Source organism: Parasteatoda tepidariorum, chromosome 1, assembly GCF_982258835.1.
Source record: "Parasteatoda tepidariorum strain Cologne lab strain chromosome 1, Ptep-v5.0, whole genome shotgun sequence".
Lineage (NCBI taxonomy): Eukaryota > Metazoa > Arthropoda > Arachnida > Araneae > Theridiidae > Parasteatoda > Parasteatoda tepidariorum.
Window position 1 is genome coordinate 125,136,162 of NC_141755.1, and position 72,089 is coordinate 125,208,250.

The following is a 72,089-nucleotide window of genomic DNA, read 5'->3' on the forward strand; positions in this document are numbered from 1 at the left end:
AGAAATTTTCTAAGTACCAAAATCAACAGAATTTTTCTAAGTACCGAAAACGACAGAAATTTTCTTAGTATCAAAAACTTCTGATTGTTTTCTAAGTACCGAAATCGTCAGAATTTTTTTAAGTACCGTAAAGGTCAGAAATTTTCTAAGTGCCGAAATCGTCAGAATTTTTCTAAGTACCGATAACGTCAGAAATTTTCTAAGTGCCGAAAACTTCTGAATGTTTTCTAAGTACCGAAAAAGGCAGAAATTTTCTAAGTACCGAAATCGTCGGAATTTTTCTAAGTACCGAAATCGTCTGAATTTTTCTAAGTACCGAAATCGGCAGAATTTTTCTAAGTAACGAAAACGTCAGAAATTTTCTAAGTATCGAAAACTTCTGAGTCTTTTCAAAGTACCGAAAAAGGCTGAAATTTTCCTAGTACCGAAATCAACAGAATTTTTCTAAGTTCCGATAACTTCTGAATGTTTTCTAAGTACCGAAAAAGGACGAAATTTTCTAAGCACCGAAATCGTCTGAATTTTTCTAAGTACCGAAATCGTCTGAAATTGTCTAAATACCGATAAGGTCAGAAATTTTCTAAGTACCGAAATCATCAGAATTCTTCTAAGTACCGAAAACATCAGAAATTTTCTAAGTACCGAAAACTTCTGAGTCTTTTCAAAGAACCGAAAAAGGCAGAACGTCAGAAATTTACTAAGTACCGAAAACTTCCGAGTCTTTTAAAAGTATCGAAAAAGGCAGAAATTTTCTAAGTACCGAAATCAACAGAATTTTTCTAAGTACCGAAAACGTCAGAAATTTTCTAAGTACCGAAAACTTCCGAGTCTTTTCTAAGTACCGAAAACTTCTTAATGTTTTCTATGTACCGAAATCGTCTGAATTTTTCTAAGTACCGAAATCGTTTGAAATTTTCTAAACACCGAAAAGGTCAGAAATTTTCTAAGAACCGAAATCTTCAGAATTTTTCTAAGTACTGAAAACTTCTGAATGTTTAATAAGTATCGAAATCGTAATAATTTTTCTAAGTACCAAAAACGTCAGAAATTTTCTAAGTACCAAAATATACAGAATTTTTCTAAGTACCGAAAACGACAGAAATTTTCTTAGTATCAAAAACTTCTGATTGTTTTCTAAGTACCGAAATCGACAGAATTTTTCTAAGTACCGAAAACGTCAGATATTTTCTAAGTACCGAAAAGGTCAGAAATTTTCTAAGTACCGAAATCAACAGAATTTTTCTAAGTACCGAAATCATCAGAATTTTTCTAAGTACCGAAAACGACAGAAATTTTCTTTGTACCAAAAACTTCTGATTGTTTTCTGTGTACCGAAATCGTCAGAATTTTTCTAAGTACCGTAAAGGTCAGAAATTTTCAAAGTACCGAAAAGGTCAGAAATTTTCCAAGTACCGAAAAGGTCAGAATTTTTCTAAGTACCGAAATCATTAGAATTTTTCTAAGTACCGAAATCGGCAGAATTTTCCTAAGTACCGAAAAGGTCAGAAATTTTCTAAGTACCGATAAGGTCAGAAATTTTCCAAGTACCGAAATCGTCAGAATTTTCTAAGTACCGAAATCGGCAGAATTTTCTTCTAAGTATAGAAAACTACAGAAATTTTCTAAGTACCGAAATCACCAGAATTTTTCTAAGTACCGAATTCGTCAGAATTTTTCTAAGTACCGAAAACGTCAGAAATTTTCTAAATACCGAAAAGGTCAGAAATTTTCTAAGTACTGAAAACTTCCGAGTCTTTTCTAAGTACCGAAATCGACAGAATTTTTCTAAGTACCGAAATCAACAGAATTTTTCTAAGAACCGAAATCGGCAGAATTTTTCTAAGTACTGAAAACTTCAGAATGTTTAATAAGTATCGAAATCGTAATAATTTTTCTAAGTACCAAAAACGTCAGAAATTTTCTAAGCACCGAAGACTTCTGAATGTTTTCTAAGTACCGAAATCGACAGAATTTTTCTAAGTACCGAAAACGTCAGATATTTTCTAAGTACCGAAAAGGTCAGAAATTTTCTAAGTACCAAAATCAACAGAATTTTTCTAAGTACCGAAATCATCAGAATTTTTCTAAGTACCGAAAACGACAGAAATTTTCTTAGTACCAAAATCTTCTGATTGTTTTCTAAGTACCGAAATCGTCAGAATTTTTCTAAGTACCGTAAAGGTCAGAAATTTTCTAAGTGCCGAAATCGTCAGAATTTTTCTAAGTACCGAAATCATTAGAATTTTTCTAAGTACCGAAATCGGCAGAATTTTCCTAAGTACCGAAAAAGTAAGAAATTTTCTAAGTATCTTTAACTTCTGAATGTTTTCTAAGTACCGAAAAGGTCAGAAATTTTCTAAGTTCCGAAAAGGTCAGAAATTTTCAAAATACCGAAATCGTCGGAATGTTTTCTAAGTACCGAAAAGGTCAGAAATTTTCTAAGTTCCGAAAAGGACAGAAATTTTCCAAGTACCGAAATCGTCAGAATTTTCTAAGTACCGAAATCGGCAGAATTTTTCTAAGTACCGAAATCGTTTGAAATTTTCTAAATACCGAAAAGGTCAGAAATTTTCTAAGTACCGAAATCATCAGAATTTTTCTAAGTACCGATAACTTCCGAGTCTTTTCTAAGTACCGAAATAGACAGAATTTTTCTAAGTACCGAAATCAACAGAATTTTTCTATGTACCGAAATCGGCAGAATTTTTCTAAGTACCGAAAACTTCTGATTGTTTTCTAAGTACCGAAATCGTCAGAATTTTTCTAAGTACCGTAAAGGTCAGAAATTTTCCAAGTATCGAAAAGGTCAGAAATTCTCTAAGTAAAGAAATCGTCAGAATTTTTCGAAGTACCGAAATCGTCACAATTTTCTAACTACCGAAATCGTCGGAATGTTTTCTAAGTTCCGAAAAGGTCAGAAATTTTCTAAGTACCGTAAAGGTCAGAAATTTTCCAAGTACCGAAATCGTCAGAATTTTCTAAGCACCGAAATCGTCGGAATTTTTCTAAGTAAAGAAATCGTCAGATTTTTCTAAGTACCAAAATCAACAGAATTTTTCTAAGTACCGAAATCGACAGAATTTTTCTAAGTACCGAAATCGTCCGAGTTTTTCTAAGTACCGAAAAGATCAGAAATTTTCTAAGTACCGAAATGGTCAGAAATTTTCCAAGTACCGAAATCGTCAGAATTTTCTAACTACCGAAATCGTCGGAATGTTTTCTAAGTACCGAAAAGGTCAGAAATTTTCTAAGTACCGAAAAGGTCAGAAATTTTCCAAGTACCGAAATCGTCAGAATTTTCTAAGTACCGAAATCGGCAGAATTTTTCTAAGTACCGAAATCAACAGAATATTTCTAAATTCCGAAATCACCAGAATTTTTCTAAGTACCGAAAGCGTCAGAATTTTTCTAAGTACCGATAACGTCAGAAATTTTCTAAGTACCGAAAACTTCTGAATGTTTTCTAACTACCGAAAAAGGCAGAAATTTTCTAAGTACCGAAATCATCAGAATTTTTCTAAGTACCGAAAACGTCAGAAATTTTCTAAGTACCGAAAACTTCCGAGTCTTTTCTAAGTACCGAAATAGACAGAATTTTTCTAAGTACCGAAATCAACAGAATTTTTCTAAGTACCGAAATCAGCAGAATTTTTCTAAGTACCGAAAACTTCTGAATGTTTAATAAGTATCGAAATCGTAAGAATTTTTCTAAGTACCGAAAACGTCCGAAATTTTCTAAGTACCGAAGACTTCTTAATGTTTTTTAAGTACCTAAATCGACAGAATTTTTCTAAGTACCGAAAACGTCAGATATTTTCTAAGTACCGAAAAGGTCAGAAATTTTCTAAGTACCGAAATCAACAGAATTTTTCCAAGTACCGAAATCATCAGAATTTTTCTAAGTACCGAAAACGACAGAAATTTTCTTAGTACCAAAAACTTCTGATTGTTTTCTGTGTACCGAAATCGTCAGAATTTTTCTAAGTACCGTAAAGGTCAGAAATTTTCTAAGTACCGAAAAGGTCAGAAATTTTCCAAGTATCGAAATCGTCAGAATTTTCTAACTACCGAAATCGTCGGAATGTTTTCTAAGTACCGAAAAGGTCAGAAATTTTCTAAGTACCGAAAAGGTCAGAAATTTTCCAAGTACCGAAATCGGCAGAATTCATGTGTTTCGTTGATCGTGTGTGCGAATTTGTCAATTTTTTCTTTCTTCATGTCTTTCCTTGATTGTGTGTGCGAATTTCTAATTTTTCTTTATTTCTTCAAAATTCTTCCGTTGATCCTGCGTGCGAATTTCACAAATTTTTTTTTTTCTTTATGTCTTTTCTTGATCGTGTGTGCGAATTTCTAAATTTTTTTTTTCTTTCATGTGTTTCGTTGATCGTGTGTGCGAATTTGTCAATTTTTTTTTCTTCATGTCTTTCCTTGATCGTGTGTGCGAATTTCTAAATTTTTTTTTCTTTCATGTGTTTCGTTGATCGTGTGTGCGAATTTGTCAATTTTTTTTTCTTCATGTCTTTCCTTGATCGTGTGTGCGAATTTCTAAATTTTTTTTTCTTTCATGTGTTTCGTTGATCGTGTGTGCGAATTTGTCAATTTTTTTTTTCTTCATGTCTTTCCTTGATCGTGTGTACGAATTTCTAAATTTTTTTTTCTTTCATGTGTTTCGTTGATCGTGTGTGCGAATTTGTCAATTTTTTTTTTCTTCATGTCTTTCCTTGATCGTGTGTGCGAATTTCTAATTTTTTTTTCTTTCTTCGTCTTTCGTTGATCCTGTGTGCGAATTTCACACTTTTTTTTTCCTTTCTTCATAAGTCTTCCGTTGATCGTGTGTGCGAATTTCACAAATTTTTTTTTCTTCATGTCTTTCCTTGATCGTGTGTGCGAATTTCTAAATTTTTTTTTTCTTTCTTCATAAGTCTTCCGTTGATCGTGTGTGCGAATTTCACAATTTTTTTTTTCTGCATTTCTTTCCTTGATCGTGTGTGCGAATTTCTAAATTTTTTTTTCTTTCTTCATAAGTCTTCCGTTGATCGTGTGTGCGAATTTCGCAAATTTTTCTTTCTTCATGTCTTTCCTTGATCGTGTGTGCGAATTTCTAAATTTGCTTTTCTTTCATGTGTTTCGTTGATCGTGTGTGCGAATTTGTCAATTTTTTTTTTCTTCATGTCTTTCCTTGATCGTGTGTACGAATTTCTAAAATTTTTTTTCTTTCATGTGTTTCGTTGATCGTGTGTCCGAATTTGTCAATTTTTTTTTTCATGTCTTTCCTTGATCGTGTGTGCGAATTTCTAATTTTTTTGTTCTTTCTTCGTCTTTCGTTGATCGTGTGTGCGAATTTCACACTTTTTTTTTTTTTTCCTTTCTTCATAAGTCTTCCGTTGATCGTGTGTGCGAATTTCACAAATTTTTTTTTCTTCATGTCTTTCCTTGATCGTGTGTGCGAATTTCTAAATTTTTTTTTTCTTTCTTCATAAGTCTTCCGTTGATCGTGTGTGCGAATTTTACAAATTTTTTTTTTCTTCTTTTTTTTCCTTGATCGTGTGTGCGAATTTCTAATTTTTTTTTCCTTTCTTCATAAGTCTTCCGTTGATCGTGTGTGCGAATTTCACAAATTTTTTTTTCTTCATGTCTTTCCTTGATCGTGTGTGCGAATTTCTAAATTTTTTTTTTCTTTTATGTGTTTCGTTGATCGTGTGTGCGAATTTGTCAATTTTTTTTTTCTTCATGTCTTTCCTTGATCGTGTGTACGAATTTCTAATTTTTTTTTTCTTTCATGTGTTTCGTTGATCGTGTGTGCGAATTTGTCAATTTTTTTTTTCATGTGTTTCCTTGATCGTGTGTGCGAATTTCTAATTTTTTTTCTTTCTTCGTCTTTCGTTGATCGTGTGTGCGAATTTCACACTTTTTTTTTTTTTCCCTTTCTTCATAAGTCTTCCGTTGATCGTGTGTGCGAATTTAACAAATTTTTTTTTTCTTCACGTCTTTCCTTGATCGTGTGTGCGAATTTCTAAATTTTTTTTTCTTTCTTCATAAGTGTTCCGTTGATCGTGTGTGCGAATTTTACAAATTTTTTTTTCTTCATGTCTTTCCTTGATCGTGTGTGCGAATTTCTAAATTTTTTTTTCTTTCTTCATAAGTCTTCCGTTGATCGTGTGTGCGAATTTCACAAATTTTTTTTTCTTCATGTCTTTCCTTGATCGTGTGTGCGAATTTCTAAATTTTTTTTTCTTTCTTCATAAGTCTTCCGTTGATCGTGTGTGCGAATTTCACAAATTTTTTTTCTGCATTTCTTTCCTTGATCGTGTGTGCGAATTTCTAAATTTTTTTTTCTTTCTTCATAAGTCTTCCGTTGATCGTGTGTGCGAATTTCACAAATTTTTTTTTCTTCATGTCTTTCCTTGATCGTGTGTGCGAATTTCTAAATTTGCTTTTCTTTCATGTGTTTCGTTGATCGTGTGTGCGAATTTGTCAATTTTTTTTTTCTTCATGTCTTTCCTTGATCGTGTGTACGAATTTCTAAATTTTTTTTTCTTTCATGTGTTTCGTTGATCGTGTGTGCGAATTTGTCAATTTTTTTTTCTTCATGTCTTTCCTTGATCGTGTGTGCGAATTTCTAATTTTTTTGTTCTTTCTTCGTCTTTCGTTGATCGTGTGTGCGAATTTCACACTTTTTTTTTTTTTCCTTTCTTCATAAGTCTTCCGTTGATCGTGTGTGCGAATTTCACAAATTTTTTTTTCTTCATGTCTTTCCTTGATCGTGTGTGCGAATTTCTAAATTTTTTTTTTCTTTTATGTGTTTCGTTGATCGTGTGTGCGAATTTGTCAATTTTTTTTTTCTTCATGTCTTTCCTTGATCGTGTGTACGAATTTCTAATTTTTTTTTTCTTTCATGTGTTTCGTTGATCGTCTGTGCGAATTTGTCAATTTTTTTTTTCATGTCTTTCCTTGATCGTGTGTGCGAATTTCTAATTTTTTTTCTTTCTTCGTCTTTCGTTGATCGTGTGTGCGAATTTCACACTTTTTTTTTTCCTTTCTTCATAAGTCTTCCGTTGATCGTGTGTGCGAATTTCACAAATTTTTTTTTCTTCACGTCTTTCCTTGATCGTGTGTGCGAATTTCTAAATTTTTTTTTCTTTCTTCATAAGACTTCCGTTGATCGTGTGTGCGAATTTTACAAATTTTTTTTTCTTCATGTCTTTCCTTGATCGTGTGTGCGAATTTCTAAATTTTTTTTTCTTTCTTCATAAGTCTTCCGTTGATCGTGTGTGCGAATTTCACAAATTTTTTTTTTCTTCATGTCTTTCCTTGATCGTGTGTGCGAATTTCTAAATTTTTTTTCCTTTCTTCATAAGTCCTATGTTGATCGTGTGTGCGAATTTCAAAATTTTTTTTTTCTTCATGTCTTTCCTTGATCGTGTGTGCGAATTTCTAAATTTTTTTTTTCTTCCTTCATAAGTCTTCCGTTGATCGTGTGTGCGAATTTCACAAATTTTTATTTCTGCATGTCTTTCGTTGATCGTATGTGCGAATTTCACAAATTTTTTTTTCTGCATGTCTTTCGTTGGTCGTGTATGCGAATTTCTAAATTTTTTTCTTTCTTTATAAGTCTTCCGTTGATCGTGTGTGCGAATTTCACAATTGTTTTTTTCTTCATGTCTTTTGATGATCGTGTGTTCGAATTTCAAAAAAGATTTTTTTTTTTTTTGACTTTGAAATATTTTCAAAATGTTTTGGACTTTGAAAAATTCTGAAGCTTTTTCCACTTAGAAATATTTCATGGTATTTCAAACTTAGTAATATTTTCAAACGGTTTTGACTTTGAAAATTCCGAAGATTTTCGTACTTAGAAATATTTCATGGTATTTCAAACTTAGAAATATTTTCAAACGGTATTGACTTTGAAAAATTCAGAAGATTTTCGTATATAGAAATTTTTCATGGTATTTCAAACTTAGTAATATTTTCAATCGGTTTTCACTTTGAAAATTTCAGAAGATTTTCGTACTTAGAAATATTTCATGGTATTTCGAACTTAGAAATATATATTCAAACGGTTTTGACTTGGAAAAATTCAGAAGATTTTCGTAAAATTTTTGTACATAATCCGTTTATGATGATTGCAAACTGAAGGCTAACTTGATGAAGTTGGTAAAATTAGTCATCTATTTCTGTACTTACTATTATATTTTATTCCTTTATTTAAGAATGATAAAGAGACAATTCAGTATGGAATCTTGTTTAAATTGTATATTAAGCCTCTATAGTTTTATTCCTTCTTTAAAATTATTACAATGTTTGGGGATAACCTGGTGGGTGGGTCCAAGAGTTCGATCCCGTAACAACCTCTGGGGGAGTTCCCTTGTCTTCTGGATTGGTTCAAAATGCCACGGAGTTAAGCATTAGTTATCGTAGACCCAAAATTAGGTCGGTTGTTCAACGATGGCTATAAAAAAAGGTAAAAACGAACTTATAGATTGTTTATCAATTAAACGAAATCGGTCTTAAAAAGGGCTTTTACAGGTTACTACTGTCATCGAAAAATTATAAATAGATCGTTTCTTTTTTTTTATATATAATTTGAGGAGTACACAAATTTAAATTTCTAATCTCAATGCGTTAAATAAAGCTAATGATATTTTAGTAAAAAAAAATATTTCTACGGAAAAAAAATTACATTTGCGAACTTTTTTTTAAAGTTTATTGTATAAAATATTATTTTAAACAAACTGGTGAATATTGTTCACCATTTGACAATCTTTTATAGTAATGGTGTTTGGCTTGGGCCGTATAGGAGCCCTCCATTTAAAGAATCTACGCTGGAATCCTCGTTCGGAGATTGCGTCGACGAATCTGTTGAGAATATATAAAACATCATCTGAAACTGAAGGAAACTCTATTCCTCACAAGCAGATCAAGATGAAAGGTAATTTTCGATAAATATTTTCTGATTAAACATTTATTTTAGCGGGATTCCTCGGGGATGGCTGAGTAAAGTATACTTTTGATCCCTTCATCATGTTTTGCCCCTTTTGAGACATTTCGCCAAACCTGGAGAACTTTTTATGCGAATTGAAAACTTTTTGCACACTAGGGTGTTTTCACTTTTTTGTTGAGGCGAATACCTGTCAAAAGGGGCTGTTAATCTTCTTCAACGAACATAATTTTGTTTAAAAAGTTGAAATAGAAGGCTTACATTCAAAGTTTAGCAGCCTTCATTTGGAATAAACGGGCATTATAGTTCGTTCACCTGGAGTTGGGATCCACCTCCTCGGACGCAGAGTTCCTATCAGCGAGGAGAAACATCTCCGTGCTTGAAAATGAGACAACCCTTCATGCACGCCAAACGCAAACAATGAATTCTTTTTCAGTCACTTACTTCTCTTGATCATCTTCTATTATACCTTTCGTTAATTAAATATATTTTAAACTTAAAAACTGCTGTTTTCCCTGAGAAATGTCTCAAAAAAGGACAAACTATTCACTCAAAAGAGGCTATATATCATCCAATTTATGAAATATTTAATGTTAGAAAAATCCTCATAAAGATTGCGAAGTAAATATTTTTATCAGACAATCGCCAAATGGCAACTTTGTTCAGGATTGTTCACATACTTCTCCCAAAAATAGCGTTATAGTGTCGGCGGATACTACGTGATGACCTATTTGTAAAACAAAATCAACTGTTTCAAGAATTATCAATTTATGACATACAACAGAAAGTAATCTTGATTTTTAAAAAAAGTAAAAGACCTCGTCAACGGCACTAAGTTGAATGTTTAACTGGTGGAAATATTGAATGATTATATCTCTATATTTAACTGACACCACTATTTTCGAAACCTAGCACTGTTATAAATCAAAAACTATTCCATGAAACAATGATTGTTTTTTTTTCCTTCACATTTCTAGAAAAATGACCGTTGACCCTTCTTTAAAATTTGAAATTATTTTCAAAGTCATTCAATTTCAAAATGTTTTTTTTTTTCAGTCTTACAATTGAAAGAACAACATAGGAACTTCAAGGCAGATTTCGAAACAACTATTTTATTTCCATCGCTAAAATAAAGAAAAACTATGTAAAAACTCATTTATGAGAAAAAAGATTTTTTTTTTACATTATGTCGCTCATCATTATATAAAAATCTCATTTTTCGTCGTTTTTCTATTGTACGGTTAGTACCTAAAAGAGTCTTAACTAAGTTTAAACACATCCTTTCACTAAAACAAAAAAAGAGAGAGAGAATCGACTGAATTTGTTTCTTATAGCCTTGAATCTGAAAGACAAGACTTGTTTAAGAAACCGAAAAGAATGTTTTTTAAGCAAATCTAATTTCCACAAAATGGAAATCACAAAAACCTGTCAAGTTTAGCCCAAAGGAGCTCTTTACTAAAGTATCATCAGCAGTGTAAAATTAACGGAGTATAACAACCCCTTGTTTATGGAAAAATTTGCCAAATGAACAATTCGGAACTTTAAGTAAACATTCTTACTATTCTCAATAATAATCCGAAATAAAAAAAGATAATTTTTTGGTAATATATATTATGATGTGTTTTAATATGAACTATATATATTCTTACCATGGAAATTGATTTTTTTTGCGGCTTTTTCAGCGGAGAAAATAATTGATTTGAATATCATGGAATAGCATTACGTCAAATGACGTTTAAATTCGTTCATCTTATTTATTTTGAAAGCTTGTAAAAACATTGTTAATCTAATAACATAAAGTTATTAGGAAGAGCAACAAACAATAATAAAAATTATAACTTATAGACATCTCTTTTAGTTCTTTGTATTATTTCGATAAATGTATTGTTTATTTAGCTTTTCAATCCGCGCTTAAAACGAATATTCAGATGTACTGAAAAAGTTGCACAAAATAATATTAATTTTCATCGCGAGTTTTCTCAGGGGATTAATTGAGTCACAAAGCATTGTGAAACAGAAAATTATAGTCATTTAAGAAATATATTTTTCATTTTTTAATTGTTGATTCGTTAAAGAATCTCCCCTCAGATTAACGCAGCGTCTTAACGTTCGACACCAAGCGACTGACTTACTGCCAAGTCACTTACCTGGTCCTTCCACTGAATTTCTTCGATTCAGCAATAGAAAGGAATGTTAGATATTTAAATAAACTTTACTTGAGAAACCTCATTTTTTTTAAATGTCTCTTACCTCGTTCTTCCACTCATTGCGAATAATATACGAAACGATAATTATGCTCATATTGTAAGTGTAGATGAGTCTAACGAAAATATTGACCCATGTAAGAAATAGGAGCTAAATCGGTCACACTATTATCGGCCTATAAAGGGTGTTCAATAGCTGTTCCAAGAGAATTGCTATAGTTTGTCTAAAATAAGAACTTTTCCAAGTAGGGGTGAGGGGTTGGCGAGAGAATCTGCCCTCCTTGCCATTCTTGTTTCCATAGCACGGCTGGAGGAGTTCTTAACTTCATCAGTTATGTAATGCTGTTTGTGAGCAGCATCATGCTTTTTCCTACTCTATCTTGACTTCTTATTGAAGTTTGGGGTCTGTACTGTTCACAAAAAGAGATGTGCTACAAAATATATATTTTATTTTCTTAAGCATCGACTGCATCCTGGTTCTGCCATTTCACACGAAGAATCTCTCAATTCAGGTGAGTTTGTTTGTCTCTCTCAAAAAACAAATGGGGATTTCCAGTAGATCACCGAAGTGTGTATGGGATCAGCCTCCGAAGGAAACGGGTCCTCCTTAAACTGCCAGTGATCAGGGCATCTTCGGGGGATGTTTTCCAGCTCCAGTGCGACGGAAATAAACTACCTCTAAGAAATTAAATTATAATAATTTAGTTTTGACCTACTCTACGAAGTCATTTAAGATCATTTTTGAACAAGCTTACGATTTCCCTTAACACTAGATTGCCTAAGGAAGTGCTATTCATTTCAATTAGAAAAACAATGATGACACAATTTCTTAGATTTTTGTACAATATATAATTTTTTTTATTGCTAATATTTACTAATAACTTGTTATATTACTGTAAATAATATAAAAAAATATTAATTTTTTTCTTTACACATTATTTATTCTTTCACAGTGCAGTCATTTTGACTGCTTTTGGGCGCTACAGTCTTTTTAGTGTTAACCGCTACCCTTATCGATCAGAAACAATGCGAAAATCAACATCTTTTTTTTTTTTTTAATTTCATTTATAAATACGAGGAACTAAAGTAAAACATAATGAGTTCCCTAGAAAAGTAGGAAACTCATTGGAACAGTCTTTTTGATGGCCTCACACATTCGCCTTTGCGTTACTCGGAGAGCTGAAACCTCCCACTGCTCCCCCCCATTATCCTTCTACCACATGGAATATTTTTTAAGTCAACACTCTGGTCGATGCAAGCTGGAAGCAGAATTAGTATCGCTGGTATTCAAATCACCTCATTGTGAGGATCTAAGCCATCGGCATTATGGAATGCGTTTTTGGACACTGATGGAGACATGCAGTTTAAGTTACTTAGATTCAAGAAACTGATGACGCTATTAACCGCTTAACTTACCCATTTTTTTGAAAAAAGGAATGCAAAACATATATTTTTTTTAATAAATACAAGGAACTAAAACAAAACATAGAACACAAATTCTACATTTTTATGTGTAAAAAATATTTTATTTACCATCAGTTTACTATCCCAAATGGTCTCGGGCAAATGAAAAATTCTGCTATGCCCGAGATAATAAATATTTGCAATCTATACATAACCCGGGATAATCGGGGAAGCTGTTAAAGAAAATCCAGGTGATATTATGATGCTTTAGTATTAGTTTCGTATCATTTACTACGGAATGAGTTAACATTTTTATGTGCTTAGTTTGTATAAATATTCCTCAAATTTTAACTCCTTATTAATCCTCTGCAACGATCTGTTTTGTTTGCATAAATGTGTGGGTACAGATTAGAGATACTTTCTCTTCTGTGTTATACACTCCATATTGTTAGACTCACTATTAAAATTCTATGTAAAAACTTAATTATCAGGTGTTACTCTATACAGCTTTTCATAAGAATGTTCCCACTTGTTTACGTTAGTCTATCAATGGGTTGTTATGCGATACACTTACAAATAAGAAGTATATAAAAAAAAAATCTCCTGAATAAACCCCCCCCCCCATTAAAATGTCCACATTGAACAGTTGACTTGCTACTGCGACATCGAATACTCACTGCATACACTCGACCGCTAATGGTAACACGGGAGCGAACACGGCCGTGAACTTATGACAGCTGTCGGCGAAAGTACGGTGGTCTTAATACAAAACGGCAATGAATCCACTAGTAGTTCATCGAATTCCACCACAGATCTGGTGGGGGAGTACTGTAATTCCAATTCACTAGTGTTAACTCGATTCTACCTTTTCATAAATGAAATCATTTTTCTTGTGTTTTCTGTAAGCGTCAATCTTATGTGGGAAACATTTAAAAAACTAATGAGTAATCTACGAATAAAGAGATAAAATGTGTTTCAAGATCTATCGTTATTAACAGGGTAAAGTAATCGAAGGAGCTCTTCCCCCAATGAGTAGCCCCAGGTTCGAATCTTGCTACCGGTACATGGAAGCTACAACGCCCCACGAGTTGCACGGGTTTGAATCCCTTTAGCGTCGGGCTAACCGATGGAAGTTCCCGGGGTTTCCTTCCCCATGTAACACGTTTATCAAAAAAGCGAAGGTTTGAGGTGCTGGGTTTAAACTCACAAGGTTACTGAATCAGACAGCTAAGAAGGCTGTTATATAATGACGTCTGTGTGACAGACCATACTTCTGTTCCGAACCGTTAGATACAGACTTTACAAACCAGAGGCCTTTTTTTTTTTTAGAGATTTTTCTCTTGATGTTACAATTATAAGACAAGCTCTTATTTTACATTTGTTACTTGAGTTTTTTTTAATTAAGATACGAAACACAGGTCGCTAAAGATCTTTGGATAGAAAAATCCAGTCCAAGGTGGATACTAAATCCACCCTGATAAATTCTTAGCCACCGCCAAAGAGTTTTCGATTTGGAAGGGTCCATCACAATGAGTTAAGATCTTCCTCAAAGTCACCTTTCCGTTTGTTGGCACCCCTTGGTTTGTTCATCGGGGTCGTCTCTAATTGTTCTCAACAAGTCCTGGATCTAAGACTTAAGCTCTTTCAAAACATTTTTGTTCTAAGTCAAGTCATTTAAGCTTATCTGTTTAATGTGGTTCTAAACTGTCTCAAAGTTTAGATTTCCCCCTTAAATGAACTTTTCTGATTCGGTCGAAATTGGTATAATTAAGTTTTTTTAAAAGTAAATTTGTGTAATTAAAAGTAAAACAAAGTTTTGGCTCCTCACCTTTAGCTAAATTGTTAGGTGAATTTTTCCGTGGTATAAGAGTTTCTAAACTGCTTCCTTATGAGTTTAAAATTTTTTTTTTATTTCAATAAAAAAAAAAACTTGTCACTTGTACTAGTCTATCATCTTTTTTAGTTTAATTTGTCAATTTTCCTCTTAAAGTTTTAACTTAAAAAATCACTTCATAAATTATTTCTTGTGATGCTCGTCTGCTTAAGCAAATATTTGGTAAGTAATATGGTAAAATTCAAACAAAATTTGTCCGACTCCTAACCTTTATATAACTAAACTTTTGTCTAAAAGCGAACTTTTAAATAAGACATAATAAGAAATTATAAAAAGCGAGATTTTTGTAATTCATTGTTTGAGTAAAATCTCTGTTACTCCGTAATTATTGAACTTTAATTACCTAGGCTTAGATTATTTTTAGCTTTTGTGAAAATTAAAATCTGCATCCATTTTTTCTAAAATTACTCAATTCTTTTTTTTCACTTTCAAAATGTTCAAGGATTTTGCTGTTCGCAATGCAAATTTCTGCTGCCCTCTATAATTCAACACTTGGAACAAACTGATTTGCAACTCATTGCGATTATTGTAGTGAAACTACTGTAGTCGCTATTTTTTGTAGTTTAGTAAGCAGCGATGCCTGGAAATTACTTTTAAGGTTAATTTAGAAAATAACCGCGGTTCTGACGAAATTAATTTGTTGATGGGTACAAATCTTCACGGATCTGTCCATGAGTGCTTTGAAAATGACCCTGTGGCTGTAGCTGAGTGTTTAACGTGAATTTCGTATTTAAAATCACTTATAGCTAATATTTAAATTAGCTATTACGAAAAATAGATGATCATTTTGTTCGCTCTTTCAAATGTGAAACATTGTTATTTCAAAGGAAAGGACAAAATAAGAGTGCATAAAACAACAACAAAAAAATGGATAATTTCTTAAATTAGATATTCGCTGTTGAGAAGGTTAAATGAATTGTTTTGGAGTGATAAATAAATGTTTCTTCTCTTACATTTCATGTAAGCCTTGTTCGAAATCGTTTGGGATCTCTGTTTTTATTCTTAAAGTAGTCACTACATTTTAAAAAAAAGTAGTTTGTAGCAAAGTAGTTTTTATCATAGAAAACTACAAAAATAATTTCAGACCACAGGTTATGATTGCAAATATTTTATTGTTCAACACTAAGTTACACTCTAAGTTTATTGTTAACAGTGGAGTAACTACAAACATCAATTCCACTCAGACTCCCCACATTGTTGACCTGTGATATGATGGTATTCACATTCAAAGTGTTGACTTACTATTTGTGTGATGCGTACCCAGACTTTTTTCAAGGGGGGTGTTCATAATTTTCTGAAACATAATTTACAAAAAGAAATTCGAGTATGTAATAAAGCACTATTATTTCCCTAATTTAGACAGTTTTGACTTTTTATTTTGACAACATTGTTTAGTTAAATTTTGATTTGATTTTTTTAAGTTTAAGAACATAATGTAATATCTTCTTTATTTTTCTCATTATTTTTTCTCAAAATAATTAAAAATTGTTAAACGAGCACAGTATCTCCAATGGTATTGTTACTGATTTTTTCACTAGTCGAAATAGTGGCGACGACGGGTTCGGCGATTGAATGAACTTTTTAAGAATTTCATAAGAATAACTTTTGAATGAATTTTTGTTAAGACTAAACAAAACAGATTTAGCGACAAGCTCGGAAAGACAAGCGGCAGAAATAACTCTTTGTCTGACTAACTAACTCCACTGTACTCCGTTCCCCCTTTTATGTAATTTTTTTACCGCATCTCCAAAATTCTCGAATTGTCTCAAAGACAACAGAACGTCTAGGATTCCAGAATCATCGCTTAAAGACCTTGCGAATGACAGTCTCGAAAACTATCGCGACTGGCAGAACAGAAAGGAACCAGTCCGTAACAGTAACACGTGAATTTGGTTTCAAAAGAAAAGTACAACCCTATTATAGTAAATGTTTTTTCAGTATTCTGAGAAATAAAGTGAGAAAAAAAAGTAGGCATAAGACAAATAAAAATATATAGTCTTAAAAAATAATAGCCCGCATAATTTCTACTAAAATTTTTATTTTTGCCATTTTGTCTGAGCTCAAGGGGGGTGTTTAAACCCCTAAACCCCTCCCTTGCGTACGCCACTGGTGTGATGTTGCTTCTCATTTACGACGCACACTCAACTGTTAATAGTGTAGCGGCTTACTATATTTAAAGTAATAATATTCTTTAAAAACTGCAAATAACAAGAGACAACTTTTTGTAATCACATCTTTATTTTTCCCAGTTAAATCGCTCACTTGAGTGTTTACATATTACGGGGAATCCCCGTTTTAAGTGTAAGTAGAAGTTGTTTCGGAAGTGTTTCTTATTTTTTCCTATAGGTGTCACTACTACAGTGTAACGAGGTTACCAACCCGACAATAGCATCACACAACCGAGATCTTGTCACTAAACATACCCGTGAAATGACTGTTTAAGAACTTTTTCTTCGAAAATGCGCTTCTCTTATCGTTTTTGCACATTCGAATTCATGACTTTTCTAACAATTATATACACTTAATATTCTATAATTTTCGTAAATTTTTTTTTCGAATAATTCCAGTCGTACACCTATTTCTACCACCACCTGTCATTTGACCGGGAGAACAATTTATCGGATCAGAAATGACTATGTAATGAGTGTTGCATTCGATGAGTTGCACATTTCTGTAAAGACTGTTGCGTAGTGAGTTGCAATCAGAAGAACTGTGAATTCAAATTTCAAGAAAGTAGCTAAAATTTTAGACTGGCATTTTTGTGCAAGATAAAGTGACAAAAACTAAATGTTGTGGTCAGTAGCTTATATTTTATGTGGATATCGCTTTACTTCATTTCTAACTAACAGTTAGTTTTTACACCGAAAAATGTCGAAACAATCAAGACAGCACAAGTTCTTAGAAGCAATAATATTAATTATAAGAATTATAGAAATAATAATAATTAGAAGAAATAAGTTCGCGTAAAATGTACAATGGAAGCACCCTGTATATGTAAATAATGCGCGTAGCAATGAATTTAAAATTCTTATTCTTTGTGTTTGTAATATTTAATAAAAAATTGGTATTATACAATTTTGTTTAATTATAATAAAGTTTTTTTGAGGTCATTTCTTTCCTAGCATCCATATTTCATAAATTCAATCAAGAAACATAAGAGTCCGGTCCTTTGATCGGCTAGGGTAGAAATAGATTAAGTGTTGGTATGTTTGGTGTTAGAAGCTATGCAATTTTTTTTTCTTTTTGCGTATCGTATTCTATGAAAGTTGTGGAAAAATAAAGTTTATTATGAGATAATAATTATTTCAATATTGAAATTATGATGCATATCGAGGATCGTTTTATACCCTATCAATATTTGAGTAGAACATTCTTCGCAAACGATAATCTTGTAAGAGAAAGCGCTGTGTGTTTCCAAAACAAGAGGGGATCTCAAAGAACAGGAAGAGGCCGTGGAGCGGTGACTTTAGGCATGACTGCCCATGTGTTTCTTCAAGAACACCCCTCCCTTCCGTGCCCACCTGTTTTTTACGCAAACAAAGCTTTTCTAAATAGCCGAGCCAAGGATTGACCACATCCTTTCCTTCACAATAATGGAAAAATAAAGAACTTATATACTCATTGTAAGCCCATAAAAACACAATTTTAAATCAAGTAAACTATTTAAATTTGGTAGCCTTCGAATACCACATACGTTACAGCAATTTTATACACTTCCTTAGTTAGAAAAAATCATGTTATTAACTCATAGCAACCTAATTTAGGGTAGCGTAATATAATTTTTAATTCCATTATCAGAATCGATGAAAATGAATTATGAAAGAATTTTAGATATTATTCTGATATCAGTATTTATCTGGAATTGGGAACTAAAGAAAGCCTCAAATTAGATGATTTTATCTGCCTTGTCATGATTTCTTGCTCCAATCCTTGCCGAAACCATGGTAACGGAATCCTATTTAATTTACAAAGAATATTATGATTACTGCGAAGTTTAGATGTTCAATTACGAAACGTAGATTCAATGGGAATCCCTCGCCTAAATAAGTATAATTTAAAATACGAATTGTTTATCACAAATTATGGCTCACTTTTCCTAATAACATTTTTCAAATATCGAGAAAAGCTATTTGGAGAGAAATAACAATTTCGTTGAAATTTAGATATCAAATTGTGCAGCTACTTTTTTCCAACACTTGTTTAATGCATTATTTGAGAATGAAATTTTTATTTCGTTTTATAATAATTCATAGTTTTCTGTGCATTCGGCAGCATTTTTGTATCTTTTAATTTTGAAAGGATGGTTTTGTGAAAGTTATTTAAAGAATGTCCAAATTTATGAACCGCATCCCTGATTATCTCGGGTATATATATATATATATATATATATATATATATATATATATATATATATATATATATATATATATATATATATATATATATATATATATATATATATATATATATATATATATATATATATATATTGCAAAGATTTATTATGCCGAGATAACTCGTGCATAGCAGAATTTGTCAGTTCGTTTTGTTTTATCACGTTTTAACTCGTTCGGAAGGAAAGAAAAAACTGCTGTGATTGGAAGTGTGCCAAGTTTTGTTTGTTGCTGTTGCATTGTGGGACGTGCTTTTCTGTGATACGATGGTTACTCTTGACTTTAAATAAAAATGGCCTCTACTGGAAAGTATCATTTTTTGTTGTTCCTTGTTTTACAAAGACTCATATTTGACTCTTTTTCATTCGCCCGAGATAACTCGAGATAGTGAAATGATGATGTGCTTTACACATAAAAAAAATTTAGAATATTCTGTTCATAATTTTTTTTTTTTAAAGTTTTCGTTTGAAAGTTTTACTGGTTTCATATTATAAAAAGTCAGCGATGAAATTCCCATAGTTTTTACTGTGAAAGATTTTTAATTTTCGTATGTGGTAGCTAAATTTAGCAACTTTTTTTCTTAAAAACTAAATGACTGTTTTTAAAACTGTAGTGAAAGAAAAACCAAATAAAAGAAAAAAATAATGACTAATAATTTGTTTTAGAAAATTATTAAGCCTCTGTGGTAGACGGGTTATGGGTTAGAGTCCCCTTGTCTAACCGTGGGAGATTCTCGTTGTCTTCCTCTCTATGTAGCTCAAATGCCGGTGAGTTCCCTCAAAAATTCTTGCACGAAGTCTCCCAATTCCTGATCCAGGAGTTCCCTTGTCTTCTGAATTGGTTTCAAAATTTCAAGTCAATATGTAGATGAACATGAGCAGTCGTAAACCCCCCGCCCCCTCCCGCGAAAAAAATTGGGTCCCGCTGTTCAATGACGGTTCTTTAAGTTGAATTTTGAGTATGTTAGAGCAGTGTTTCCCAAACTTATGACTTTTGTGTACCCTTTCTAAATTTTTCTTAACGCTGTGTACCCGAATAAAAAAATTTATGTATTTTTTACTATAAAAAAATTTGCACGAAAATTAAAAATTACAACTGGCTTTTGACAATACTAATTGTTAACTGTTAACTCAGCAAAAAATAGCCAGTAGAAAAATACTTAATTGTAAATTTTCAAGAAGAGCTTTGCTTTTAAATAAAATTTTTTGAAATGTTCTTTTGTTGTAAGATATTTGCTTAAGAACGCGTACCCCTGCTAAACTGTTCCCGTACCCCTGGGGGTACGCGTACCACACTTTGGGAAACACTGTGTTAGAGCAACGACAAGATATATTAAAAGATGATTTTATTCTGAATTCCCTGCGGTGCTTAGATTTTGAAAAATGTTCATTTAAGATTAATTCGCATCTTCTTCATTCTCTCAAAGATTTGCACCAGATTGAACTCGATAATCAGTTCTTAAAACGAAAATTCGACTTAATCTGAAGTTTTTAGTAAATCTCCGCTGAGTAATTGTCATTCAATGGATGCGAATCACGAGAAATGGTCGATAAGGGAAAAAGGTTTGTTTGTAACATATAAAAATCGAGGTGTCTCAGTTAATTTTTTTTGATATAGAAGATAACATTTTGTCTTATCTTGTCAATTCGTTATAATCTTTAATTGCTTTTTTTTCTTTCCCTTTCTTAAAATATCGATTTTAGTCTACTCATTTAATTTAAAATATGAAGCTGAAGGATTTATAAGAGCTCTCTTAAAACCTCTTTAAATTAATATAATTAAAATGTTCAAATGCCCTACTTTTAAGTTCATACAGCTGATCGTCAAGACACGGTTCCCAGTAGACATCAAGCATTACTGACTGCGGTCAGTAAACGGGTGGGTGAGCACGTTGATCAGCCTACGTAGGGAACGAGAGTGAGCGGTCCTCGTTAAACTTAAAGTGCTCGATTGTACGTCCAGATCATCGGTCTGCCATCCCCTCTCCAGAGGATCAAAATTGTGATGGCATGCCTTCGGCTCAACCTCAGGGATGTTACCCAGACCGGCGCCAATAGTCCATTGTGCAGCTCTAGTGCGACGTAAATAAAATACCTAACACCTTAAGTTCATACAGCTCTATTAGCGGATGGGGGTGAATTTATGATTAACTATAATAAACTAATAATATCCCCAAACAGTGAAAATGTTTAGTTAGTTTCTTAATTCTGGAATTTGTGGCAATTATGTTTTTGCCCATTGTTCAATCTAAGCTCCCAGGAAATCTTTTTTTTTTTCAGTAGTTAAAACTAGTGTACAGTACGTAAAGTAAACACCTTGAATAACTTTTGATCGAATGATTGGATTTTCGTCTACTAGAAATCAATCTTATCTTATGGAGGATCTAAATATGTTAGGTGCAGACGATATTTTACGTTGCGAAACCAAGCACAAAATCGGGAAAAGAAAAATACGAAATTTGCATGAAATTAATTGAATAATTCTTGAGAAAAGAATTTTAAAAAATAGGGTTCTCATAACTCAACCTATTTCGCTCAAATTTTGTCTTTCGTTTTTAAAAATAACGTACTGCATTGCATAGTAAATAATTGCACCTAATAATTCAAATTTTCTTTCAACCCTAATTAAATAAAATAATAAGAAAACCTTAAATATAATGTTTGACGTGGCATTATTTTTGGATAAATGAATTTTATAATGAGGTGCAGAAATTTTCCGATTCCCAATAGAACTTTACGAGATATACACACACAGAAAGTGAAATTAACATTAAAGTATCCAAACTTTTGACCTGTCGAAACTATGTTTTCCAGATCCCTTCCATATTTTGATGATCAAAAACTCAAATCCGTTGAAAGAAAAGAATAATTATTCAAGGAAAGTTCGTTTTCTATGGCTTAATTAACAGTTAGCATTAATTAGTTCCCATTATATAATTATCCTATTAAATCATTATGACTGGCGCGTAGTTTGTGAAGATTCTATTAAGAAGATCGCAAGTAATTTGAGGTATTGTCTCTTTTAATTTGCGCACCGTACCTTTAAATTGGCATCTTGAAGAAAAAAGAAATGTTTACATTAATATATCGTATGAAAAAAAGGTAAATAAAATGTTGCAATCCTAAGCATTAAAAAAGAGCTGCACAATGGGCCATTGGCGACGGTCTGGGAAACAGCCCTGAGGATGATCCGAAGACATGCCATCACAATTTTGGTCCTCTGCAGAGCGGATGGCGGCCCCGCTTCGGTAGCCTGACAACCTGCAAGCGAAGTCGAGCACTTAACGGTAGAACAGATTAACGTTGTCCCATACCGCACACTGACCGCAGCCAGTGATGCTCTGCTGGGAACCGTGTCTTAACGATCACTCCACTGCAGGACTCTCTCTCTCTCTATATATATATATAAATTTAACAAATAGAAAAACTCTTATTTATTAAGAAGTATAATATAAATCTTTATAGCTCTGTCTAATGAGGACTTTCTGCCATCGACGTCACAGATCACGTGAGAAGCGTGACTTCCTTCAAAGATTGCGTAATAGGATCCATTATATTCACACTTCTGACTCTGAAACGTACCGCCATGAGGAAAAAAAGTAAGATTTACAGAAGCCATGGTAATGAAGAGCAGGAGAAAAAAGTGGGGGTTATGAATGATTTTAACTATTTGTTCGTTTGAAAGTCTCGTGTCACAGCAAGATGGTTCCAACATTTTCTCCGACAAATTCAGAGAGGGATGAAAAGAGGACCCTAGAAAATCGTGTTGTATGCATACGCTGCGAATTGAATATTATTATTTAACTAGTGGGCTGCGCTCCCTGCTCGCTAACGCTCGCCAACCCCCGAAAATTGTTACGCAATCTTATTTGGTTTGCCTCGCAAACCAAGCTCGCTTCGCTCGCTACTAACTTAGGTACATTGCAAATGCACAAAATTCTAAGAATTCAAAACAATCATTCAAATCCATATAACAACTTTTTTTTGAAAAAAAAATTACATCTTTTTAGTAAATACTAAATCATTAAAATAAATTTGAATTCAAATATATGTTCTGTAATTCGTTAAACCTGTTAGAAATGTGCTATAGTATAAAATCTTAAGATAAAATTTCCAAAACTGATATCTCTTTAAAAAGGTTAAAATTTTGGCTATAATTAAGTTTATTAAAAATTGAAATAAGTGAATTGCAATGAAAAAACCTGCGTAAACAAATAAATTCTAGTAAAACAAGTAAATTCGTGATATAAATCAAAAATTGTCAATTAAATTCGTAATATATAAATTCGTGAAAAAAAGCGCTTTCGACAAAATACTAAAATAGAGATCTATCGACAAAGACTACTCACTTCTGCCTAGCTTAAGGTTATTTCAGTTTCCGTTTTTAAAAGCGCTATATGTTGAGCCACCTCAGCTAGATTCGGCATGTGACATTTTTAGCGGCAATCATGGGTCGATTTTCTAGTGTTGCCATTCGGGAAGTTGTAATGAGGCTTTTTTTTTGTCGCCGTGTAAGAGAAATATATATACATAGAATTTTCCTTAATCTAAATATTGCATGTTAAAATCTAATGCATGTTATAATATAGCGTGCATTAGGTAAATATGCAATATTTATTGGCATATAACCTAATTATACGTACTACCAATTTGCATATAACCTAATGCATACTATAAATGCATATTAATCTAAACAGTGAAACAGATTTTATTTTTAAGACAAAAAAGTAGAAAATAAGTTGCGAAAAAATCTTTTTTAATCAGATTATTAGTTGAAGAAAGAGTCGTTAAGGATTTTTCATAAAAGAAAGAAAGATTCACAGTGAGAAAAAATTTTTATTAAAGAAATGCTAATCTTAGATTTACGTTTAACCTTAATATTTTTTTTAATTAAACAAATTTAAATATCCATTTTAGTACTTTTTTCAGACATAAGTACATAATTTTTTTTTAAGATTAATTTTATTTGAAAAGTGCTGTCTTCATCTAAAAGTAGTAATTTCATATAGATTATCAGTTCACACAGAAATGAAATGAGAATAAAAATCGAATCCTATTGCTGTTATCACAAATTTTTAATATTATTTTTACAATCAAATGTGAATGAAAATAGATAAATAAACCTTAGGTATACGTGAGATTTACCAACACAATTATCTAACTAAAAATGGTAAGTATTTTATAAATTTTACTTTTATTTAAATAAGTCACATGCCTTGATTAAAATGTTGTGATAATTGAAAACGAACTATTCATGATTGAATAACCATCACTTAATGAATGAAAATAGTGTGTCATTGTTCAATTAATTATTGTAAAGCCTACCTCTGTCATGAAATCGATTATTGCAATCATTGTTCTATAAATGGGGTTTTCTAAGAATTCATAAGAATTGATTATTTCTAGACTTCATTCATTTTATTATGAAAAATAAATAAAATTAACACAGCAAAGAACATGAATCGTAAAAAACACGAAATAGTTTTGAATTTTAAACAATTTATCAATTAAGGCAGTAAATGTTTCTATATCCATTAAGTGTCTCAGTTTATTAAAGTTCGAAATTTGATTCATTTGTATTATTTTTGTCACTTTAACGTTGTTACAGTTTGATATGAAAGCAAATGAAAACTTTAAATTTTCTGGAGGAAACATAGTAAAACGTAATTCTGAATTTTCCATAATATAAACAACGACAACAAAAATTTAAAATACCTATAAGAAATTTAACACAATTAGTTGAGACTAAGATTGTGTGTTGTTGATTATCAAAATCGTTTTCTAATGCTTAGTTTTTAATTCTTGGTTTTGGAATGAATAAAACCTATCAAGAGAATTTTTTCATAACAAACTTTCTAACATCTTTCTTATATATATATGGGTGGTTCTTTTTAAACATGACAATTCGGACCAAAACATTTCTTCAAATTTAAAGTCTTCAAAATAATCTAAAATTTTTTTTTGTATACTTCTTTAGTTACATTTATTAATATCTTACAGTGTAGTTTATTGACATTTACTCGAGAAAAAAACATAAAATAGAAATTCACCAAATCTCGAATGCCTGGAAAATGACATATTAGCTTAGAAGATTAAAAAACAGTCATTTTAAGTTAATAGTAAGTAACTCAACTTAAGCCTTTATGTTAGATAGACTATAAATTGCTTAAATTAATTCTTTTTATCCACAGCAGAAAGAATCAAATTTTTTTGTTGTTGATATGTACAGAATAAAACTGTGTATAATAATCAATCATTAAATAAATAAATAACTTCTATTACATCCAGCCATATTACAATTATACATAAACTTGGTATTTGGTTAATATTTGCTTTTCCTTCTTAAAGTATTAGCAGTTAAAAAATTTTTTTGGTAACACTTCAATGCCCTGGAATTCATAAGCCAAGAAAATGACAGCCAGGATAATGGCAAATTCGCCATTTTATAGCATATAACTTTACTTTAATTTAATATTTTGACCTAAGACGTTTACATTCTGCAGAAAATAACAGGATTTCTTGAAATAACTCAGATAAATCTATGTAGTTTATGTTATTAATGATTTCAAGAAGCCAGGAAAATGACAACACAAAAACCTACTCACCTTGAAAAAATTTTTGAAATAGATTTTGAACCAGAAAATTGGTTCTTTATTCATGCAACAAGACATGTTCATATAGGAGGGTATCTAATCAATCTATTAGCATAAGAAATTGAATGCTGGCTCTATCTATTTTTGTTATAAACCACTAAATAAAAGTAGCCAGGAAAATGACAGATATTCTTGGGACAAGCAAATTATTGACAGAAAAAATTATTTTAAACGAAGTTTTTGTAAATAATACCCTCTGCGTACATTCTAGAAATGCTTACACCGATTGAGATAAAAAAATTAGATATTGAAAAATTTATGGGAAGTTTTGAAGCTAGTTAGTATTGGAAACATTGTTTGGGACATGACAGGAAAATGACATTTTGAAGTTCAATTCAATTTTTTAACCATATAAAACAGTCAATGCTAGTGCAAAGTTGTTGATTTACGTTGTCTATGTTGTTGATCTACGAAATCGTTTTTTAATTTTAAACTTTGGTTTGGAAATAAAAAAAAATAAAAAAATGTGTGTCTCACGAAAACTGTTAACACTGTAATATTTTGTTAACTAAAGCTTATTCTTTTTGAAAGTGTAAGAAATTAACTAATATAATATAAAATATGATCTTCCGATATAATATTAAAGTTTAAGTCATTTTTGCAGGGAGCAAATGATTCTGCAGCGAATTTGTTAACTTGAGAAAATAGTGTGATTGTCAACAATTTCAATGCACTGTTTGTTCTACGTTGCCTATCTTTGCGTTCTGTTGTTGGGAGATAAAAAAAAAAAAAAACCTCCTTGAAGAGTTGGGCGGATCGAAACAAATGAGTCTCTTGGCAGTCTCTTGGCGACGCTCCTTGGCGAAGGAATAATAACCAAATGTAAAAGGGTGGTGGTTCGGTCTTCTAAAAGAGACGCAAACCATGAGCTGAAGATGACGTGATTCTTTCTGCATCTTTTTTTTTCTTCTTTCCATTTACTCCTTCCGCCTCCATTTCGAGGTAAGCCTTACCTTCTCTCATTTAAGCGGTTTCTTTTAGACCAATATGTCCCCCCCCCCTCCCCCAATCCACAAACTTGACCTTCTCATGTTTTACCTCCGTTGTTGTTTCTTGGTGGTGGTTAGTTCACTGTCTTTATACGGATCTATAAATATTTCATACGCCTTCCTCCTCCCATTTCTGCAATTCTCTCTCTTTATTTTTATGAGTAAAGATAAATAAATTTCGACAGCTTTACTTTTGTTCGTCTGTTTTAATAGGATCAATGTCACCTCCGTTTTTTTTTATTTTTTTAAAATCTAAAGTTTAAAAATAAACGAGAATAACTTATTCATTTCTTTCCAAATTTGTATGATAATGTACAATCTGATCTCTGATTTCTTAATCGAAATTTTAAAAATACGAGAGATTTAATTAATTAATTATCTAGTTTTTAAATACCTTTTCACGAATAAATAATGAAGTGTGTATGTGATTATATAAATGATAATGAACAAAGTGATTCCCTTTTTTAAAAAAAATCTAAATTTTAAAAATACGAGAGATTTAATGAATCAATACATTTTCTATGATATAGTCGGATTTTATAAATAAAGGGCTTTGTTTATTATATAAATGATTATGAACTAAGTGATTTTTTTTATCTAAATTTTGAAAATAAAAGATATATAGTTAATAATTGAACAACCTTTTTTCATGAATAAACGATGGATTTCGTTATATTATATAAACAATAAGGAACCATGTGACCCCCATTTTTATTAAATCTAGAAGTTTTTAAATTATAGATAAGTATTTATTTCTTGAACAGCTTTTTTATGAACAAATAATGGAGTTTTTTTCATTTATTTATTTATTTAAAATTTTAAAAATAAGAAAGAAGATAACTTTTTTTTTTTTACATTTAACATTCATCCAGTGTATTTTGTGATAATTTTATCTGAAAGTTGATATAAATTATAAAAATATGTTTTAAAAAATTGAAATTTTCTGTTTTATAAAATAGTCTTTAAACAGGAGGTATTGAATCAGTCTTTGATTCAATAAGAATGTAAACAACGTTTTTTTCCTTCTCTGCAAACAATGTCAATATTCTCGCTTATTTTAAAGCATTATAATTTGTAAATTTTTATATGGATCATTAGGTATGCCATTTAAAATTTTTAAATTTAAAAATAAGGTTTTAAAAATATTCATTTTTAAAATCTTGTTAAAAATTTGAATGTTAACTATTGAAACTTTTTAATAAGATTTTAAAATGATAACTTTTAATATGAAATATTATTTTAATTTTTAAATAAGATTTTATAGTTTGATTCATTGTTATTCAAAATCAAAACTTTCGTTGCGAAGCAAATAAACCCATTCAATATTTCTAAAACCTCTTAAATTATTTGTTTTTTATTTATTGTGTGGCCATCACCCATGTCAACAACTCAATTATTTTTACAATGGTTTGAAAACACTGATTTTTTTTCTTATTTATTTTTAATGTTGTGATTTTAGAAGTTTCCATAGATAGTGTTGCATAAAATGTATTTATCAGTGATGCACATTTTCACATGACTGTCTCCACTGAATAGAAATCGTTTGTTTATATCTCAAAAACATTATATCAATCACCGATGAAATAGTTTCTCATTTTGGTCTTTTTATCCTTTAGAAATAACTCTCATTTTGATTTATTTAAACGGCCTCATTTATTCTCTTAATCAGCTGTTCGGCCATTTTGCGAGAATTGCATTGGAACAAGCACATCTCATTATGATCGATTCATTAATGGAACATTCTTCATGTATACAGTGCCTGACCATATTATCGGGGGCACTCTAAAGAATCTTAATTATTAGGTGATACTCTATTGTTTTTACGTTACTGTTTGCACTTGTTTACATTTGTGTATAAATTAGTTAACATTGTAATCAGGGTTGGGTTTTTGCCGTCAAAAACTGGTTTTTGACATGACAGTGGTGAAAACCGTCAAAAACCTACTGTTTTCTTTCATTTATGGCATATAGCAGGCAATATATTATTTTAACATAATTGCCTTTATAAATGAATGTTGTAAATGATTGCTATTGATTTTGCAACTATATACATGTATTCTTATAGAAGGATATACTTATTGAAAATAGTGATACTTACATTTATCATTATAGCTTGATTTGCAAAGGAATCAAAATTTTGCACTTCTTAATTGTTAGAAATAAATAAACAAACAACAAAGCTTGGAACTATTAATAAATTCAAGAACTAAAAAGAAGAATTCAAAATTTGGCATTTCTTAAATATTAGAAATAAGCTAAACAAAACTTTCAAAGCTTGTAACTACTAACAATCTCTAAGTCAAGAATGACTTGACATTCTTCAGTAATGTAATATGCCAAACAAAATGATGCTTGAAAATTTTGTTTAGTATCCTAATCAGGGTTGGCAAGATTTTGCCGCAGGTGGAAAAAACCATTGTAAATACCGGTAAAAACCGTCCTGGCAAAAACAGGTTTTTGCCAAGCAAATTGGCAAAAACCTATATTTTCCAAGATGAGAGGACAAAAATACATTTTTGTGACAAAATTATTCCTAAAATTGAAATATATACTATAAATATGAATAATTACAAAAAAATTTTTATTCCATAATTAAATCATAATGTAATAATACATCATTTTAGTAGTTTAAAGCATTATTGATTGGAAAATTTGCAATTATTCTCTTTTTCCAGTGAAATGAACTTATTTTAAATTAATATAACTATAATTTAAAGCATAAAATATGTATCAAGATGTGTAGTTAATTATTGTACAAATAATATTTTTTTATAATAAATAATAATATTCTACAAATAATATTTATTGATTTGTAACAAAAACATTTATTTAAGGATTCTAAAATGAAAGGAGGTCAGAAACTTTCAATCTTTTAAAAATTATTGCCTTTATATTAATTATTAATATGTTAAAAATAATTTTTTCATGTATTGTATCAAAATTATTATTCCTTAGGATTGATTTAAATTTGTTTCAAGTATTTTGTAATAATATTTAATCAGCAATTTAGATAATTTGGTTTTTGCCGGTTCTTACCAGTTTTTGCCGGTTTTTACCAGGTTTTTGCCACTGTCATGGCAAAAACCCCTTTTTGCCGGCAAAAACTCCAACCCTGATCCTAATATTTTACTTCAAATAGTATATTTTGATGTAATCATGTTGGGAAAATGCAAGAATCTGTTCTTAAATACCTTTTAACAACTTTTTTTCTAATTTTATTGCCCAAAAATGAATTAATTTTAAACTATAAGCAGTTAAACTCAAAAATACAGTTTTACCAAAGCTATGGGTTTTTTGACATGACGGTAAAAACCATGGTATAAACGGGTAAAAACCGTCACGTATCAAAAACTTGCCAACCCTGATTGTAATGCGTTAAAAGTAAATAGGATGCATATATAATAACCCCATTACATGCATGCTTAAATATAAAAGTATTGCATAGTGTAAGTATTAAAACACTGCAATTAATTGGGTCTCGTTATTACAATACACAATAAATAGTGTAATTATACATCGTCTCATATTTATCCAATCTTCTCATTTAACCCATTGAGCGTAAACAGTCAGCTTAAAAACAATAATGCTGTATCACGTGATAATGAAGATTTTTGCACATAGAATCTTTTAGGGTGCGTCTCATAATGTGCAGATTATAAAGTTTATATATAATTATGGGAGAGTGTTTCCATGTTGAGGATTTACTCGTGAGTTAAACTAATTTCTTTTTTTGTACGCAAGAGTTCTAAAAAATTAAAGTGAACACGTTTTTGTTACTACTTATTATTTTTCATTTTATTTCATTAGTCATTTATTTAAAGAATGTATAGGGGGAACTATTAGTTATAATTGTTTGCGGATTAGTGAAGTTATACTGATTTCTGTCTCTTGAAGGTACACTCTAACGGGGTGTGTTTAAAAAGTCCCATGTAAAGGTGGGAAACCATCCTTCAAAGTTACCCTCCCCCCACCAGAGCCGGATTATACATTTCGTAGGCCCTAGGTCACAGCCATTTATGGGCTCTTTTCAAAATATATGCTAAAATTTTCTTCGTATGGAAACGCCATTTTAGATGTATTACTTTCATAAATGACTAAAAGGCGTAACAGTGATTTATACCATAATTTCGGTTTTCTTGTTCACAAAAATTTGTCAGAATCTGAGATTAAACTAAAAGCGCAAAATTTGGTGAAAATTTACTCATCCGATTTAGAGAAAAACTTTTTAGATGAATTTTTACTTTTTTCAAATTTATATGAACATAAATCTGCACAAGAAATGTTGAAGGCTCAAATTAAAGATAAACTTGTGAATACTTTTCCTAACGTTCACATTTGCATTAAGAATATATTTGTCGATTCTTTTATCAAATGCAGAAGGAGAAAGATCTTTCTCCAGATTAAAATTGATAAAAAATTATTTGCTTTCAACAATGAATCAAGATCGTTTGGCATCGCTCGCACTTATGTCTATTGATTCCGACATTTTGCGTAGTTTGGAATTCGACAGCATAATACAAGATTTTGTTGAATCCAAAAATCGCAAAAAAGTAATATATTAGATCATAGGATTCTGCAAAATAATTTATTACTGTAAAATATTATATTTTTATTTGTATCTTCATAATTTTGTGCAAAATACACTTGTTGTTTTTAAAGCTAAATTATTTTTGTCTACAAATTTTTTTCTCCCAAGTTTTTCGTAGGCCCTAGGCACGTGCCTAGTGTGCCTATAGGTTAATCCGGCCCTGCTCCCCACAAAATTACTTTTCCTTCAACGATTCTCTCAAAGACAGGATTTCTCTACTAAAACAAATCATTCGCACATGAAAATGAATGTGTCCATGGGTGAATTTCAAGGATGCAGCCTCTTAGTTGATTACAAATAAAATCATATTTTATTATTTGAAATTAAATATTGATTGAAAAATATTTGGTATATTATTGTTTTTTTTTTTATTTTTAGTTACTTACATAATTTAAAAGTATTTGATTATGCATTTAATATGCTTTCAATAGTATTTCATTTATTATTATTAGCATACTATATTATTACGATAGATTACAACTCTATGTATAACTCATTTACATAAAACATTGTAGGGTGCTCCCCCCCCCCCAAATTGTTGCTTTAAAAGTGATATAGTTTGAAAAGTTAATGCTTAGAAAAAAAAAACATCTTTTTTTTTTGCTTTCTTCCACTCTTGAAATTCTCGCATTATGAAAATTTTCTTAAATAATATTTTGTAAAGCAGGTAACATCAGTTTTCTGCTATAGATGAGGGCCTCTAAAGTATTTGTACTTGTACACTCCCTTCTTACCGCGTTGAGAAAATTTCTAGAAAGAGTCACAGTTTGAGGGTTTGTGAGAATAACCTTTTCCATTTTTGTAGTGAACTTGGATATATTGCTGCGAAAAGACAATCATTCAGCACCGTTTAAAATCTCTACTGCCGTTTAAAAAATTAGGTTCGTCATGAGGGAAAATACAAAATTATTCTAAATAATATTCTTAAAAATATAACTTTTTCATTCTATCATGAATTAAATTATTATCTAAGACAACTTAATAAGATAAATAATAGCTATAGATAGGATTCGAATTCATGGTGCCACGTAATATCCTATTTTGTGGTGGGTGTTTCATACGAAAATGTTAACTATTAGAAACTTCAAGTAAAGAATAAGTCACATTCTTTGCTTCTAGATTTTAATCATCCAAAAAGTTGTATCGAGTCATTTCTTATTGTTTAATGAGTACCATTTAGAATGATCACTTCATCTATAAATGAAACAATTTCCCACTGACTATTTTTACAATGATCCTAACTAATATTTATTTTTTTCTTCTTCTCGTTAAAGATGTGAAGGGGTGCATGAATAAGCCTTTCATTCACTTAAAATTTTAGTTAACCTCAGCATTTTTATTTCATTCCATAATGAATTGGTTTAATGAATGTGTTTCTGATTTTTATACGTAATTATTATTTTCAGTTAATAAAAAAAAAAAAACAAAATGGTTTATCCTTAGAAAGAGATCTAAAATACAAAAAATATTCTTTTCAAAAATTCGCGTCACATGTTCATTTATTTATTGAAAAATAATGCCGTTTTAACATGCTATTGCGCTGAACGTGTTTCATGTGTGATTATAATCAATAGTTTTAGTGGGCCGAAAGGAGTATGTGTTGTTTTTGTGCTCTTTATGACAAAAACTAAAGTCATGTTAATTTATAAAGTTCAATATTTATGTGTGTCTTACATAATTTTAGTATGTTCGAATGCAAAGTGGAATGCCTGCTTTAAAACCGACCCTTAAGAGATTTTTCCTTTGGATGTTATATTTAAATAAGAGTGATTTTGAAATCCATCAAAAGTTATTTTATTTTTCCTCGTTTTTATACATTAGGTTATCAAATGTAATTGTAGTGTTCCGTCTTATAAAAGAACTCTTCTTATATGGGTAATTTAAAAAGGGTGTCTTTTTTTTTTAAAAAGAAAAAGTATAAAAAAAAATATATATAGCCCTATTTGGCCATTTTATTTCTCTTTTTTAATTCATAAATATTTCTCTGTTTATTTGCATATTAGCATTAGAGTCATTATAATATTTGTAATAATCAACGTTTACAAAATAAAATCGTATTAAATTACTATTTATTCTACAATTTCTCCCCTCCCCCCCATTACACTAGCGTTTTAACATGCGGAGTTTCTTCTTCTTGTTGTAGGTTGCACAAACGTAAGCACTTTTCAAGTACTTCAATACTTAAGTACGAGAGCGTGCAATATGACATAAAATTGCACCATCTTAATAATAACAAAATGATTTCATTGAGAAAAATGTTTTTAAAAAATGCTTACGCTAAAAAAAATGTATATAAAGTATATTTATGACAAAGAACACTAGTCATTTATTGAACATATATTGTTTAACTATAAGATATTTTTATTGAATTTAAATCAACAGCTGGGAGGGTTGTGCTGTAAAATATTCTTATCATTTCAGCAGAATAATTAATTAATTAACTAAAAAAAAACGCATTGACGAACAGGCTGTTAAATAAACTTAATTTGTAACAAATTCAATTATAACAAACATTGAAAGCAATCAGAAATTACAGTTTTTTTTTAATACATAAAGTTCCACTGCATGTGAATAAAATTGTTTTATGAACTCCCACTTGATACATGGATTTTTCAAACAAACACTTATGAATGCTTCTGTAAAAAAAAATGCTTAAATATTAATTATTTGACTAAAGGGTGGAATATTATGAGTTGTATTCACTTTTCAGATGTTAGTCAAACATAATGAACGCTTCAAACAAGGGGTTTAAGCAAGGGGGGTTATTCGAAGAAAGAAAGGAAGCAGCTGTCACGATGGAAACCATATTGCCTCACAACATTTGACCCTATTATATTGTTTTTCTATGCCAACACAAAAGAATTAAAAAAATTCTCCTCTGAATTAGCTTTGTCATATTTCGTATAGAAGCTATACCATTCACCTAAAGTGACTTTATTTTACTTTTTTTCCTAAAATTTTTATATTTTTAATCTATGATATGTTTTAAATAATTTTTGACATCCAACAAAAGTACTTCTTTCGCCTTTTTTTTCTCTACAATATATATATATATATATATATATATATATATATATATATATATATATATATATATATATATATATATATATATATATATATATATATATATATATATATATATATATATATATATATATATATATATATATATAAGAACAACTTAAACTGTAAGAATAACTTTCAGCAAATTAAAATCTTGTATCTGTCTGCTGTAGTAGATTATTCAGTTAAAAACAGATAAGTATTTCACAGTCAAAAACCAAAATTTTGAATCGTTCTATATTTTATACCCCTTTTTCCACCTACACTAATCATCGCATAAAATGTCAAAAAATAACATTTTTATTTGGGTTGGGTTAAAAATAAAAAAACATCAAAAATTTGCTTTTTAAAATACCATTCCTTGATTAGTTTCTTTGCTAATAATTACAATTTAACAATGCATCCATAAAATGTGGCTAATTCGATAATTAATTATTTAACTGCATAATTATTAATAAGTAGCAATACAATTTGGTTGATGAGATGATGCTTGAATACGCCCCTCTCTCTCGCTTCGTTCTTTCATTTCCATCAGAATGACTGGTTAATGCGGACTATGTTTTCTTTTTTTCAACTGCAAATAGAAAACAAAATTTCCGCGAGGAAAAATGCTGGAAATTTGACAAAACAACATCGGTTACTTTTTATAAAACAGTACAACATTTCAAGCAGTACCGTCTTTACGGGTCCCCAAGCTCTCAGGGGCCCATCACAATCTTTTTATAAATTCTATTAAAAATAAAGAATAAACACTATCGCATTTTATGTTTTAAATCGCATTATGTGTAAAAAAGTGTGCCTTTTTTTCTACCAATAGTGATTGATTGTCATGCAAACACTAATAATTTGAATAGTTCATCTCAAAAAAGACTTAAAAAGTCAACCGAAATATATTGTTTTACGTTAAAATGAAGTTTTTAAGTACTCAACTCTCTGAGCCATTATGTCTCCAAATATGCTACATTGAAAGAGTTTAAAATTACGCACGGGAGAGCAACCTTTAAAACTGATTATGTCTGGTGTGCATTGAAAAATGTTTTAATAACTGACTTTGATAGTTTGATGAAACTAATTCATACTTTTTGATTTTTTTTTATTTGTTTATAATTACATTGAATTTTATTTAATTGTTATTATTTGTTTGTATATAACAAAAAGTTTTCATATCGTAGCATATATATATATATAATATATATATATATATATATACATATATATATAATATATATATATATATATATATATATATATATATATATATATATATATATATATATATATATATATATATATATATATATATATATATATATATATATATATATATATATATATTGCATAACTATTTTTTTTTTTTTTTTAAATTCTGATTTTTCAAAAAACGTCTCTTTTTTTTTTTTTGCTTAAGTGCAAGAACTACTCAATTTATTAGCAATTCTATATCTGCGAATTTATGTTGGTATCTTAAAAATTGTATCCATTAGAGAATCAGCATCCTTCAATTTAGAGGTCATTTAGTCCTTAATTTTTATATTCTGAATTTCTAGCCCTGAGCTTTGAGCAAAATGCTGTGATCAACTTTTTTCAAATACATTGCCAGATGAGTTCATAAAGTTGCATCACCAATGGTCAATACTTATTTTAATGGAAATTTGCGTGAAACTGATTTACCAGTTGACTTCGCTGAAAAGCATTTCTACGAATTCATAAATAATAGTGTAAAAATCTTTTGCTTTCTGGATTTCGGCATTTTTATTTGTGATTGGAACTCTACATTTGGAAACCTTCGATGATGACCGACAGTTATTTGCCAGTTGGATTGACTGGAAATGTTATCAGTAAACACACAAATGATTGTCATGCGTTCAAGCCATAGTTAGAGCAAATAAAGATTCAAAGGATGCTTCATTTAAAGAGCACAGATTGTGAATTGTAAACAAGACATTGTTTTACCTTTCAAGAGAGGTGTCACCATCGCTTATCGAGAAGATATACTTCAACTGATGATAAACATCGGGGTAATCGCTTCCACAGGAATATTCCCTAGTATATAAGACATGTTAACTCGATTCTAAAGGTGGTTTCTTCGGAGGATGGCTTAACAGAGGCTTCGCAGCCAACACTCGAATCTTTTTCTTTGCCCATTTAGTCTCAATTGTTATTTCCTATCATCAGAAGAACATCTGCTACAAAACATACAGACTCTGCTACAAAACATATCAAGTTCTAAAGGTGGGGTACCTTTTCATAGATGACACTGTAGATAGCTATCATCCCTGCAAAGATATCTTTAATTCAACTAAGTTTTTTGCCCATTTAATGAGATCCGGACCATCAGCCACGTTAAAGGATTTTTTGCCCTGTCATTTTTATTAAACGTATCCTGAATCTCATGAAATGCATGAAAATACTCTTGAAGGGGGGAAAAAAACAATGGAGAAACATTTTGTTCATCATTGAACGAAAGAAAACAGTTTTGTCCTTCCAGATATTGAATAAAATTTAGATTATTGATGATCATCTGGAGAATTAGATGTAAAAAATTTTAAACCATGTAATTGATTTAGCTTTAAAGTGTGTGTTTTGTTACCGATACTTACCCAACTTGAAGTCTCGCGAATGACATTTCACGCATAAAAACACAATTTATCTTTGAATGAGTGAAAATAAAGTTAATAAATTTCATTTTTAAAGAGTGGATCCATCAAATGTTTTGAAAGAAAATAAAAGTAGTTGTTTCCCATGGTTACGCCATCAAGTTCATGAAATTCCTTCATTGTATCATGAAAAGGCAGATGCAAAAGTATCGCTACCAATTGCTTATGTATCATCAACGCCAAATAAATGCTGTGATACTTTTCAATGCGCAACTTTCTTGCAGGAAATGTTTTCCTTTTACGCAGTTTAAGCACGTATCCAAAAATATGTTTTCTGTGTTTGCCAAAAACTTGGAGAAGATATTTGTGAAAGCCTGATTGGATTTCATTGCTTGTGACTCAGTCAGTGCTTAAAAAACAGAAAGAGAAAATGAATGCATTGAAATGAATGCAAGTGTTATGGATGCATTTAAGGTGCCCATTAGAATTTATCTTTAAATTGACACTTAATTTTGGACACATTTTCTTGTGCGTTATATGTTTAAGAAAAATGTGATACGGTGAATGATGCAAGCCATACTAATGGCAAACTAAAGATTAAAATTGAATCAGCACTGCCTCCGATGCACTCACCTTACACTAACCCCCTGCACAAAAAGTATTTAGAAAAAACTAGATATGTCCACACGGGCATGCCTGAATAGTAAGTGAAGATGGTTCCATATATAGAGACACTGTTGATAGAAAAATGGTTCTTCATTTATCATGTTCTTCAAATAAATGTTCCGAATGGTTATTCTAATGGAAGAATCCCTTTTGATTATATATGTTTTGATATAATTTTTTTGAATTTTAGCTTCAGTGCAAAAGGTTTGTTATATTTCATGAATGTAAGGTCTTGGAATATTTCAATTCGATTATTATAATTAATTATTTTCATATACAATTATGTTAATAAGTTCTTTATCATTCAGTTTTCTCTTTGGCAGAAAGGTTCTAGATTTTACACACATGTTTACATCCTTTTTGCAATGAGCGAGTTAAAAATTAAAAATGATGTTTTAAAACTTTGTAATTTTATTTCAAATAGTGTGTGCCATTTTTAGAGCAGTAATATTATTATTTTTATTATTGAACAGACAAGAAAATTTTAGTAAAATGTTGACAGATGCACAAGTCTGTCTCACATTGGGTGTAATTTTTTTTTAAATCTTCAAATTTTAAATTAATAATTGTATTTTTAGAATATATATCAGGGGTCTGTTTAGAAGAAATTTGGGTCTGTTAACGGACGCTTCACACAATATATTTTCATAAAAACGGACCCTTCACAAAATAATTTATCTTTTAATCGGACCATTCACAAATTTGTTTATCTTCATTATTGTTTTGTTAATCGAATAAACCCTTCCCAGGAAGGAGGGGGGGAGAAAGACAGATGTAAATGAACTAAATTTTGTCTTCTGCAGACGCTTTTTTCTTTATTCGTTCGAAATGAATATTCTGTGTTGAGCTGTATAGGCTGAATACCAAATATTAATATGTTGCATCGCTAACTTAGTAGCTGCAATTGCTGTTTATTTTTTAAAATTTAATTTTTTTAATTATAATTTTATAGTGTTGAGCATAATCTTGTATGTCTTTACAATTTAAAAACTCCTTGAAAAAGTTTTTTTTTCCCAATAACGGACCCTATTTGCACAAATTCACATAAGCGGACCCTGATTGAAAGAATGTGACTTAACGTTTATTTTATATTCACAAATTACGAGTAATTTTTTCACAATTTTAAAAAAACGAAGTTTATATTCTGTATCAGCATATTTTTATTTTGCATTATATACTGTAAAAGGTTGTTCTTTGTTTAATTTGTAATTAGTTTATGAAAACATAACGCTATCATTTCAAATTTTGCAATTATTTTAAAAATATTGCAACTTTCTGATAAGATGTATTTGTTATTAAAATATAAAACAAGAATAAAAATTTGGATGGTATAAGAGATATTTTTAACCTATTATATAATTAGATTTTTTTTTAAAAAAATTTTTATAAAAATTCTCACAATTTTAAAAATCTTTATTCTCTTTACTCATAGTTTTATTAATGATATATAATTTATTAAGTTTTGTTGTCTGATACATTCAGCTTGATCCATAAATCTCCTTTTCCTGCCTGTAAAATTTTATGAGCAGCTTTTTTTTGGGGGGGGGACTTAATAATTTCTTGTTTAGGATGTTTTTGGCTACTGAAAACACGCAATTGTTCTTAGTTACCTCACATGCCAAACGAAAGCTACTGCACTTTCTCTCCAATCGCCCCATGGTTACAATTTTAATGAACAGGCATTCAGTTTATCTAATTTCATTTAAATCGTCCTTGAACTTTACTACCCTTCGAATGTTATTCTTTGGCTGACATTTTGAGGGGAAGAAAAACAAAGTCCCCCCCTTTTCCCCTGAAGTTGTGAGAAGGGTGAAACAACAGTTGGTTCCCCTATTTTCCTCAGAAGGGGATGATCAGAAGACGTAAAAAGTTGACAGCTAATGATCAATGAATTATTTTTTCTTTTTTCTAGAATGTTGAAAATTTCAGTTCATATTTAATGTATAGATAAAAATAAACAAAATTTTGTTTTAAATTTTTTTATTTTTTTATCGCTGCAATTTGTGTTTTAAAAATTGTGTTGGTGGCCATAGATAAATGATATGGGAAGAAATTTAAAATCAATTGATTGTTCCACCAAATCACAATAGTTTAAATCGTGTTTTGTTTTCTAGTATTAGCGTGATATGGTTTTTGAAATTTGTTTATGGATTGATTTTCTTATTTTTTGTGTTCTCGGAATTTTTGTGTAATGCATAAAAAAAAAAATTTAAAAAAAACCCAGCTAAATTTTATTAAAATGCTTTCATAATTATGACGACATATTTTCTTAGTTAAAAATGAATTAAAAATCGTGTAAATAATTAGAGTCACACTTTCAGAGAGGAAAAAAAAATCTTAGAGGATTAAAGGGCCATCAAAAACAGCTTTGATAAAGACAGATTGTTCCTAGCTTAAATATTAATTTGTGACATTTTAAACAAATCTTTTAGATGGGTGGCTTTCAGTATATATATATATATATATATATATATATATATATATATATATATATATATATATATATATATATATATATATATATATATATATATATATATTCTATAATTCCATTTCGGGCAAATCCGTGGCTAAAATTTTCTACTAAAATAATTTTTCTTTGTTAATTATTATAATCTTTCCATGTGCAAATCCATTTCGGGCAAATCCGTGGATAAAATTATTTACTAAAAATTTCTGTATTAATTTTTCCATGTGCGAATCCATTTCGGGCAAATCCGTGTTGAAATTATCTACTAAAATTTTTTTTCTTTGATAATTTATATAATTTTTCCATGTGCAAATCCATTTCGGGCAAATCCGTGGCTAAAATTATTTGCAAAACATGCGAATTATGTTTCTCTTTTCTATTTTATATTTTTTCTTAAATAAATATTTTTTTTCTAATATTATTTATGGTCAACTATTTAAATTATCCAGTATAATATTACCTTGCGCACATCCATTTCGGGCCCATCCTTGGTAACTAACAAATCAATGCACAGCATAACAAATCACTTCAGCAATGCAGTAAGAACTGCACTTTAAATTCTTCTAGTTACACTCAATTTGCGCTTTTGTTTTCATATTTTGTAATCTGGCAATCTTGTTGCGAAAATATTTTTAAATCATTCTTGAAAAATTTCCCGTTCATGTAAGTACATCTGATTTCGCTACTCGCTTTATAGTTTTTGTTTTGTTTTATACTGTTTTTTCTTTTTATTTTATTTTATTTTCTGTTTTTACGTGTTATTTTTACTTATTATGTTCTATTTTATTTGTTGTAATTTTTGTAAAAAAAATTTTTGAGTGCTCCTCACACTATTGTATTAATATATTTTGCTTTGGCTATATTGATACAATATCAGAAAGCACTCTTTTTTGCGGATATAATCGTGTGGGCTGATGAAAAGATTATATCTTTTATTTTCCGGTTTTTTAAAAAAATTTCATCCTTTTTTTTCTTCTTTTTTTTTTTTTTTAATCAGTTGTTTGTTATTTTTTTCATTATTATTTCCCCCCCTCCCTTTTGCATTTGTCTATTATTTTCCTTTGTTTTATCTTCATTTTGAACAATATATATATATATATATATATATATATATTATATATATTCTGTCCCGCTGTGGACTGATCGTAAGGACACGGTTCCCAGTAGAACACCGAAGTCAATCATCACTGGCTACGGTCAGTAAGCGGGTGTTTAACCACTTTGATCAGCCTGCTTAGGGACCGAGGGTGAGCGGTATATTCTAAACGTTCAAAAACGTCATTCTTAACAATAATGATTATACATTTTTTATGAGTTCCAAGTAATTTTTGTCGGATGACAGCAATTTTAGTTTGATAATGAAAACTAATATTTTTAAAAATTAGTTATAAATTTAATTCATTTAAAATTACTGCTAGAAACTCCTTTGAAAGTACGTAACAGAAAACTTTCAAAATTTTATTATGAATGGTTTTTTAAAATGAAATTTGAGACATCGTTTTGATTAAATGGGATTTATTGTGAATAAAATTAGGATTACGAATTTAGATATCGATTTTGCATTGTTATCAGTTTTATTTTCTGGAAGAAAAAAAAATTTGAATTGCCCTGTCATTTTTGAAACTATAGTTTATTAATTTTTCTAATCGGTATTAATAATTTAATAAGTTATCGATGATTATGGAATTATTAGATATTTTATTGATATTTCTAAAAACTAATCACAAAATACTGCAAAGCAAACATTAAAAGTAACAGATATTGACGGATTAAATTTTTTCATAGATAATAAGATTATTTTTTTTCCCCAATGCCCGCCTGGGGAATGACTTACGCCATACAGGCACCTGAAGGGCAGATTTGTTGGCCACTCTTTCAGAGGCACCCTATTAGGTGGGCCAACGTTGCTCCCACAGTAAGGACATATAGTACAGAGAAGGAAAGAAAAATCATGACTTGCCCGGGATTCGAACCCAGAACCTTTCTGATGCAAGGGCAGTTCCCTAACCCCTACACAGGCCGGTCGGCGATAATAAGATAATTGATTTCTAAAAATAAAAATAATAATAAAGATATTCTTTTGATTCAAAGTAATTTTTGATAATGATTTTGTGTAAAATCACTTGACAATGTTTTTGAATATGGGAAAAGACCACGTCATTTGGAAAAGAAAAATGATATATTTCTTGATTTATTTCCTCTAAAGATTATAAACGTATGTAATATATAAAACAGTGTAAAATTAATTAACTTCTTGTAGTGTTGATATTATGGAACGTTCTTTAAAGAGTAAAAATTAATTTACTTTGTGTAATTCACAAAAAAAAAGAGTGCTCATTTGACTGAAAGTCACGTGTCTAAGTCTAGAGGTCAGTGGATGATAATAAAAGCTTTTATTTATATAAACCAATTTCTCCAACGTTATTATCAGACAGAACACGCGCATCTACATTATAACATGACCCAACAATAAAAGTTTATTTTTATGCGCTTTTAAGAATGTTTTCTTTTTGAAACGTCAGCAACAAAAACCAGTTGATAAATATGATTCTATAAACAAGTAGTGTAAAACAAGTAGTTGATAAATAAACAAACTAATACAAAACAAGTATAATTATGTGTTTGGTAAGTCTGATTATTCTTTTACTGCCGGCGAATGATAGTCGGAACAAAAATGCCCCAAAAAAGTCTCTTTAAATATGCAGACGAAAATTAATGTCACTGTTCCAAGAATTTTGAATAATTTAAAATGAATAAATAAAACAAATGGGTGTGCATCTAAAAATCCACATTTTTTTCCGACTATTTTAATAAATCTTGGTTTATAATGCGAATTGAAATTTATGGAAACATTTAAGCTTAATCATTTTGAGCTTTCGTTTGAAAAGTACAAAAACTACTTAGAAAATTGCTTGAAACTTTTTAAATTTTTAATATATTCAAATTAGACTTTTTTCATTAGTAGCCAATTACCATTGACTACAGTCCCGCAGTGGACTGATCGTTAAGACACGGTTCCCAGCAGATCACCGAAGTCAAGCGTCAGTGTGCGAGTGGGTTACCACTTGGATCAGCCTGCGTAGGGACCGAGGGTGTGCGGTATTGGTCCTCGTTAAACTGTTCTATCTTAAAGTGCTCGACTTCGCGTGCAGGTCGTCGGGCTACCGAAGCGGGGGTGCCATCCCCTCTGCAGAGGATCAAAATTGTGATGTCATGTTTTCGGATCATCCTCAGGGATGTTTCCCAGACCGTCGCCAATAGCCCATTGTGCAGCTCTAGTGCGACGTAAATGAACTACAACAACAACAACCATTGACTACAAAATTATGATTTCTTTTCTTCAAATTTTTTTCTTTTATTTTAATGAATATCATCATTACATATTTTTTACTCATATCCAAATACTCATATCTTTTTTACGCAGTTTTTAATGAAGTTTTTTCAAATTTCAAAACAATATTTTTTTTTTTTTTTTTTAAATTTCTCTAAAAAATTTGTTTAATTTAATTGATTATTTTTAATAATAGTAGCAAAAAAAAAACGTAAAACAATTTTTTTTTTTTAAATAAAAATGCCCGTATTTGCATGAATATTTAAGCTAGTTTTAGGAAATTTTATGCCTTTATAGTCATAATAACAACCAAAATAATCGATACAAGTTACAAGCTTGATTTTCTGTCATTCAAGAATACTTGTTTCCATTTGTAATTTATTCTCAAATCTTTAAAAGGTAAATATAAAAAATGCATGAACACTTTAAACTGAATTCAAACCGCATGGTTCATAATTCCTTTTTAGAGAAATTTAATAACGCTCAATTCTTTAAACAGAAACGGAAAGAAAATTTCTAAAAGAGTGTCTTTTAATAAAATTGTTTAAAAACGGAAGGTCGTCACAGCTTCGAAACATATGTTGTTGATTATGGATAAATTTTAAGTCTCTCTCTCTTTTTAAACAAACGTAGCTTTCTCAACAAAATATATTTCTAAAAAAACATTTTCTTAATTTTTATTTGTTTATTTAGAGAAAATATATTTTATTTTGTGTCTGATTAACTAATTAAGCCTTTGCGATCAAATGAAGTTTATACACAGCTGTTATAGTTGTTGATATTAATAATCAGAATAGATACGCAAAAATTAACACTTAGGGTAAGTTGCTGTCATACTTGTCGGAATTAATACTTGTTGAATGAACCTTTGTGGTAATTATATCAAAGCTTTGATACTGTTAAATAAGCCTTTACTACAGACTGCAAAGAAATAGAACCGATTTGACAAACATAGCTTTATGAACCTATAAAAATATTTAGGGCAGTTCTTTTAATTTTTTTTTTATTTAATGAAAATATGTTTTTGTGTCACAGTAGTTAATTTTGGAATAGCTATATTTGAATAAAATATTCTAACTTAGTTGGGAATTGAATTATTTATTTTATCTTTTTGGTCGCTTACATTTTAAAAAAAAAAATAGTTTTATTTGAAATTAATGCTGTTTAATAAAAAATTAAACATTTTCCTAACAGAGTAGAATTTTTATTACTGAGCAGGAATCAAACAAAATGGAAACTTCGAATGATATGCTTTAATAATGGTATGTTAATCATTGATTAAGTTGTGGCAACTAATCGTAACACTTTATTTTTATTACTTAGACTGTTAACAAATTAAGTTTTCTTGCTTTTTAACAATTAAAAAAAAAGGCTTTAAAAAAATCTTAATAATGCACCATGGTATCAGAGAATCTTTATTTTTTCCAAAAATTAAATTATCGTTTTCTCAAAATGATAATAGCTGTAGCCGTAACTGCTGCTGGATGGAGAAAGGAAATGGAGAGTCTAATAAGGAAGCTCATCCAGTGTCTGGTCACCCATGGCAACCGAGAGGTCGTTCCGATTGGCGAACTTATCTCCAATACCGACGATTTCAAATATCAATGAAATGAAATTTTTTCAACGTAAAATTTCATCTATTGTAAAATTTTTAACAATCGTGATTTCTTAGCTATAAATTTTTTTCATTGATTGTTATTATCAGACCAGTTGTGCTTACTTAAATTGAATTCCTACAAAGTTGAATCAATTAAATATTTTAACAGTTATGATTTATTAGTTATAACATTTTTAATTGATAATGAAACAGTCAGGTTTACATGAATTAAATTCTTACCCTATAAATTTTAATACATTGGAAAATTTTTAATATTCATGACGAATTTTTAATTATAAAAGTTTTTCAATTGATTGTTTTGGGTTATCGTTTCAAAAGATCCATTGTAAAATGTGTGAAGATTTCTTTGCTATAAAATGTTTTTATTCATTATTATCTATTTTTCAAAGAGTTCTATGCACTACAAAAATTTAATATCAAAATCAATACTGATAATCTTTACACTGCAAGAATTAAATTTTATCAATTTCAAAATTGTTAAAAATCATGACGCTTTTTTAGTTATAAAATCTTTTTTCATTGCTTGTTGTGGAAGATCATGAACGGGCATCGAATTCCATAATCTTGAGTAACATTTTCTTGATTAATCATTCCTTGGTAAGATTTTATGAATTGAGTAAGAATTTTAGGTGAAAAACATGAAAGCTTATTACAAATCTTTTCTTCTTGGTATTATAACTATTATTGAATGAATTAACTCTAAGTGCTGTTTCTTAAAATACATTATTATTTTTTAACCATAGGTGCTGGTGAGTGTTTATTTGTATTGCGATATATCGTTTGGAGATATTTCACAATATTTAGCAATATTTTTCTTTTCAACTCGTTTTTATTATATTTTTTATTATTAATTTTAAATTAAATAGCATTTTCCTAATTCGAATTGGGAAAAAAATTCCGCAACATATTTTATGAATCATTATTTAAAAATGAATAGTTCATAAATATGTAATAATCAATACATTAAATGAACGCTCAACAATTGTCCAGCGTTTTCTTGAATCTGTGAGGAGAGAAGTTAGTTTATTCGTTGTAGTTTCGTGAGAAGTCGAGAGAGCTGTATTAAAATACTTTTACTTTTTTTAGAGTGCTAATCGTAAAAGCTGTGTTAAGTTCACGGTCGCTCCTGTGTTGCCTTTAGCAGTCGAGTGTATGCGGGTCGACTGAGAAACAACAGCGTGAGGAGGTCAATGTCGCAGTCACAAGTAGCAAGTCAACTGTTCAACGCGGACCATCCATCGAAGTAGGTGGGTTCATTTCGAAGTGGGAGTTTCTGTCGAGGTAGGCATGTTCACATCACGTCCGGGTCACCAATGTGAACCGTATGTTATCGACAATGTCAACCTTCATTTATGAAAAGGTACCCCAACATAGAATCGAGTTAATATGTCTTATATGCCAGTGAATTGGAATTATATCTTTGTAGTGGTAGACACATTACCTCCACCAGAATTATAGCTGTGATAGAATTCGATGAATGGGATACCACTAGTTGATTTATTGCTGTTTTGTGGGAAAGAGCTGTATTAAGATCACCGTACTTTTGAGTGCTGATCGGGAGAGCTGTATTAAATTCACGGTCCTGATCTCCTGTGTTGCCATTCGAAGTCAAGGGTACACAGGCCTGTGTGATCGAGGCTGAGTAGCAACAGCATGAGGAAGTAGATAATGATAGCCACAAGTAGCGAGTCAACTTTTTAATATGGACCATCCATCGAAGCAGGCGTGTTCAAATCGACGTTTCTGTCAAAGTAGGCGAGTTCACATCACGTCCGGGTCACCAATGTGGGGAGAGTAGCTATCTATGAAAAGGGTTCCCAATATAGTTAACATGTCTAGTGAATTGTATTTTTTGCAGTGGTAGATGATGATACAATACAACAGCACTTTTAGTCGTCTAAAAATTTAATCATAATTTAGTTAATCGTTTGAATAAAAGACATTTTATTTAACGGATGTCGAGTTATGTAAAAGCATGTTTCTGATAGAATGGGATTATACATCAGATTGTGACATTTTTTTTTAGTTTGTTTTTTCAATAATTGATGCAAGTCGATACAATAACATACAAACGTGTGCATAGATTTGGAATTATATATTCATAAAATTCTTCTATATATATTTTATAATTAGTAATACGAATACGTAGTCAACATTTTTAAGCATCTTAAAATTTCTCAAATTCTTATCTATCGCATTAATCTTAAAATATTTTTTTTATTACCGGTTCATGCTTATTTCGAAGCACTATTTTATCAACTATTTCATTAAATTTTAATATTTTTAATAATCTTACTCTTTACGCTACCACGTGTATTATTTTTTCATTAATATTCTTATCAATTTTTTAAGCATCTTAATTTAGGTTTGCCTTTAAAGTAAATTCCTTTTTAAATTATTGTCAAGTTTCTGTTAAAAATAAAACTTATTGCCTGCTAGCTGTGAATTAAATCTTGTTTAGAAATTAAAAACATTTTGTGATGTTTAAAATTATTCGATGCAAAACAGCTGTCTTTTTACAAAGCATACTCGAAAAATTAATTATTGATTGTCTTTTTTTTTTTTATTGTGACTTCAACATAGATTATCTAAAATAGTGTTGATGTTTACACTACAATAAGGAGTATAAAAACATAAATAGCTGTTGAATACCTAGACAAAATTTTTAATCGTCTTAAAATATCTCAGCATATCTTAAATGTCGTCCTAATATCTTTGTTGTGAAATTAAATTTTTAATTACCTGACCACGCGTGATTCACAGAATTATTCAACTAATTTCTTTATATTTTTTACTCTTTCTTTATACTACCAGGTATACTAAACTAATTTGTTTAATTTTTATTGGTACTTAAAGTTTTTCTTAAAATTGAGTAATTGTTAATGGTAGTTATAAGTAATTGCTAAATTTTTTTTCGAGTCTTGGAACTATGTAGCCAGTTAGAGGTGATGAGAATTTAAAAACATTTCTATGATAAAATGACTCAGTGCAAAACGGACTGATTGTGGTAAATAATTGCACCTTTCTCTTAAGGATTGAACAAAGAAATTATTTATTTTATTGTTTCTTAGTAAATACTTAATAGGGCAACTCAAAAAACTACAACTGTTAGCTTTGTTTTTTAAATAAACAAATTCTTACAACAATTTTGTTTTTGACTTTTAAACTTATATATTTCACCTTTAACTTTAAGAAAGTTGTTCTTTTAAAAAAAGATGTTTTAAAAGATAAAAATTTACTTTTGTTAAAATTATTTTTCAACTTAAGCACAATTCCCAATATATAGCATTATTAGGAAAATGCCTTATTTTGTTACAGCTGAAATATTAAAAATTGAAATTTGTAAAAAGATTCCGAAGCCGTGCCAATTTTAGAATCATCATCTTATTTGAAAAATGCAATCGAAATACGCAATTTTCGAACTTATTTTGATGAAGAAAAAAAAATACGCAACGAGGAGGTTACTATTTACAGAAACTGAATAATTACTATATTTCGTCTTAAGAGGATAAGAATGATATTGCTCCAAGAAACCTACTCAATAATTTTGTTATTTGGAGAATTAAAATCTGTTTGGACGAAACATATGAAAGCTGAAACTAGAAATTTTTTTTACTATTATTTATCTAAGCTTTTTTCATTATTTTAAGGATAGCGTTATCAAGTTTAAGGATATTCGATGGAAGCCCCGTTTACTATAAATGCATTTAATCATATAGCTTGAATAATTTATTTTAACCAAATTATTTAATAATTTTAAACAAATAAGGGTGTGAAAATAAACTCAATCGAATTACGCCTAAAGTATACCCTAAAACATATATATAATAAACTTTGGAATCGATAAATAAAAAATACCTTTTCAAACAATTTCGAGTAGGACAGAAACGCTAACTTGTTTGAAAAAACTGTCCTTGTAACTATTTAATTTCAATTCTTGGTGCTAGGGAACATTTCACATTCAACTTTTTTTTATTTCATTTGTAAATAGAATTTTTTATGTCCTTAAAAAGTGTTATTAAGGCCAACAGTAAAAAGTAAAAATTTGTACTTCATGGATTTTTCAGAAGGTAGTGACTAGTTATTATTTTTTTAATCTAAGAACCTTTATCTTACGTAAAACTTATTTTAATATCTCGTGAAGTATAATATACTGTGTTACTAAATGAATTATCTCAAGAAACTGAATCTAAAAGATCAAAACTTCATTGATTAAAAAAAAAATAATCGATGATCATAAAAATAGAAATTTTTTGAGCGTCCAATAGTTAACGTCAAACGTCATTCACGCCTGGAGAGTCTTTAGAATGGGCACCTATTTTTGAACGCTCGAAACATGTCGACATCTATTTCTCTTTTCATATTTTTTGAAGGCAATGAAGTTTTTTCATCCATTATACTGTTTTATATTTGGGTCTTGATCCTTATTTTGATTAGGATTTTATGCTCGTAAAAGTAAACATATGCATTTTAAAAGGAATCGCGTGGTCCTTAAAAAAGTAACAGAACCGTAGCATCCATATTATAACTATAAAAGTTATCTTTAACTTTAAAATTTAAATTTTGAGACCAGATATTTTGAGCTCATGAAATTGAATGTTTTATCTTTTTATTTTTTGTGCCCCCATTTCAGCATCTTAAGGACCTTACGAACTTTGTTTAAAAAAAGAGTATTGTTTCAGATATTTCTAAGAAAACAAAGAAATCATAGCAGCGGTATTTGGCGATAGCCTATCGCAATTGAAGAATATGTTGTGCTATATCAAATTTGCGAATGTAAGTTTCAAAATGCAGCGAAACATCAGGTTGCTATTTGCAAATCATCTTTTTCCAACCAAAACCTAAATATTCGATAGAATGATTTTTCAAACCAATATAATAGTTCTTCTCAAATATAACATATTTCAATGTTTTTAAAATGTCACTTAACATTCCTTCAGTTATATAAAAAAAAGAAATATCGTAAATTATAGAAAACCTTGTGAATGTGCATTAGAATTACTATACGATCTACATTTTATATTTCAGGCACTTCTTTTTCAAACTTTCTTGCCTAGAAGACTCGATTAAAGCTGTAAAAATGATTATCCCTAAAATTTTGTATATAGTAATATCAAAATTATAAAAAGAATTTTTTTAGAGAAGTTATTTTCTTGATTGAAATGTTGTCTGCGTAAACAGATTGTCGTTAACACTCACCTATTAGAATTTAATTTTTGTAATAACTGTAATTTTGATTTTAGTATGAAATCCTCGTATAAATATAGTAAAGACAACCCAAATAATGTCAGATTCATGTATTCAAATTCTAAAAGCTTAGAAAATGGTAAATTATAGTTTATAATAGTTCTTTTTCAAAGGAAATTTTAAAAAAAAAGAAAAATATCTTTGCTTTTTGGTTAGAAATCAGTTGAAAAATTGTGTATCGCTTAGAAACCTCGAGGTATTTTCTATTAATTATTAATAAATAATCCTCTCCGAGCAATCACAGAACATTATTTCAATTTTTTTTTTAATTCTCTGAACTGGATGGATTAGGTATTCCTCTATGAATTAGTCTATGGGTTATCTTAAAATATTCATTGCCACTTTCTTGGCTGTTTTTTTGAAACTACTGCCAAATTTATTAGCCCCCTCATTTTTTATCCAATCAATGAATATATATATATATATATTCATTGATTGGATAAAAAATGAGGGGGCTAATAAATTTGGCAGAAGCCGGAAACCGGAAAAAAAGCCGGAAAAAAAAAGATATAATCTTTTCTTCAGCCTACACGATTATATCCGCAAAACAGAGTGCTTTCTGATATTGTATCAATAAAGCCAAAGCAAAATATATTAATACAATAGTGTGAGGAGCACTCAAAAATTTTTTTTATAAAATAACTACAAAAAAATAGAATATAAAAAGTAAAAATAACATGTAAAATAAAAAGAAAAAACATTAAAAAAGGGGGACTATAAAGCGAGTAGCAAAATCATAACAACTTACATGGACGGATATTTTTCAAGAATGATTTAAAAATGTTTTCGCAGAAAGATTGCCAGATTACAAAATATGAAAACAAAAGATGAAAACAAAAGCGCAAATTGAGTGTAACAAGAGGGTTTTAAAGTGCACATGGAAAAATTAACGAAGATGTGCAAATCCATTTCGGGCAAATCCGTGTTAAAATTATCTATTAAAATTTTCTTTGATAATTTAAATAATTTTTCTATGTGCTAATCCATATCGTGCAAATCCGCGGCTAAAATTATTTGCAAAGCAGGCAATTTATATTTCTCTTTTCTATTTTATATTTTTTCTTAAATAAACATCTATCTTCTAAAACTATTTATTATCAATTTTTAAAATTATCCAGTATAATATTACCTTGCGCACATCCATTTCGGGCCCATCCTTGGTAACTAACAAATCAAAACTCAGAATAACAAATCACTTCAGCAGTGCAGTAAGATCGACACTTTAAAACCCTCTTGTTACACTCAATTTGCGCTTTTGTTTTAATCTTTTGTTTTCATATTTTGTAATCTGGCAATCTTTCTGCGAAAACATTTTTAAATCATTCTTGAAAAATATCCATCCATGTAAGTTGTTATGATTTTTATAGTCCCCCCTTTTTAATGTTTTTTCTTTTTATTTTATTTTATTATCTGTTTTTACATGTTATTTTTACTTTTTATGATCTATTTTTTTGTAGTTATTTTATAAAAAAAATTTTTGAGTGCTCCTCACACTATTGTATTAATATATTTTGCTTTGGCTTTATTGATACAATATCAGAAAGCACTCTGTTTTGCGGATATAATCGTGTGGGCTGAAGAAAAGATTATATCTTTTTTTTCCGGCTTTTTTTTTTCGGTTTTTTAATTAACATTTCATTTTTTTTTTTTTTTTAATAAAACTTTGTTATTTTTTTACTTATTATTTCCCACCCCCTTTTTTTCATGTGTCTATAATTTTTCTTTGTTTTATTCTTCATTTTGAACTTATCTAATGAGTGCTGTTTACTTGCAGCTTAAGCGCAATAAATGATACTTATTGTTTTTCCTAACTTTCTTAGTGTTTTCTTGTATTTATTTATTTATATATACATACATATATATATATATATATATATATATATATATATATATATATATATATATATATATATATATATATATATATATATATATATATATATATATATATATATATATATATATATATATATATATATATATATATATATATATATATATTCAGCGAAAGTACGTTTTTGTGTCTGATTTCGTAACTTATTTAATAGTTAACACTAATTATTTAGCATATTAGAGGTCACCCCTAGAAGCCATTGACACTTAGTACGTGAAAATCCAATCATTTGAAACGGAAGTTATTCAGGGTGATATCTTTTTTTTCTTCTTTTTTGCTCACTGTACAAGATGGTGCATTAGAATTTGATCTTTTTTTTGAAGTGCTCGATTCGTGACTTAATAACACGCCTTTTGATGATCATGATTATTTATATTTTTATTATAAATTATTTATAATTTTTATTATAAATTAGTATAATTACATTACACTCTATAACAAAAAAATCGACGCACCAAGAAGGAGTTGTCCGATTGAAACGAAAATTCGTGGATAGGAAGACAATGTACAGAATAGTAAATGATTAAAATTTCAGAACAATTGAATAATTTATTGCAGAGTTGCAGTAACAAGTTCAATAAGGTGTTGACCCGCCTCTAGCCTGGGTACAAGCTGCCACAGGACGTGGCATAGACCGATAAAGCTCCCGGGTGGTCTCTTGCGGTATTTCCTGCCAAATTCGATGCAATTGTCGAACGAGGTCATCAACATTCCGTGCCAAATGCAATCGCCTTCCCATCATATCCCAGACATGCTCGATGGGAGAGAGATCTGGTGATCTGGCAGGCCAAGGAAGAGTTTGACATGCTTGCAGACAGTTCATAGCAACACGTGCCGTATGTGGTCTGGCATTGTCCCGCTGCAAAAGGAACGGTAGCAAAACAGGTCTTAGGATGTCGTCGACGTACCGCTGTGCAGTAAGTGTACCTCTAATGACGACCAAAGGGGACCGGCTGTCAAAGGAAATGGCACCCCAGACCATAATGCCTTGTTGAGAGCTGGTGTGGCGTGCAATAGTGAAGGCAGGATCCCCCCTCTGAGTCTCCAAACACGTCTTTGAAGATCGTGAGGACACAGTTGGAAGCGGGATTCGTCGCTAAAGACGTCCCCAGTCGGCATCATTCCAGCCATATCTGTTCAAAACATTCATGCATACGAAATTTCAAAGCAATCGGATGATGGCTTTTGTTATAGAATGTATTTATATACCTGAAATTATTTTATAATTTTTTCATCCTCTTTTCACATGATTTTTTTTCAAATTCCGATATTTTTGATTCACGATGACGTTCAAATATGAATGATCATTTTTTGACGTGATCCACTCCTGACGTTTCGTTATTTCACGTCACTGGATGATCTATCGGCATTTATTTATTATTTTTTTAATACTCTTTCGCATTACATGATTTTTTTTTAAATTCCAATATTTATAATAGCGTGTTATTAAGACAATTGGATCTGAATTCTCACTTTTTAATGAGTACTATTTGTGACAATTCTATCGTCATTTCACGTCGTTGGATAATAGTTTCTTTTCAGTTATTTTTTTTATTTATTCGGCCTATACTAAGTGGTTTTTGAAATTCTGATATTTTTAATACCATATTATTACAGCGTTCGAATTTGAGGTGTCACTTTTTGACGCCTCATCACTATTTTCATCGCTTTTCGGTGATAGTTTTTTGTGATTTGGTTGTCATTTTTTTCACATGGTCTTTTAAAATCTGATACTTTTAATGTTACGACACGCGATTTTCGAATTTAAGTCATTACTTTTTAACGCGTTTGACCTGCAACAAATTCCGTCGTTTTCCGATTTTTTAAATTTTTTTTGCCAATTCCATTAACTTTTTTTCTAATTTTTTATTTCAAATGAATCCCCATTTTTTTTTAACACACTCAATTCGTAACGATTTTATTTTAAATCCAAATCACTTATGGATCATTCTTTTCAACAGTCGTTTCTCGGCTATTTTTAGCGTGGTTTTTCTTTAATTACGATATATTTAATACGATGCCAAAGAATTTCGTATATTAGTAATCACTCTTTTACGCACTTAATTCACGTCGATTGCACCGCATTAAATTCCGATCCATTGATCGGCAAATATTACAATAAATTTTCTCTTTGAAAAAAAAAATTCTTTTTAATGATAAAATTAAGAATTTTATTTATTTTGGGTTTCTCAAAAGCAATTACTTTATTGGGGAGTTTCAGTTTTTAGAATCTGGAATGAACTCCGAAAAAGGTTTTAAAAAAGAATAATTGTTACGGTTAAAATTAAAATTAATTAAATTCTCCATAAAGTAAAATAACGTGAATGAAGGTTTTCTAAACAAGAACCTGTCTAAACACAAAATGGCAGTAGGAAAGTAAGGAAACAAACAGGTTGCTCTGAGTAAGGCCCTAAAGCTTTCTTTGTTCATTTTAGAAATGCGCCGAAAGTCTGTTGAATGAAGAGTATGGGATGTGTGTCAACCAGACCTGAACTGGAAGAAAATTCAAGAATATTCCGTGTAAGTTTCATTTCATTAATTATTAATTGTCGATGTAAGAGATTCTCTTTCACCTCTATAACAATCAGTGGCGTAGTTTTGGGGGGCCGAAATTATATAGATTAATGAATTATTGTACGGATGTAGGTATAAACAATTTTTTATTATTCATTTTTTTTTTGTAATTTAGGCGTTTATTGTTGTTGTTGTCGGCCATTAAGGCAGAGGGGGCTTGTTTTCCAGTGGTGTCATCTATGGTTAAGGATTAGACTTCTTCCACACTCATACGTTACACTCGTTTAAAGGACTGACTCATTTATGCATCCACAGATCGTCATTTTGAGGACGATCCATCGCCAATTCAGTACCCCAGAGGTATTGATTTGTTATGGGAACATGGAGGACTTTGTGACCCGTCAGATTTAACGAGCACCTGTCACCAGCTGGATTCGAACTCCCGTTCTCACAAACGTGAGTCCAGCTTCCTACCCACTAGGCTATCCCGGCCTATTTAAACGTTTAGAATATAGCATATACATTAGAAGGAGGTAACCGATTAAGCCCCCTCGAGCATGCATTAAAATTACGCCACTGTCTAAAACTAATTTAAAGTAAAGAAAAAGTGAATTGAGGCAAACGTAGATTAAGCCATGAAGTTTCAGTTGCTGAGAAGAAAGAAAAAAAAATATCACAAGGCAAACAAATTTTAGGAAAAGATCTTCTCCATTACGTATTCCTAAGTTGTCTTTTCATATTTTATTTTTATTTTGATATTTTGAAAATTTCTTTTCAGTATTTGAAAGTTCATGGCTTACTCTAATTTTTTCTGAACTTATTTTTTCCTTACTGTAAAAATTAGTTATGGAGAGAATTTGGGACTGATGATTTCAAAAATCAAAGGAGATCGCTGCGTTCTGCTTAGAAAACCAGAAATTTTTAAATTTTTAAAAGGAAAAAAAACGACGTTTCCTACTCACATGCAAGACCAGAAAATCAAAGTTAACCTAGAAGTAGATATTTTCTTTAATTTTAAATCATTTTTGTAATATACTTCCAAAAATACAAATGAAATTCTTTTGACGCTTTTGTTTTGGACTTACTCTCTCTTAGAAATACAGAAAACTATTTTGAGTTTCATGGGTGGTGAATGTGGAAACTTATCTTAGAAATATGGAAAACTATTTGAGTTTCATGGTAAGGTGAATGTGGAAACTTATCTTAGAAATACGGAAAACTATTTTGAGTTTCTTGGGTGGTGAATGTGGAAGCTTATCTTAGAAATACGGAAAACTATTTGAATTTCATGATTGATGAATGTGGAAACTTATCTAAGGAATACGGAAAACTATTTGAGTTTCATGGGTGGTGAATGTGGAAACTTTAATGACTCTCTTAGAAATACAGAATGTTTTTAAGTGGTTCATGTGAACACTTTCATTATTATCTTAGAAATGCTGAAATCTGTTTGAGTTTTAAAGGTGTTATCTTAAAAATACTGAACATGATTTGAATTTTATAGGTTGTGAATGTGGATACTTCTGGCCATCATTTGCGACGTGGTCGTCTGGAAATAACTGATTCTCAACTGATCTTTCATCAGAAGGGAGGAGGAGTGGTGATTCGTTGGCCCCTTACATGCCTTCGACGTTATGGTTTTGACTCGGAGATCTTCTCATTCGAATGTGGAAGGAGATGCGCCACTGGTTCAGGAGTCTATGGATTTAAGTGCAGGCGTGCCGAAGCACTCTTTACCATGCTTCAAGAGTCCATCAACCATCCTCCACCCCAGACCACCGAGCAGCAGCCACCCATCACTTTGGTACCTGTATCATCGAACGGTGTCCTGCCCTCCTCTCCAACCGTCGATGAATCTGGTTACCTGGAACCCATCACCTCACGTCTCTCATCCAGACGAAATAACAATAACAGAACGGTTTCACCCGGTGGATATGTGAGCATCCACGAATCTCCGGTCAGTGAGTGGCCGTTGCCTCGTTGCTGTAGTCTAGGGGCTCATCACTATGTCAACAATGAGGTCATAGAACAGGAGTCTGCTGAGCAGCCAGAAGAAAGTACATACGTGAACAGTGCCGTGGTGAGTCCCCTCTGCCGCAATTCTGTTGACATCAACACGAATTACGCCAAATTAGACGATTTGTTGAAACAAGAGCAACATTTCTACGTGAACGTGAAACCAGATAGGACTAGTCCCCCCCACAAAGTGGTGGCGCCAACAGAACAACCGAATGAAGTCAACTACGCTGAGTTGGATTTGGATGCAACCGAATCGGGACAATCGAATCCAAACAGCCTGCATTCCCTCACCAGTTCTCCCGCTAAATCACCGGAGGGTTATGCTCAGATCGATTTCGATAAAACTGTTGCTCTCTCGAACTCTGCAAATCCTTATCCGTCTTTCAATGACGATAGCATGCGAAAAACTAGACATAATGCTGTGATACCCTCTCCATAGTTTTCACATTCAAAAATAAAATTTCTAATAATTAAATGTCGGCCTCTTCAAATAGGGTAGATTAGAAAAGTCCTCCAAGTTTGTACTCAATCCTGTATTCCTCTGAAAATATTTATTTTCTTTATGGATGTACAAAATATTCATTCAACAAGTTTCATGTTGTAAAAAATGTTATGCTTGTAGATACTAATGTGTTGAAAATGTGTTTGAATCAAGTCATGGAATTATTTTATATCAGTTATTTGACACTCATATTTATTTCAGCATTCATACATTTGAAATATCAAACCGAATAAATTCAGTCCATACAATTGTCGTTCAAATTTTCCTTATGAATAAGGGGGGGGGAGACAAAGTTTTCGATGAATATGATTTTTCTTCAAGATATTTACAAAATGAAATAGCATGTAAACTTAATATTTTTTTTAACCTACATTGCATCTTATAAGGCATGCTTTTTTTACGAATTCTGACCTATAATTTCTATAAATGAAAAAAAATAAGCTTTATCACTGATGGGGTTTCTATCTACAACGAGCTTTGAATCACTTCAAATGACAAACTTAAAATTCAAATATATTTACATGATACAATTGAATGCCACGATTACACAATTATTATTTGAATACATTTACATTATATATTGAAATTCTATAATCATACAATTAAAATTTGAGTTATAAAATTGCATAAATACAGCTTTTCAGTCAATGTAATACATAGTTCAAAATGAAAAGCTTATTTCTTCTACTGTAAAGGAAGGAAATGAAATTATCATATTTTAAACAAAAAAATATTTACCTTATTAGATATTCAATTTAATAACATTTGTTATTAAACAGACATACTTTCTCTTATGAATGTTTTATCATTCGTATTAAACGTATATACCTCGAATTTGGATAAATTAGGCTTTCTCAACATGCAGCACAAAATATAAAACTGAATGTTTCGCTTTTTTCTTTTTAATATCTTATTTCTCCTTACTATGAGGGAATCCTAGAGCGAATTAAGATCCTTTCTTTATAGAAGAAATCTCTGTTTTGCCTTCCATTTTTATGTGCTCTGCTCGATTTTGTGTTTTAAAGCATGGCCATGTTTTCTTTGAATAATTATAATTATGGAGTGAATTCATAGACATCTTCTGGCGGGTATTTTATTAATTTTTTATAATTTTATTGTTGTAAAGGAGAACTTTTATATCGAATGGAAAGAAGGGAGTTAAATTTTCTGTGCTCTGCTCTAATTTATGCTTTTAAGCGTGGCCATGTTTTCTTTTCATAATTATAATTATGGAGTGAAATTATAGACATCTTCTGGCTGGTATTTTCTTAATTTTTTATATTTTTCTTGTTGTAAGTGGGAACTTTAATACTTATATGGAATGAAAAGAAGAGTGTTAAAATTTCCACTCTGTTTAGCCTTCCAGTTTATGTGCTCTGCTCTATTTTGTGCTTCTAAGCATGGCCATGTTTCTTTTGAATAATTGTTATTACAGAGGGAATTTATAGGCATTTTCTGGTGGACATTTTTTAAATTTTTTGTTGTTGTTGTTGTAAAGGAGAACTTTTATATCGAATGGAAAGAAGGGAGTTAAATTTTCTGTGCTCTGCTCTATTTTATGCTTTTAAACGTGGCTACGCTTTCTTTTCATAATTATAATTATGGAGTGAATTTATAGACATCTTCTGGTGGACATTTTGTTAATATTTTATATATTTTTTTGTTGTAAAGGAAAATTTTAATATTTATATCGAATGAAAAGAAGGCATCAAATTTTCCATACTGCTTTGCTTTCCATTTTACGTGCTGTATGCTCTATTTTGTGCTTTTAAGCTTGATTATGTTTTCTTTGCAAACTTATAATTACGGAGTGAATTTATAGACATTTTCTGTTGGATATTTTGTTAATTGTTTTTAATGATTTTTCATTGTAATTGTGAACTTTAATATTTATATGGAATGAAAAGAAGAGCTTTAAATTTTCCACTCTGTTTAACCTTCCATTTTATGCGCTCTGCTCTATTTTGTGCTTTTAAGCATGGCCATGTTTTCCTTGAATAATTATTGTACATGTTTCTTTGCTTATTTCGGTATATCTCGAGAACTTTTTAAGCGAATTGAAAACATTTTTCCCACCATTATAAAATTCGCTTATCCCAAGATAACTCAATATAAAAATATGTTTTACTTAATATTTATTTTATTTAGTAGTAATCGAAAAAATTTTGAATTGTAAGGTATAAATTTTTTGCATCATTATAAGGAATATAATGACAAAATTCAGAATTTGAGCTAAATCGACCCAATAGTTCCTGAGAAATCGAAATTTAAAAATACGACTTATTTAATATTCGATGTCTTGGGAACTATTCGACCGATTTTGCTCAAATTTTGTATTTTGCCATTCAAAAATACAACTTTTTATATAATGTAAAAAAAGTTTATACCTTCAAATTTTTTTCGATTATTATTCAATTAAATATTAACAATTATAAATATTTATAATGATTTGCTTATTTGGAATTATATATTATGGGCCAAAATTCCGAATCCATTGACAAAAAGGTATTTTATTAGACAGAGAAAGTACGTTTTTATGTATGCAAATTGAAATATTGTCTGCACTAATTGATGTTTTCAATTATCATAGAAAAAAATATTTCAGTCACTTTTCTGAAAACTCATATGCAGTCAATATCAGCGTACTAACATCCAGTGAGGAAAAAAATAGATTGTTCAAATAAAACTCTTTATTAGTGCCAAAAAAAATTACATTTTTGTGTTATAATAGTGACAAATACCATCTGAGCATTGACTAGAATGTCTTTGTTGCAAGATAATTAGCTCTTCAAGATACAGAATAAACATGGAATAAAGATAATTAGCTCTTCAAGATACAGAATAAACATGGAATAATCTCTGAACGTGACATATCTCTTCCCAAGTCAAATTTTTTGATGATTTTTGACCAACATATTCTCATGAACTATTATTTGATTTGATGGTAACCATCACCCCAATTCGGTCTGATTTATGATGGTCCAACCTAAGAAAACAAATTGTTTTAATGGTATATTCCTGCTGAACCAACAAGAATTCCCATCACAGAAATGTATAATCGGAACCATCATGAATGGTTGGTTCATGAAAATCGAATTATCTTGATGATTTTTCAATCATGGAACGATGGAAGTTTGTTGGCTTATTAAAACACCAAGTATGGAAAATGTTGGATGAATCGCACTGAAACCATCAAGAATTTTAACTTGGGATTTTTAGCCCTTCAGATATTAAAATGGCGTAATTCAAAATAATTATAAAAATAGTTTTTGCTTAAAGAGATCACTGTTAGTTCTCAAGTTCATGGCATGACGGGTTTTTGAAATGCAAACCAATTATTGACTAAGTTAACATTTGTTTACTCTAAAAACTTTATTTATGTCATACTTGACTCCTCACAATCGAAGAGATAGTGTACAAATTTTGTCTAATGGTCCTATTCTTCGTTATGAGAGACGATTGCTTAAATGAAATCAGTCATAATCGGACCCTTGTCCATTACTCAAATTCATTATTTAAATGAAAAAAAAATATTACCTTAAAAGTCACTTTAAATTCCTTGAACGTAATTAAAAAAAAAACTTTTTAAAAAAACGTATTTCAAGTTTCATTTAATTAAAATGTTGAGTACTCAACAGCATTCATTAAAATGTATTAAAGTTTAGCTTCATTTTTGATGTCATTAGAGACAATAGTTTTTAAAAAGAATAATATTAGAAAAGGTAGTTATCTATTCTAGGTATTTGAGTAGAAATAACTGAAAAAATCCTCAAGTAAGATGTGTAGAAAAAGATGTAAAAAATAAAAAATTTTACTTTGAAATATATCATCTATTTAAAAATAAGATTTTATACTTTTGAAAATGCTTAATTGTTTTTTAGAAATTAGAATTCACTTTCAAAAACAGATAATGTTTATTTATTTATTTTAGTATCAGAATTTCCTTCAAAAACTTTTTAAAAAATGTGACGAAAGTTAAGAATTTTATTTAGAAATAAATACTGTTATTAAATATAAGAATTATTTTTAAAAAATAAATAATCTAATTGAAATAAAGAATTTGCATTAAAAAAATTAACAAAAAATTTTTTAAATACAAAATAGTGTTGTGAAAAATAAATAACGTTTTTTAAAAATGTATAATAATTTTAAAAAATGCATAATATTTATAAAAATAAGAACCACTTTAAAAATAACAATAAGGATAAAAATGTCATTTTAAGAAAATGAAAAATGTTTTTGACATTAAGTATTTTCTTTAAAATCAAATAATGTTTTTAAAAAAGATATATTTTTTAAAATAAGAATTTCCTTTAAAAAAAAAATTTTTTTTTAAATATATAATGTTTTAAAAATAAAAATTGAAAAAAGATTCCCTTTAAAATATTTTTTAAAATAAGATATGCTTATTAAAAAAATGCTTTTAAATCTAACAACTATTGTTTCAAATATAAATATTGTTTTTTTAAAAAAAGTGTATAAATAATAATAAAAACTAATACTTTTTGAAAATATATTTTTGGTAGTTCTTCTGTGTGAAATATCCTAAGTGCAGGAATCATTTTTTTCCCAAGAACTTTCACACAGTTTTAAGTTAAATGACTATTTTTCGACTGCCAAAGAAGTATAACAAGAAAAAGAGAATTTAGAGAAAGTTTTTATGTTCGTTACTCAAAGTATCGTTTGCAATAATTTATTTGGCATATTCAAGATCTTCAAACGATTAAGATTGTACGTGATCATTAGGTCATAAGTTATTGTTTCGTTTTACCATTCACAGAGCTATTCAGTGTCCGTTGCATGGGCTTTCGAAACTCTTTCGTCAAGGAAAGTCAAAAAGCTTTACACTGTGTATGACATCTTGATGTTAAAAATTATCGTTATAATGAACGAATCATTATGATGAAAATGATGAAGGCCTCAGTCCCATTTTTTGGCAACTTTTTTTGAGCCCAGATAATAGAGCATCGGAGTAAGTTGTTCAATATTAAAAAACCAGATCATAAACGCTTTTCTGTCTCCCTATTTGCATCATTTTCAGAACATAGAGGGCGCTGGCTAAAACGAAGAGTCATGAGTTGCAGTGATGTGCTAAAAATCCTCATTGCACTCTCGAAAAATGTGTTGTAAGCAAAGGTTTGGTCTCCAGAACTGTCTGTAGATGTCTGATGTATGAAATGGCTTGTCGTAGTGTTTCCACTTTGCTTTGACGCCTTTTAATCCGCGGGAGGAGATGACGTAGGCGTGAAAATCCTTCATTAACGCAGCGCACTCTTTGCCTCTCCCGTTCGTTGCGTCTATTCATAAAGTTTGTTTCTAGCCATAGAGCATTTTCGATCAAGTTTTCCTGCAATGAATCTTTTGGCGAATTCTGCTGGGCCCCGAAGCTTTCTTGAATGCTGTAATGGAGCATAGATGAAACATCCAACTTCTCATAATGTACCTGAAAATTATTCTCCATGACGCTGCACAACTGAAAGAGAAAATTTAATTTAATATATATATATATATATATATATATATATATATATATATATATATATATATATATATATATATATATATATATATATATGTGTGTGTGTGTGTGTGTGTGTGTGTGTGTGTGTGTGTGTGTGTGTATATATAGGATATTGTTATGCAGCGTTAAAAGAATGCACGAGATGAACTACCAGAGAAAATATGTTTATTTTTTTAGATACAATTATTAAAATATCCCTCTCTATAGCTACTATTATGTTCGCATATGAGTTTTTACACTTTTAAATTCTTGAGAAGTTGTGGGTCTATTCTTTGATATATTTTTCTTCGGAACGCAAATTAAACCCTTTATTAAATCCATTTGTAATGTTCGACACTGTCCAACGCTGTAGAAATATCTATTTTTGCTTCAGAAGAAACCGGATTACCTAACCAGTTATTTAAAATGATTGGATAATAATTGGTATATTTGTAGGAAGATTATCAAATAATTCAACGAATCCATATTGTTGACCACAGGGATTTATAGAAAATGATAGTCATTCATTACAATATAGGTGTTTAGATTATTTTGAATGAGAAATCCTTTATCATGTCATTAAATTGAGGAGGAGGAGGTTTCAACATGTATCTAATCTGCTTTCGAATTCTTAGAGAATCAATTTAAGATTTTAGTATTTTTAAAACTTGTTGATATTCTGTTTATATGTTTATCATTTTTATTTCCATCACTTTTGAAAGTTCTAGATAGAAGTGTTGTTTTTGAGCACTTATTCAGTTATTTTAATGAAAGGTCATAACCTGCAAAGTGACGTAGCTCGTGCTGTTAACGTTCTTTCCATTCGATTACGAGTGACTTACCCAGTCAAGTATCAATTCTCTTAAGTGATACATTCCTTCACAAAGATTCAATCCTATATTTCTTATTTAACGCAGAGACAGGCACGAAGCCAAATAAACTATTTGTTTATCAAATTCGCCAGGCACACAAAACGAAAATATATCACGTATTACAATAAAATGCATAACCAAATAGTAAATCTAAAAAAGAATTATCTTTCAACAAATTCACCGCACTTATACTGGTCTGTATTTCATTAACATTCCAACTCTGTGGAAGGACACGTTAATTCGGCTGGTGCTGACGTCGTAGGTCACGTGTGTGGGTATGTTTGATCTTCTTCTCAAAGTACACGTAACCCATTATGTAAATTTCGTAGCATTTATTTAAATTTTCACAAAGAAGAGTCTATAAGTTGATGACATAACGGAGTTCACTGTTGGATACAATTAAGAGAGCAAAACTTTACATTTTGTATTTTTGTGTTTTATCTTGTGTTTTTTGCTTGATATGTTTTGTTTGGTGCTCCTCACACTATTGGTTATATTAGAAAGCACTCTAATAGTCACGTGAGCTTACGACGAGATTATATATTTTCGATATTTTGTTTTCTGGGTAAAAAAATAATAAATATTTTTTTTTTTTCTTAATAGTTCTAAATTTTTTTTAAATTTTTTCTATTCTATTAAAATTTTGCATTTCTGAAATGCATTATAAACATTTTAAAAACATCGTAGTGTTTAGAAATATTTCTAAGCACTACGATATCGAAAATATTGTCTTTTTTTTCTTTTTAAACGAAGATATCGGTAGTATAATATCAGTAGAGGAAACATTTGATGGTTTTGCATTAAGAGATTGAATTGAATGATAGGTTTGAGACACATTTTAAATCACAAAATAATTATCCTCCGAATCGATTGGGTCTTTTCAATTTGTATCGCAAATTAGCATAAGGAAACTCATTCTTCGTATTGTAATTTTTCATTTAAATTCACTTTAATAACTTTTATTTAAGAAAAAAAAATAACGCAATCAACATAAAACATTTAAAGATAGGAAAAAACAAATATTTTTATTTTCTCCAGTAGCAAAGCTGTTTTATACCCATTTCTTAGCTATGAAAAAAGGGTAATTATCAATTGTCTTCATTCAAATTTAACTTATTGCAAATAAAATACTTCATCTGGAAATGTTTGGAGAAATCTCATGAGTTTATAAGAAATTGAGTTTACATTTTAAATAAAATTTATTCTAATTCGAAGAAACTTTGTGAGTTCAAACAATATTCAGAGTAATATATTTACTTGAATTAATATTTTTAGCTGTTAAAAAACTAAGAAGGCTTCGTTGAAGCATCCATCCAGTTTAGTAAGTACTAATACCTTTCTCGATCAAATAATTTCTTTTCATACGTTTGACGTTGATAATTTCCTAAGAAGCCACATTTGATTTAACGGGAGACTAAATTAAAACAAGAAATAAATTTGTTTGGCTCGAAGGAAATTCTCATGTGGCAATTATATTGGGCATGCGTGTCTTTAAATGTTACAAATAATTAGGCTTGTAGTTTCACAAATATTTTATCTTATAACCGTCGTTGAACAGCCGACCCAATTTTTTGGGTTCTCGACTCCTAATGTTCAACTCAGTAGCCTTGTCATTTTGAACCCAATCCAGAAGACAAGGGAACTCTCGGATCAAGTATTGAGAGACATTTGCCTTCGTGGAGGATTTTTTGATGGAACTAACACGCATTTGTGTTACATGGAGAGGGAAACCACGAAAATCTCCGACGGTTAGCCCGACCACAAGGAGACTCTAATCCACGATCCATCAATAGCTGAGGATATTTTTACGGATTAAATTATTATCGGAAAAACATTTTGGGGAAGACTTAAGTATTTAAACCCACATTTAAAACTAAAACAATTACGCACAAATATAATTAATTTTTCTGAAAGACCAGAAAAAAAAAAGATTATTCATTTGAATTTTCTTTGAACAATTAAAAGTGTTATCTTTTAGGTATACCTTCTATATTTAAATAAACCTATTTTATTTCTTGCGTTAGTTCAAATGCTGTAACAATAAAATAAAAATAATACAGATAATAGAATAATGAAAACTGCATCTTATTTACAATGTAGTCATATGATATTTAATACACACAGACACTACTTCGAACGACGTAATAATTAAGTAAAACTCATTTATACATTTGATGCTTATGTTAACCATAAGAATAAGATTCTCAAAATAATTATTTGTAATGGCTCGATTGCGTGAAAAAATATTCTAGAATGAAACAAAACGTTAAAATATTTGGGCAATTCATTACAAGTTTTGTGTACGCAAATGAATAAAAGGATTCGAATGCCGATCAGAATAGATTACGCTTTGTTGTAATATTATGGGAACATTGATTGTTAAATACAAGCTATAATCTATTTTATTCATTATTGAGTACAACAGAAATAAAGAAGAAACTAAGCAATAAGCTTTGCATCCGTCAAACGGAAAGTATTTTAAATCATGGCAGCTATGGATGTGTTGATCAAGACTTGTGCGAAAGTTGATTGAAAAATGTTAGGAAAGAGATCAGTAAATCTCGCTTTTATAATTTAATTTCAAATATCGCGAAATTAAGTAGAAAATTACTGAATGGAATTCCTTACTTTATGGGAATTCATAAAAACATCTTTGAGATCTTACTACTTTGCAGCAACACAGCATTTCACAAGAGTATATCGAGTTTTTCTTCTTCATAAGTCGAAATAGGAAGCATTATTTTTTACTAGCTGAATACCCATCCTTCGTGAATTAAAATGAATGAATCAGTAGTGCGAAATCATTCACAAAACTGAGGAGATGAGTGGAACAAACTGGTTTTAACGTTATCCATTTTACTTCTTAACAAATGATAAGAGTATGACACTCGTTTAAATATTAATTTCCGTTTAACTTCTTCTGACAATTATTTTAAAAGTGGAGGTATCTACTCATATCATGCAGCACCTATTCATTTTTGTACAAACTGTCATACAGTTATTTTTAAAAAAAGCATTCAATATATATATTTCTATTATTTTAAATTAAGTTGTGTGTATAACATACGAAAAATAATTTTTATTTGGAATAATTATTCAAATAAATATAAAATAATATTGGGTTTAATCTTAACAAGTGTCACGATTTTTTTGTTGTAAGTAAGTACCCATTTGGAATATTATTTACCATTATAAGACGCCGAAATATACTTCCTACTCATTAAGCTCACATATTTTTTTCGAGAACTAATTACAGAAAATTGAAATTGAAATAATAATAAAACATTTCTTTGATTAAAATACAAGCTGAATACAGTTTTTTTGAAACATAAATACTTTATGAAAACATTATTTCGGTTTCAAAGTTTCATTTATTGAAAGTGATTATTTAGAAGATTCTATTATTTACATAAATATAGATATTTTTAAAGAAAGTCATTTTAAATTGAAAACATTCATTCTATTTCATTTATAGTCCCTCACCCTATTATTAGACACACTATGTAAAATTATAATTATCAGGTGATTATTTCTACTCGGATGAAACCGGTTTGTTTACTCTCCTCTATCAATGGGTTAGCATTTTCATGCAATACGTCAAAAATAAATGCGAATATAAAAAATCTCCCGAATAAATATGTGTGTGTAAATATAAAAGTATTGCATACGAACTCGTGCAACACATGTCATCATTAAAACACTACAGTTCGTTTAATAATTGGATCTAATTATTACAATATAATGTAAAGATAGGTTGAACTCCGACCCACCCCAGGGGGTATACGGAGATAAAAAGTAAAATTATTACAATAAATTTCTCTGAAACCAAAATTACAGTAAAATTTTTCCAAATGACAGTGGTGGTGATCAGTTAAAAATGGATTAAAAATAACACTTGACAATTAAAAACATGTGTTAAAGGCAATGAAACCCAATAGCGCCGGTGTAAATGTCGAGAATTAAATGATTATAATAATAAGGAAACAAGAGATAAAAAAAAATCTCAAAACTAAAATCAATGAAAGCTAAAAGTCCAAATAGTAAATATCTAAAAGTAAAAGTCTGACTAGAAGTCTATGAAGTCTAAAATCAAAACTAGATAAAAATTCAAAATGTAAGGCTAAAAGTTGATTAGTAAAAATTAACGATGACATGCTCTATTGTTGGTTCATGACTGGGGTCAGTTGATCTGGGGCTAGAATGTCCTCAAGGGTTTGTTTAATAATTTGAATCACAATTTTCCTGCAGGTCAATATAGCGAAGAATTGATGTTCCTCTTCGAAATTATTCATGTGGGTTCCACGAAGTGCCCGGAATCTTGGACAGTGCTTAATTATGTTATTACAATATAATACCTGATATAATAAATATTCCATATTTATGTAATATATCGTCTCATTTTATCAATGGATGCAGAAACGTAAACACGTGGAGTCTCGTAAAAAAAAAAAAAATAAAGCTGTATAGTATTAATTTATAATGAAGATTTTAGATAGAATGTTTTAGAGTGCGGTCTACTATTATGGGACTTTATGCACTTTACTATTAAAGAATAAAATAGTGATGCAAAATGGAACTTACCTGCAATAGTGATGATGCAGATACTGAAACGAGAGTACTTAAATAAGTCCAGAAAAACACCTGAGTAAACGATAGAACGGGAATCAGTGAAGGATGCAGGGAGGGGGACTGTATAACGATTACGTTTTATAGGTATATTACGAATATTAAAATGATTTTTCAGATCCCAACACACTTTTGATAATAAATGAAAACATATTTTTTGTCATAATGAAAGAGATTTTGTTTGTTGTTGTTGTTGAAAATAGTGATTCACTTGAGAAATCATGTTGTTTTATACTGTAGCTAAGGATAATAATAGGAAACATCAAATAGTACTTGTCGTGCGATATTTCTGAAAGCAAATAAACTTCGTGGAAAAAATAAAATATTTTTGCCATAGAATTTTTAACTCGTTCGTCATAATATCTCGCTCGCTGTAAATATGGAAAGGAGAAAAAAAAACTATATATTACTAAAATGACTAAATACTCCTATTTTTTTCAAACTTACTCTACATATTTTTGGCCTAATTATTAGACGTACTATAAGATCTATTATGTGAAATCTTAATTATCAGGTGTTACTCTACAGCTTTGCACTTCCTTACGTTCGTCTATCAGTTGGTTAAATGAGACTATATATATTATATAAATATAGGCTATATATTATATAAATATAGGCTATTTATTATATCAGGTATTATATTAGTATATTATAACAATTAGAACAAATTATTCGACGCACTGTTGTATTTTAATAATGACATGATTTGCACGAGTTTATAGGCCATACTTTTATGTACTTAATGTAATGGGTTATATATAAATACCTTGACAGAATAAGTGGGGTTTAATTGCTTTATTAAGAAATTGTTTAGGAAAAATCAGGCAATAAATACTCTTAAAAAGACTGAATATTTTCTTTTGACTAATTTACTCTTCACACTTTTGGAAATCCCTCGTAACAAGGACTAACAGTAACTTCCTTCAAGCTACAGTAAAAAATAGTTAAATATAAACGGCATAAAAACTTTCTCTTGGATATAATGAGTGAATTAATAAATGTCTTTCATATCTCTTCTAACGGGCATTTTCATATCATTCAAACATGTGCAAAACAATATTTCACATTCTTCTTTACGTACTGTAATTTTTAATGCTGAAATACTGTAATATTCAGTATTAAAATAGTGTAATTTTCAATAAAAAAAAATACGAGCAACGATGGCTCTGGGGATATCGTCTCTTCCATCCCCTTCCAATCAGGTGACCCGGGCTCGAATCCCAGCGATGGCCGGTCGATATACGGCTTGCACCGACCCCACTGTACCGACGTGAAATATCCTCAGTGGTAGACGGTTAGACTCCCTTTTCCGTTGTGATGACCGTGGGAGGTTTTCGTCGATTTCCTCTCCACGTAACGCAAATGCGGGTTAGTTCCATCAAAAAGTCCTCCACGAAGGTAAATTTCTCCCAATACCTGATCCAGGAGTTCTCTTTCCCTTGTATATATATATATATATATATTGTTTTTCTTAACTTTCTTAGTGTTTTCTTGTATTTATTATATATATATACAACGTCGTTGCCAAGTGGAAGGATTAAAACAGGTCTTAGGTCGGGAAGGAGGGAACAAAATTTCAAGAAAAAATAATTTCAAAAGTAAATGCGATCAATGTTTAAAAAAAAAATGACACAGTGGTTGTTATGCTGAAGACCAAGATTTCAGTATTGTCTTCATTTCACTTTATTTATTATTTACCTTACATATATATATATATATATATATATATATATATATATATATATATATATATATATATATATATATATATATATATATATATATATATATATATATATATATATATATATATATATATATATATATATATATATATATATATATATATATTCCGTTATTCATACTTAGCTATAAAAATTTAAGAAATATTTTCATAGAATCGTTTTCTAAAATACTCGTATATTGCTACCCTCTTATCTTAGAGTATATTATTTATGAGTTTTACACCTTTTGAATTTCGTTTTCATAAATAGTTCGTAAGATCTTAAGAAAGAAAATTCTTTATTATAGAAAAACAGAACCTACCGTAAGCATAGAGAGAAAAAGATAAAATTGTAGATGACCCCTTTGAAGTGATGCGTGTGCGGACTTCCGTAGGAAGAATTCCCGGATCAAGAGCCGGACAGAGCTCGTCTAACCCCTCTTTCCATCGAAAGAGTCCTTTTGTGCAATTTGGCCGTGGGATCACTTTTTTTAACGGATTCATTTCACGCAGATTCTTTATTGTCTTTAAAACATATTTATTTGTTACATTTAAACTACCATAAATATCATAACTATTATTATATGCATGCTTGTTGTTTCGAAAAAAAGTATTAAAATTGCAACATGCAATTGATTATAGTTATAATGTGCATAAATAAACTAAAATACACTAAAATCACTGTATTTTCATAACTTTAGCTATACCAAAAATTATCATAACATGCATCAATGTAATTGCTATAAAAAATTCTTCTAACACTATGCAAATGTGGTTAAAAGAATTTTCCAATAATACATAAATGTAGTTATATTTGAAAAATCCGAAAAATATTTAAATATCTAATAAAAAATATCGAATAATGTGTATAAATGAAGTTATATAAAACAATCGTTGTTGCAGTTGAATGTGAGATTTTCAAATACAAAACATTTCGTTGTTAGCCTGACTAAAAATGCAACATAATATGTATTGATTTGACAGTCCTATTTTAATATAAGAAGATAAATGATTTTTTTAAAATTCTTAGTGAAAAGGGACAACATAACGTCCCTATATAATGAATGCGATAGAAGTTATAATTCGATACATTATCTTAAGGTAATTAGTTTAATGAATAAAAATATGTCTTATTTTTTATTAAAACAAAATCACAATCAATAGTTGAATAAAGAAAAATACGAATAAAACAGTTTTAGTTTTGATATTTTGACGGAAAAAAACCATCTTTTTCAACAACAAATATATATATATATATATATATATATATATATATATATATATATATATATATATATATATATATATATATATATATATATATATATATATATATATATATATATATGCTTGTAATGAAACTATTTATTTTGTTTGACTATTTATTTCTGTTTTGTTTTCCTTTTGAAAGAAATTTTAGTCCGCGATGGTTCAAGAGATTCCAATAAGGTGAATCGGGGGGGGGGGGTCGATACGAATTCCGACCCCCCACAGTGCTGACGTAAAATATCCTCAGTGGTAGGTCAGATCTGTCAGTATAACCGTGGGAAGTTTTCGTGGATTTCCTCTCCATGTAGCTGGTTAGTTCTAACAAAAAGTTCCTCCACCAAGTCTCTCAATACTTGATCCAGGAGTTCCCTTGTCTTCTGGATCTGGGTTCAAAATGGGTTGAACATGAGTAGTCGTTAACCTATCGGCTGTTCAACGACGGTTATAAAACAAAATAAACAACAGCTCTCGTTTACGCACGTCACGTTTTCTGATGTATGCCGAATCAGTAAGTGACATATTTTTATTAAAATTCAATTTAAAAACTCATTTCACGATTACCCTTTTTTGTTTTTTTTTAAACAGATGAAACAATGATGACGAGAAATATTCAAGTCAATATACATAAACTGTATATATTTCTAGCAAACTACTACGACTCACTTTTTTTTTAAATTCATTTCTCCGCTGTTTAAGTTTAATAATGGAAAACTTTTTTATTTCTGGCATTGCTACAAAAAAGTGAAAAGTAAACTCTTTCTACCGTAAACCTTTGCATTTAACAAAGCAACGTGTGAGAGACCACCGGATCAGTTTTTTTTTTCTTCAAATCTTGCGGCATACATCAAAAGAATGCGCTTTTTGTTGATATCTATCACGTCACATTATTTCGCTTTTTTAAAACTTAAAATCAACATTCACTGTTATTATTGATAACAGTGAATGCATTTGCTTTCTTATCGCAAAACAATTTGGAATCAAGCATTCCCATGTCAAAATTTTGGATGGTTTTCCATGGATGGACAAACATTATCTTGATGATAACCCTCCATGATTCCATCATGAACCGTTATATTTTTGATGGTAGCCATCCTAAGTAAGCATCACTTCAA

General features: G+C 30.0%; 1 protein-coding gene across 6 annotated transcripts; it reads left to right on the forward strand.

The window, feature by feature from the left end:
• Positions 1 to 26,265: 26,265 nt before the first annotated feature.
• On the forward strand, positions 26,266 to 57,235 carry LOC107447795 (uncharacterized). Of its 6 annotated transcripts, none has more exons than XM_021145579.3 (4): positions 26,267 to 26,428; positions 45,898 to 46,058; positions 54,388 to 54,472; positions 55,971 to 57,235. In XM_021145579.3, exons 3-4 carry the CDS (start codon positions 54,410 to 54,412, stop codon positions 56,922 to 56,924), a joined length of 1,017 nt encoding a protein of 338 aa, XP_021001238.3. In that variant the 5' UTR covers positions 26,267 to 26,428; positions 45,898 to 46,058; positions 54,388 to 54,409; the 3' UTR covers positions 56,925 to 57,235. The 6 variants fall into 6 exon arrangements, with proteins under 6 accessions (XP_087008570.1, XP_021001238.3, XP_087008577.1 ...); XM_087152451.1 differs by having other exon boundaries at positions 26,285 to 26,428; positions 45,898 to 46,054; XM_087152463.1 differs by having other exon boundaries at positions 26,289 to 26,428; positions 45,898 to 46,171.
• Positions 57,236 to 72,089: the final 14,854 nt, after the last annotated feature.

Excerpts from the sequence above, each read along its gene's own strand:
- LOC107447795 (XM_087152444.1), top strand. The coding sequence starts at position 54,410 with ATGAAGAGTATGGGATGTGTGTCAACCAGACCTGAACTGGAAGAAAAT. Across the intron at positions 54,473-55,970 it reads AAAATTCAAGAATATTCCGT|GTTGTGAATGTGGATACTTC; the intron begins GTAAGTTTCATT and ends TGAATTTTATAG.